The 72089-nt window shown below is 40.1% G+C and overlaps 1 protein-coding gene across 1 annotated transcript; it reads left to right on the top strand.

The window, feature by feature from the left end:
• The first annotated feature begins 28215 nt into the window (after positions 1-28215).
• CAND1 (cullin associated and neddylation dissociated 1) lies at positions 28216-55165 on the top strand. Its single transcript, XM_088522948.1, has 15 exons — positions 28216-28309; positions 31947-32090; positions 41936-42090; positions 43114-43237; positions 43640-43896; positions 43980-44085; positions 45776-45921; positions 47026-47318; positions 47833-47974; positions 48555-50048; positions 50845-50940; positions 52608-52777; positions 52871-53035; positions 53258-53365; positions 54613-55165. The coding sequence occupies exons 1-15, from the start codon at positions 28242-28244 to the stop codon at positions 54835-54837; spliced, it is 3693 nt and encodes a 1230-aa protein (XP_088379074.1). The 5' UTR covers positions 28216-28241; the 3' UTR covers positions 54838-55165.
• The last annotated feature ends 16924 nt before the right edge of the window (positions 55166-72089 follow it).

The following is a 72089-nucleotide window of genomic DNA, read 5'->3' as shown; positions in this document are numbered from 1 at the left end:
AGGAAAAACTAAGGAATTTGTTTACATCTGACACTGATACTGAGGAGGATTTGCTATCACTGGCCAGTGGAAAGTGAGAACATGTTGGAAGCATCAAGCGACTGGCAACAGTCTGCGTGGATTTAAAAGAGTAGGTCATAGCTAGCAAAAGGGGTTTCATAAGGAGGCACAGAAGAAAATTACATCTGCCTGCAGAGAGTGTGGCCTTACAAAATATATCAGTTCCTCCTGATCTCATATATATTTGCATATACTTGAAAATATTTAGTGACTTTTAGCCTAAGTAACTTTGCAGGTAAAGGTATTTTCTGAGAAAAGCTTAACATTTTCCTGTACAATCAGCAATAAGAACAGGACACACTCTGCATTTATGTGGCTGCAATCCCCTTCAAACAGGGAAACACTCAGTGGTAGGTGATCTAAAAATCGAAAGGTAGGTCTCATGTAATCAGAATGGCCATCTCTCCATTAACCTCTACCTTAAAAAAAAATTACACAAATTGAAATGTCTGAAGAGTTTCCATTAGGTACTCAGGTGTGAAGTGAGCTGATGGAGACTCCATGCCCTGGAGCTTCCCAGAGCTCCTGCCTCGGGAAATTCCAAGTAAGGATGGAGTTTTCTCTTGACATATAAAATCAGCAAATGTCTTCAGCAGAACTAAAATGACTCCATGGTCTATACACCCACCATGGCTGATAGCTGCCTCCTCTTGCCACTCAGCCTCAAGGCCTGTAGGATAAATGCAACTGGAAAAGAGGATTTGTTTTTCCCCAGGCAAAGCTGGACAAAGCCGTGGACTTCTCCACAACTTAGCTTCTGTAGAAAAGAGAATCACAGCTAATGGTTACAGATCCCTTCTCCCGCAGTCTGGGAACTCTTGGCACACCTGCATCACCAGGCTCTTCTCCCAAGGAAGTCCAAACCCTATGATGTGGATATTTCCAAATGCTATGATATTTCCATGCTATGTAACAGCGCAAGTGAAGAGAAGGTGATTGCTTTCAGTTTCTGGTATTTTTAATTTCTGGTATGACTTTACAAATGTGCCTCTGAAAATGAAGGAAATAAATAGTTTTGTGAGCAATTAATGTCAGTGTAAAGTTCAGTGCAGTCCTGCTGCATATATCAAGGGTCTTGACATATAATTTAGGCTTAATGTGCCTCACACAGCTAATGGCTTCCAATTTAGCATGTGTCTCCAAGGCCAGAATGCTGTTCTGACCTTTTCTCCCTTGAGTTTTTGTTAGCACAAAGGGAGGATCCAGAAAAAAAGACCCTCCCATTTTGGACAACGTCATTGGGGGAGAAAAAAAAAAAAAAAGAAGGAACCTAGAAGCAAAAGACAAAGCAAGTAATGTGTAGCAGATGGGAAGGCAGATGGAATAGATAGCTGGAATAGGTAGCTGTGAATGGCCCAGGCAAGAGCCCCAAACCCTTCCCAAACTGCCAGTGACTTCTGAAAAACGTGTATTGCTCTCCTAACTGAATAGGTGCAATAGTGCGATTAACATGAAATCTGTATACCTATTTATAAACAAACATACCCATGCTAAAAAAAAAAAAACTTCTCAGGCACCTTATCATCACCATCAAAACAAGAGCATATTAACCTAAGCGTAGCCATATGCTAACCAATATGTGCTAACTGCTGTTTTCTTCAAAAGGAGACATCTGACAGAATAAGAAAGAGGGGTGGTTTCAGGGCCTTTTGCTCAGTACTGGCTAGTTTTTGGATGGTTTTTTTTCCACTCAGAAACATAGGAAATGAATAGTCAGAAAGGGAACAGTAGAAAAGCAGCAGAATATTTAATATGAGGCAAAATAATTAAGTTGATAGCAGTTATGATGGAAGCCTCAAGCTGTGCTCTAATCAGATATCAGAACCTAAGCAGGATTGGGCTGCATCGGTAATTACAGAGGGAAGACCCATATGCTGTTGGAAACACAGCTGATGATTCAGGAGGTGCAAGACTCTCTGCTGACTCACTTAGAGCGTAAGTTTAGGAGAGACTTGGATATATTTACTAGAAGTATATTGGCCACAGATTAACATAATAAAGCCTTACTTGTAGACAGGATGCTCATGTTCTTGTCTGCTATACTGCTGCCATTTCACAGGAATACAGTATTTTTCATGCCTCATCTTAAACTTTCTGGAGTATTTTTGAGATGGTAAATAGCTCTCGTACTTCACGCCAGAAGTGATTCCTACTTTGGTGCTGGGCAAAGTGATGCTCACATAAATGCCAGGAGCTGCTCCGTTTACTCACTTAAATAGTACAAAACTGATGGGACTCCTGTGAGACAGCAACTAAGTTTCATACAGAGTTTATGCGATTGGCATGAAAAACTCCTGTAAAGATGCTGAATGACTGGGTTATAGGTAAATCTGGTAAATCTAGTTAATCAGTAGGTAAAATCTGTATTCCCCTGGACACCAAATAAGTTGCATGGGAGTGAGTTTCACCCTCAATCAGTAAAGGCCTTTGGGAACCAGCCCACTGAAATCTGTCACGTACATATGAAATTATCAATAGTAATAGAACAATATGACCAACGACCAATTAGTGTAGTAAGTATAATTAGGGACATACAGACATCATGGAAGAACATTTTGTGGAAAAGTGTCTTCTTGTGACTTCCGTTGAGCATAATGGATCGTTACACTGGAGCAGAGGTAATAACTCATTCTGCGTACTAGAGATAATGTGCTGGAGGGGGAATAAATGGACCACATCAGCTAAATCTGCCACACGAAGCAAGGAATTTTAAAAACCACATGCATACACTGAGAGATGGAGCCTTCTCAGAAATAGTGCTACATCAGTTAACATCAGAAGAGGAAACCTGGGTGTAGCAAAGATAGTAGAACAAAAAATGTTGAATAGTCAGGAGTGAATATGATTACATCAGTCTTCAGGACATCCAGAGATTAGAGGCAAACTTCCGTGTCTAAAAAGGACCTAACCAGGAAATATGTTAAAGTTTGTACAGTTGGGCAGTAGGGGAGTTAAGTCTATCCCGAATATATGCATTATTTCATGGAGTCTGACTCTAAAAGAGTCAGAGTAAAGAAAAAGAGAAGCTCATGTTTCAAATTCTCTGGCACAAGGGCAGTTTGCTGCCCTGTCCTGGCTCACCTGAGTTACAGCTTGCTGAGTTACAGAAGTCACGGAGCCTCAGCTGGGCGCTTGCAGACGGAGCAGCGCGAGTCTCCGGGTGCTGGGATGTGTTTGCAGAGCTTGGAAGCTCAGGGGCAGCCCCATGTCAGGGCAGCTACACATTTCCAGGTCTGAACTGGCCCTGGGTGTTCCCACACAACAGGCTCCTACAGTTCCTGGTCAGGTTAACTCCCACAAAGCCAGTCTGGATGTCTGAGGGTGAGGATGTAAATATGGCCAGAGACTTTAGTTTTGTCACAAGATGAATCTTGATGTTATTTCTCACCTTTTTTTTTTTTTTTTTTTTGACACTAAGTTTTATGCAAGTGAAATGCAACTATATTCTCAAAAATTATCCAAGGTATTCAATACATGCTTTTCAATCTAGGATACATAGTTTTAAATGTATCCAGTGATAGAGGCTGTGAAACTTTCAGATCCTTCAAACTACGCTTGGTGCAGGGCCTAAGGAGTGACATGGGGAAAAAAAAAGTTAAAAGTGGCTAATTAATCCCACCAAATGTTATATGTAGTTGCCTACATAAAAGTGTCCCCAGATGAGCTGTGTGTCCAAGCTCACATGACGCCCAGTGGAGTCAGAGGAGCTGTGAGAGGGAAATTCAGCTCATTTCAGAGCAGGCAGCTGCAGACAGAGGTGGCTAGGGATATTTGAGATGCACTAGCACTTCCCTGCTGGCCTTCCACTTACGCTTTGGGAGGACGCAGGTCGCCTGGAGATCCTGTGATGTATCCACCACCATGGTGCGGCCGTCTCGGGTAACTCAGCTACCTCAGATAGCTCTGGGTACCTACGCTTGGGCTGCTTATGCTGGCCAGGTGACACGCACCAGGTTCCACTGGTTGGCGCTCCACTGCTTGTAAGACGTGCTTCAGACACACGTGTAGACATGTGCATCTAGGTATCTTGATTCTGAAGTGAATTGGATCTTCAGTGTTTTTAGAACAAAAAGATTAAGTCCACAAATCCGCTATTGCAAATTATGAGATACTTAAAGTCCCAGTATAGGAAAGGTACTCATCAGTTCTGAACTAAATGGATGTGTCAAACATTTTCCCAGCAGATATCTGCTGAGTTTAGCTGCTAGGTTGTTTTGAATCCAGAAGACATTGGAGTAAACTCTTATTTCTGCTTCCCTCTCTTCACACAGAAAATGTGGTACAATGGTAGCCTTAAAATAAAGGAGGAGCTCTAAATGATTTGGGGTAGATGGAGAAGCTGTCTGTGATGTGATGGCTACACAGGAGAAGGCTTCAGAGCTGAAATTTGGATGATCTAAAGGCTACAATAACAAAAATCCATTCATATAAAGTACAACATGCCTTCTCTTTCCCATCCTTTCAAGCCAGCCAGTTTTGTGGACATCAGCCAGAGCAGAAATGGAAGTAGTCTGTATTTATAAGCCTAGCAAGCAGGCATAAGACTTTTGTACTAATTTAAGAGAGTGGTGGAAAAAAAAAAATGTGCCACGACCATTTCTCAACCACTTCACAGTATTTTTTTTTCTTTTTAGAAGTTGGAAGATTCATCTTTCTGTTTGGTGTGTAAATAAAGATATCAGCAAAATACAGAGCTTTACAGGCATATGGATATCATGGCCGCTATCATGCTTTTCTCACATTATTGGAAAGTAGGTATTTCATCCAGATAATATATCTACAGGCAATATTGCTTTTTCTCACATCAGTCTCCCAGGCTGATAAGGGAGTTCTTTTCCATTTAGTACAGAGACTTCCACAAAGGCCTAAAAATGATAACAGTGGATTTTTTTTTTCCTTTCCAGGATGAAAGTTCATAATAGAAACTATTAATCTTGTATAGAGTTGGGTGAGGCTTTCCTCAAGCATTATCACACCAGAATACTGGATATAAGAAACATATTTTTTCATTCTGGCTAAAGGCAGAATATCTTTTAAAATGAAGCTACAGTAAATCTCCTTTCACTAAGTCATAACACCTCGTGGTTTGCATTGAATTAATGGGAATTTATTAATAAAGATGCATACAGGAAAACTGGCCATCTAGGTAAGCAAAATCAAATATGCATGAGATTAGCAGGTGTATCCATTTTGGTAACTTTAAGATGTAATGTGGAAAAGTTACCGCCAACAACTTCAATACTGACAGATTTTATGTCTTGTAACAGTCACTCAGATTAAAAGTCACAGAGAATGATGAAGAAATTTCTAACAGAAGCAGCTCATTGCTTTGTTAGAAGAGACATTCAAGCACCTTTATTTCTAAACAGTTCAGCACCTTTATTATTCAGAAATTCAGACTGAATAAACACACCCTTGGTTAGTTGAAAGCAATTCCTGTCCAAACAGTGCACCATTTCTTTACAATGTCAGTCTGTTAGAAGGCAGAAGAAGTGGAAATGAAAGAATGTGATTACATCTAATTAAACCTTATTAAGAAGTAAATAGCTAGTGGATTGAATGTTGTAATAACTTAGTTTCTTTCATTTTCCATGAAAACATTTAAAATTAAGGTTTTTTACCATGAAACAAAAATAAGTAAAAAATCCCGCTCATTTTGCCATTGTTATGTTCAATTAAAATTTCTGGAATGTTGCATTTTTTTTTTCCTCAAAGAGTACTTAGATCCACAATGATACACATGATTATTGATCATGTGTAATAAAACAGGAAAAATTACTTGAAGAGTGGCTGTTGTCTGGATTTTTTAGGCTTTTGCAAACTTTTGATCAGGGAAAGGAATTATGCATAGACTAGGCAAAAGTAATAAAATTATGCTACAGAAGTCACACCATGTAGCATATTTAATGCACCGTTTTCAGCAAATGATTGAAACATCTGTATGAAGGAAGAATATCAAGATGGAATCCATGGTTTTAATTTGACTACCATTCAGTTTCAGTGAATTAAAGAGAATGTGAATATTGTATCATTTCCCCACTATAAAAAGATCAGCTGTAATCTTACCCAAGTACATATTTTATGTTTAACTCCATTTTTCTCCTTCACATTCCTTCAAGGATAATTTTCCTATTGTCTTCTTGCTAATGAGGAATGAATTAGTCCAGCATATGAAGTCAAATTATTTTTAAAAAGAAAAAGTCAAAGGTGATTCATAGGGTAGGGCAGTCCTACTACCGATTTCTATTATTAGAACAGAGTCTTTCATGTGCTGGTCATTTGTAGCCAGTCATCTCATGCAAAATCATTCATCAGTAAAACACACTTAGAGGGACACTGGGGTCAGTTCACAGCTCCCATGCACTTTGTATAGCTATTTACGCTAAGGCAGCTCTTTACACTAAAGCAGAGTGAGTACAAATGCTCCCAATTCTAGTACACAGTTCCTTTTCCTGGATATTAACAGATAATAAAGATCAAGGTGCAGAGTATCACTTGAGCTACCTACTGAAAGAGATGTTTAGTGATGTCCTTTCCATTGTTATCTTAAGGTGAGAAAATACAGTATTCAGCTTCCATCACTTCACTAATCCACCATGGAAAATCTGAGTGAGTCAAGATTTAGCTTATCAACTAAATGACCAGATAGCAAATTGAGCCAACAGCTTGATCAGTCATTCCACAAGCTTAATAGATTGCATTTGGGAGTAGGCAGTGTGTACCGCATCTGTAAGTAATGCAGCAACTGAGCTGATGGAGGAAAAAGGTGCTTCTAGACTTCTGGGAGAGTCACCTCTGGAGATAAATGCATTCATGTATCAGACGACTAAAGAAGGTAAAAAAAAGTGTGAAATTTGTTCAAGGTGAAACATCAAGATACAGGACAACTGTGATCACCATTTGACATGGAAGGTGATAGGAACCCTTTTTTTTTCTTGGTTTCTCTACGATTGCAATCTCAGAGATAAAAGAAACAGGGAACACGGCTAACAAAGAATGACATACGAGTTAAAAATACTATACTGTCAAAAGGAATTAACAAATTATCAATGTTGCTAATTTGAGGGTCTTCATTTTTCAGTACATTTGAGTTTTGGTGAAAGATGGATAGCCTAGAGTGCAGGTGGAATGGCTTGTGGAGATCCTTCACCTTGAACTCTCTCTGCTTCTGACACTAGCCACCAGCCACCAGTGGCCAAGCACTGGTAGTCTTTGAAGACCACTGGTGACCTACCTGTATGGGATCCATCCAGTCCAGTCTCCACACAAAAGATGCTAGCACCACATGATGCTACCTGCAAACCCCACCGGCATTTCTGGCAGTGAAGCTGAGAATTTGTCAAGCTACAACAAATTATTTTCTCCTTTTCTTGCAGGTTACTCTTGAGACACAGCAACAGATGGAAGCATAAAAGACTGCAGCAGCCCTTGCCTGCCAGCACCCTGGGACCGCATGTCTGTCACCAACTCTAAAATTCACCTAACACCAAGTGCATGTTGTGCATTTCGCTTGATCTGCAGCTGGAGCCTCTAACTTCCAGAAGAGCAGAGATCAGGCTCCCCTTTTAATTTATAGTAAAGAGATATTTTTTCCCCTTATATAGCCTTTAAATGCCATGACTGTATCTCGTGATTGCTTTTCATTTAGACATAGTCTTTGGTGCTTTACTAACGCACCAATTCAATCAAATACTCTGATTAAATGGCCTTGCATTATCTGGCTGGCACCCAGTGCAGTGCAGAAATAAGAACCAGGGGCGCTCGGGTTTCTCCATAGCGGCTCCTCCTGGTGATGGGAAGAACTAATAGCATGGTCTAGAATAGAGACTGTCCATTTGGTCTCAGTTATCGGCGTGCAACACCCTGAAGATATGGCTTAAGGCAAGGAGAAAGAATGGAGTGGTAAAATGATCACTCCTAGGGGAAAAAAAAGCATATTTCCCAATGGAATAGATGTGCATTACTTTTCCCTCCCTTTTCATTATTAATTTCTATGCAATATAGAACAAAAAATAAACATATTTTTGGTATTCCTGCACTATTCCTCATGTGTCGCCTTGTTACTGCAGGTAGGCACTTAGCTCTAACTCAGGCCATGCCTAGGCATGACAACTGCACAAAAAGTGCTAGCCTGGGAAAGGGCAGTTTCATTACGTGCAGAAAGGCTGGCGCAGACTGGGCTCTTGTGAGTTAACGGCCTGACTAGCAGAAGTGCTGAGCACGGGAACAGCACTTAAGGTCTGCTGTGGAGGTGAAAGATTTACAGAGCGCCCAGGCTGGCCAGACAGGGCACAAGCTGCAGAGGGACGAGCGTCCGCATAAGTGAAGGCTTGTCACCGCACGGGCATTTCCCTGGCTTTGGCGAGAGTGGAGGCTGGGTCATTAACGAGGAAAAAGGTAGCAAATATTCCCATACCTAATCAACCAATAGTGATGATTTGTTTTGACTGGCAAGGCCAGTTCTCAGCTGGTGCCACCGGCCCTGAGCAGCGTGGGGACCTGGCGGGAGCTGCTGGGGGTGCTGGGGCTGCAGTGCCGGGTAGCCCCCAGCACCGGCTGCTCCTCTCGTGCACCGTCCGCACTGGGAGCTGCCACCGTCCGCTCTGACAGAATAAACAACCACCCGTGACCGCACTCTCTGGACACGGCAGCAACATTCTGCATCGCTAAAACTGTGTGGGTATGAGGAAGATATTTTGTGTGAGATCTGAGCTTTAAAGCAGTTGGAAAATCTGTGCTAAATCTCAGCACAGGATTTTTTTTTCTTTTTGGCCAGCAGGCATTTCTAATAGTGGAACATTACTTTCCTGCCAAGACAAATTCTACTTCTTGCTTTTATTTTCCCATGCCACTTCCTGTGCCAATCAGCCTTTCAATTCTCCTTCAAATCCTGCCTTAAATGCACTTCTTCAGCTTTCCTTTTCAGCACTGATTTCTTCTTCTGCAATGTAGCCTACCATAAGTAGACTGCAACTTTCACCTTAAATTTTAATCTTGATCTCCTGTTGATAAAGACTGTACACACTTCTTGTGCTATTAAATAATCGTAGATACATATTTCCCCAAAGTGTTTCTGTTTCTGTGCAGGGATTAGGCACTCAGGATTTGGCAGATGAACTAACACGTTATTCCTTTACATGTTATATTATATTTTCCTTTTTCATGTAATCTTTAAAGAAATGAGTACAGAGGTGTTTTAATAGTAATAATTCACAGGAGAGAGGTATCTGTACCCGACAATGATTCCAAATTAAGGATCTGGATGTGGCCCCTTTAATTCTGTGGCCATAAATGTTGCTTGCCATCAGCTAAAAGGCTTCAGTGAAGAGCAGCACAAAGATATTTTCCACCAGAATTGAGTACATCACCAGTATCATGTTTCAATGGCACAGCTGGTGCTTAAAAGGCTGGTAATTACAATTTTATTCAAAAATCAGAGCTGGAGGAACTAAGATCATTGATTCAGATGAATGACCTTGAGAGGCAGAATGAAATGATCTTGTTAAACTTCTAAAAAAGTAATAAAATTAAATAAAAATAGATCTCTACAGCATTTCTGTTACTTGTTGGTAACAAATTACAAACTTCAGTTTTCCCCCAAATACTTATACTATGAAAACTGACTGAAAAATATTCTGAAAAAATGCATTATTTTTCTATTCTTTCCAAGAGTGTGATGACATTCTAAAAACTGCACTTCTCTGTAATTAGAGGCTATGCAAAATTTTAGGTTTGAAATGGTAGATTATGCTGATGGCATATTTCAAAGAAATACAAACATGAGAATTATCCTTAGAGATGGTTTGGTCCAACCACCCTATTCAAGCAGGGTAATATGGAGCACCTTGCCAATGACCTTGCCCAGATTGCTTTTGGATATCTCCAAGGAAGGAGACTCCATGACCTCTCTGGGCCTCCTGTTCCAGTGCTGAGTCACAGTAAAGATTTTCCTCAGGTTCAGACAAAGTTTGCTGTATTTCTCTTTGTGCCCATTGCTGCGGTCCTGTCACTGGGCAGCACTGAAAAGCATCTGACCCATCCTCTCTATACCCTACACTCCCATCAAATATTAATATGCACTGATTAGATCCTCCCTCAGTCGTTTATCCTCCAGGCTAAACAGTCCCAGATGCTTCCATCCCTTATCACCTGTGGGGTTCTTTGCTGGACCTTCTCCCGTAGCTGCGAAGAAGGAAGGATATCTTCCTCCACCTGCTGGCTATTGCATTGCTTCCTTGATGGAGCCCAGGATGACATTGGCCTTCTTGGCGATAAGGGCATGTTCCGGGCTCATGGTCAACTTGTTGCCCATTCTCTCCAGCATGTTGTCCCCAGCCTGTACTGGTGCATGGAGTTATTCCTCCTCAGATGCAGGACTCTGCTCTTCCCTTTACTGAACTTCCTGAGGCTCCTCTCTGCCCATCTCTCCTGCCTTTGAAGAACTACAATGGTTTGGGAGATGGACAGCCAGCCCATCTATCCAATAACCTGTTTCTGATTGTGGCCATAAACTGCTGTCCAAGGAGTGCTATGAGATTATGGCAGACCTAGAGTTTTCCTCTTAACATTTTGTGAGCCTCCAAGCACTTGTAGTTAATATGCTTCTGCATATTTAGTTAACATGAGTGTATTTCCTTTTGGTGAACCAGTCCAGCTTCTCCTTAAACCCACACTCCCTCGGCCTCTCCTCATGGGGCAAGTGCTCCAGCTCTGACATGGTGCAGCCATGTGCTGAACTCACTCTGGTTTATCAAAGTCTTTCTTGTATTGGGAGCCCAGAACCAGCTGTGGGCTAACAAGTGCTGCGTAAAGGGGTTTATCTCTTGATCCCTGTGCTTCGAGTGATACGGCCCAGAATGCTGTAAGCCTTCACCACCACACAGCCTGTTTTGGACTCATGTTTTACTTGTGTGCCAGGCAGGTGTCCCTCGTCCTTTCATGAAGAGCTGTCCCCAGCCAGTGAGTCCCTGCCTGTTCCCATGCGGCTGTTCTTCTAGGTGCAGTTTACCCAGCAGCACTGGGCCAGTCTCTCTTCTTCACATAGCTCCTAGGAACCTGATGGCTTGTTTTTGGCATCTAGCAAATAATTGCCTGAAACACTATAAGCTATAAACCTATAAGCTAAAACACTATTAACTATAACCATTGGGTCTAACTCCTGAGTAGTAATGGTCAGATCAGAGCCCATTACTTCACCTGTGAAGTCAAGACTGTTTTAGCCCTTGGAAATGAATATATATTTATCTACACTGAACTTCATCTGATATTTTAACGGACAGTAATTACTGTATTTTTTAACAAGTCACACGAGATATAAATCAGAAAGCATTTGCAAAACGTACTGACCATGCTTCTTTTAGAGATAGTTAAACCTCTTTGTAAAGCTTTTTAATATTTTGTAGTAACCATAACCTCTTGTTCAGAATGTATTTACAAATAAGACACATTGCTTTTTATACTGATCATCTTCATGATGATGCTGAATCCATCTCATGTTGGCTCTGTAGTGTGCCTGCTCACCTCTTGCTTTTTACTTGGGTTGTCACATTCATACACTGCTGACATAGATGGCCTAGTGCTTCTCCACATTATGGCATTTATGTATTTGTGGACTACCAAGATGCCACTTCTATGTCATGTATTTGCTTAACACGCAGCATCCTGAAGTGCTGCCAAAATATATACACACATTGCAAAGATGAATTCCATGAAAACATATTTCAATTAAGGCAATTTTTCATGCTCACGCTTCAAAGAATTAAAAAAAGAAAACTGAAAGTTTAAATTAAAAAAGAAGAGGAGATCAGTCATGCATCATTAAGTCTGACTGCTGTGAAAAAGGCAACGGACTCTGCAATTGCTCATCCCATCACATGATGTGGTTGTAAGTTCTTAAAACCATGACCCCTGTCAGGTAAATACAGGCCAGAAATACTCTTTTGTCTTACATTTATTTTTCAGAAGAAAGGAATGAATGTTATAAAGGAGAAAGAGGCACATTTTCAATAGGAACTTGTGCTTCTCTGTTGATTTTTACGGGACAGCACCTCTTTGCTGCAGCTAAAGACCTAGTCCAATGTCATCTGATTTGGAAGATGATTTTAGCAGTGTCCCAGCATAGCACTGTCAGACCTTGGTGTGCATACTGGCAATGTTACACTGGTTTCGAGACACCGTGTTTCCTCTAGTTCTCTTCCCGCACACCATTTCCAAAGGTACCATCACCAGAAACTTGACTAGTAGGAGATGATGCTCTTCAGGATTAGACTAATTACCGAGCTCTGCTACAATCCCACCTCCCCTCTCTCATTTAAATGCATATGCAGTACCCAGGCAAACTGTGGTAAATTGGCGCAATTACCCTGTGCATCAAGAAAGCACTTTTCCATGGGGAGTATCAACTGCCAGGTTTCCATGATACCTGAGATATCTGCATGTATTATATAAATGCAAACACATACACATACCTACCTACATGCATGCATTTTAACACATTGTGTAACTTTTCTTCTTAGCAATGGGTGTTGGACAGCTAATTATTGCATGCTGGCCATCAAGCGCCTACACGGCTATCATGCTAATCAAAGACTGCTTTGAAATGCTGTTTAGTTTCATTACCATCACAAAGGAGCAGCTAAAGGACATCTAAGGCAGGCTGGGGGGGCAGTGAATGCGCTGAGACACTATAATCTATTTGAACAGCCATGTTTGTTGGGAACAGGAAGGGACATTGTGTAGCCTGAGCTGGTATCAGTCTCCGAATAGATTCTGCTGCTGGTTATTAATGTGCAGGGAAGAACGAGCTCTGCCACAGGACATCTCCCCGCAGTGGGGAAAGACTTGCTAGCCCCACACATGCTAGATGCACTCTCGCAGTCCAACCAAGATGGATTTTTCCCAGTCCAGAACAATGTTTCAATGTCCAAATCATCTTTTGTTGTTTGGAGAACTTCTGTGCCTTTTTGAATACATGGATTGTAACTTCCTCGGGTTAGAGATCTCTGCCAGAGGGGACCCTCCATCCACTAGCTCAAGAGCTTCTATCATAAAATAAATAACTAATAGTGGCTGTCTAACTACACTTTACTAACCTCTGAGGAGATGTGAATGTTTTAAACAGTCTTATTGCATGGTGCTCTTATTTTTTATAAAAGAAACACACCCTTTCTCTTTAGAACAAACTTGTCTGAATAGCTTGTTGGTTTATTCTGTTTTGAGACAAGGCTAGAAAACTAAAACTGAACACACATTTTGAGGAATTAAACTAGGTGGCCAAAATTATAGTTGTGTGATAGATCATATGTGTGAAGGTTACAAACTCTTTCAAAGTTGTAAAACTACTGGCAAGGACAATGTAGGCAATGATCTATATGACTTTGATGCCACAAGCACAGCCACACACAAGATTCCCAGGCTCCTTTATTTTGACTTGAAAGCTCTTTGTGGAGCCGCAGTTGTGCATACTCATTAAAAGGCTGGAAGATGTTTTTCATTATACTTGTACTTGCACTGTTAAGCAGACAAGAGTTTCCTGTTATGTCAGTAGGATTGAAGAAGTACTTACACATGCAAATACAGCCTCAAAATAGATCATCTTCCTTGATTTCCTATTAAAAGCATCAGTGTGCTAGCTCATGATGAATCAAATGCATGCTTAAGGCTGGATGTTTAAAATAAAAGTGGGCATATTTTCTTCTGTGCAGTTCTGAACTATCACAAAGCATACCTGCTGGGCTGTGGTTAACATCAGATCTCATAAGATAAATGACTTTTGATTAGGTCAATACTGGTTGGAAAGATATAGCAAGTGCATCAGAAAGGGAATGGTTCAGCAGTAGATAGCAGACTCCCTTTCATAACAGCCCTAAACCCATATTTGAAAGGGCAGTATGCCACTGCAAGTCTTCACGTTGACATAGACAGCAAAAATCCATGTGGATTTTCACAAGAACGATGGTATGAAAGCTGTCATGGGTCTATTTTGTCATCCATCCATGTTAAAGAGATCGCTGAATGTTGTTCCTTATTTCAGTCTTTTCTTTCTGTAGTATTATACAAACAGCTACCAAAATTCTTTGAGGAGGTGATTAGATTTCACGAATGAGTCTAATGGCTTTTCTGTAGTTTTTAGCAGGTTGGCTGACCATAAAACCTCACAACTGAGAACAAAGTCTACATAGGAGAACTGATTTTGCATAACTGCAATGTAAACTAGGCAAAAGAGCAACGCCCTAAAGCATTCGAACACCGGGATGAAACCACATCTCTACCTCAAAGTTGGTATGGCTGTCCTCTTTTTTTTCCAGGAATGCTACTTCTTTTTGGTTATCCAGCACCAGTTTCAAATCTTTTCTCTGTTGAATACCAGAGCAGGCGAGGGAACCTGGTGATAATTCTTATAAAACAGGTAGCGCCTGTGCATCTTCTTGTCCATATGTAAATGGACTGGAACACTTCGAGTTGAAGTGGCAGTCAAAAAGTGAGAGATTCTGGTTCCTGGTGAGTCCATGACCAGACAGGTATGCAAATACATTGGATGAGCTTGTCATTCAGGATGTGCTCTGTAATACCCATCTATTCTTTTCTATTTTTCATGTATGAATTAATTGACTGGGGTTCCGCCTTGGCTAGTCCAGTGACTGTCCAGAGCTTAGTCTCCACTGAGTTTATGTGTCTGAGAAACTTAATCTATGCTAACTCAGGAAATTTGAACCATTTTGTAGTAAAAATAGGAGGCAGTATATGGACAGGTCATTCATGTAGAGTGATTAGCAGTGAACTTAAGTTTGGAATTTAGTAGAACATCTGACATACAGCATGCCATTTAGGTAACTATCTGCTGTACAGGTATGATTTAATGTTCAATATGAAGCTAGACTGGAGAAACAGAATTAAAAATGGCCACTGCAGCTGGAAGCTCCACAGTAACAATATCACTGAAATTACATTTCAGTTGGTGCAGTTTTGCATCTTTTTATAGAGTCCAATCACTCTTGCAACTGAGAAGTCCAATGGACTGGAAACAAGTTGTCATCACTTCCAGTCATCTTTGAATAATGGTAAACAGTTCAAACTATTAATTCTTTGCCATAAAATTGTCTGCTTCTAATTGCTCTTTTGCATGTAATTATCAGTGTGGATTTAATAAGTATGGAAATATCACCACATGCCAAAAAATAAAAATAAGACTAAAAAAAAAGCAGACTTAAAGAATGTCTGGCAGACAAACTCTTTAATTAATCCTGGAAGACCGTACTGGCTGACATCTCTCTCAGTGAACCTCTCTGGCAAAGAGATGGGTTTTTATAATGCTTCAAGTAAAATCAGTAATATATTTGCTTCTATAGCTAGAAAGACTTTGACCTTAGCCTCTAGGCTATGTATTTGAAAAAGAACATTGATATAGTTAAGAACAAGACTGAACATGTTGGAAAACACATAGAAGAACTTACTATATTTTAAGAGAAATAACTCCAGTGCAAATTACAAATAGGAAAAACTTAGGAGGAGTTTTGAGTTGTCATTAGGCTTTTAGCTGCAGCTCTAGTTTTTGCTTTCTTTGAACGATTTATCTCTTAAACGTGTCATGTTTTATGTTATAGCTAAAACACGGGAAAGACAGAGATGCAAAAACTGAGTTCTCCTCTCAAGGAGTTTTTCCTCTTGTTTCCAATTAGGTAAAAATACCAAGATGGACAAAAAAAATAGGAATGATATTTTCTGCCTAGTGTCAAAAGGCAATGAAAGTTGAAATACCATTTAAACTTCCTACCTATGGTCACAATCTTTAGATAACACTGATCAGAATATAATAAGACTCATCAGTTGAATCTATGCAGAAGCATAACCCCAAGTCTGGATCCCTTGTAGTTAATGGTTAAACTGCCATTAGCCACAGTGAGAGAAAAATCCTAGCCCACACATATTCTGAAATATGAGAGAAGATTTAGTGGAAGAAGAAAGAATTGGTATTTTCCCCTCTTCATTTTCACTGCATTTCTCTAAAGGAAAAACATCTAGATTTAGGGTTGTTAAGCAGGGTAATGACCTGTTGCACAAGATTAAAGAATAAATTATTACCAAGAGAGAATGAAGTAGAATGCAAAGCTGAAATGTATTTTCACTAGTGGAAAAACAGAGACTTCTTGCTTTAATTTCCTTATTTGCTGGTTCTAGCTGACATTTAACGATTCTGTGCAAGCCTGAAAATGCCTTTCTAATGTTCATGAAGAACACAAACAAAATTAACCAAGTCTGACTAAGCGAAAAGCTAGTAATAAAAGCTGTAGGTGGGAAGTAGCGTTACAAGCTTCCTTTTCCTATTTCTGGCCAAATTCCTCCATGCAAATCTGTTGCCCGAAGGGGAACAGCCTAAAGGATTAACGAGAGTTTTTGTTCCGCATGTCTGCTCCGGTCTATGCTATATCTTTTATTTTCTGGAGGTCGTAAGAGTTGGAATTATGGTGAGACACCTTGTAAAGCAGAGAGGGCAACAGAACTGAACCCCTGTATTCAGTGAACACACCTTCTTCTGGATTTGAATCCCTATGCTAGACATAAAAGAAGACATACCCAATCGTAAACACACTGAGCCTCCTACACCTTCATACTTGGTTGTATTACGAGAATCAGACAGCAAAAACACAATTCAGTACCTTTGCATTTGTCCAAACGAAGTCTGAAGGCATTCTGGTGCATTCTAGTTATGTCTGTGAGATTTTTTTTGACATAGTTCTTTAGGCAGAGGTTTGCCTAAAGAACTGGCTACTATTAGAGAGATGTCTCTGAGAGCTGCCTTTGAAGCTCATGTATGAAACTCAAGTGAGACTTTCGTATTACTATTTTTTGCTGCATCATTATTAATTCCTCTAAAACATCATTACAGCAGCTTGGAATGAAGATAATTGCACCAGGGTGGATTTGGTGCCTAATTTCTCTGGAAGATTTCTGCATTCCATCTGTGACTGATTTTACGTTAAGATAAAGCTCTGGAGGGCATAACTCTATTTTTCAGATGATTCTTTTTCTTTCTGAACTAGAACAGGAAAAGAATAAACCCTGGCTGATTGGATCGCCTTAACAGTGTATTTCTTCAGGACTTCTGCATCATAGCAAATTAGATCACTCTGCCCTGCTGTGATGTATAATTTCCATATCTCCTGTGCCATCAGTTCCTTGGGTTAAGTTTGAAGGGATAAGAAAAAAAGCTTCAGCACTTGACTGAAATTGTTTTTATTACTGGAATCACAAGATTTTTTTGTGGGCAAGAGAAAATTTACCACAACTGGCACATAGTGTGATTCAAGTTTACGTATTGGGAACTTTAACTCAGTCAGCCTCAATTGGACTTGAAATACATCTATTCCTATGGGGTTTTATTTTTATGCAGTCCTACTAGCAAAATGAAACTATTTTTTATTTGTAATTCGCTGGCACACTGGTTTTATTATTTCCTTTAACTCTTCATGTTTAAATCAGTGCTTATTAAAACTTCTTTCAGTATTTCCTTTTTAAACGTGTCCTGGTGCATCAGGTGAACACAGTCAAGCTAAAGACTCGATCTGCTGCTTGGCAATATTCATGATGGCAAGTAATAAAAGTGTAATGGCAGTTGAAACAATAACTGCCTATAACAATCTGATTTCAGCTATTGTGGAACTTGTTGATCATCGCTGAAAAAAAAAAGAAATGTGAATCGTAATGGAATATCACTCCCTTGCATCTCCCGTTGTTGTATTATAGGTTATGATTGCTGCATTTTTCTGCTTCTACTGTCAAAGACGACTCTTTGGAAGAAAGAGGGGATGATTGGCTCCATTAGTTCTTGCTGTCATTCAGTACTTAGGGCAATGTTCACTTCTTTTGCAGTTTGTTTGCATTTCTAATCACTAAAAATATTCTGAAAACTCTTACACAATTTGATGTCCTTTCTCCAGCCCACCAGAGAATATTTTTTTTTGCTGAACCCTTATTTTACTCCCACTTCTAGAATTGTAATCTTGTTATTCTTTAGGCATTTATATTAAACATAACTTGAGATGGCTCTTAAGATGACATGTGAATTGAGGTAATTCTAAAAATTCATTTTATAAGATTGTCTTGGGAACTACTCATAAACAAAACACACATTCATGAGATACCAAGTTGGGTGGATTTCAGGTAGGAATAATTGTGAATGCACATCAAGATTGAGGGGCCTAACAACACAGCAAACGGCACTTGTAGGTTCCATTCAGAATGTCACCTGATCATGTTTACATAGAACTTTTTCTTTTTGATGGAAAAAAAAGGATGAAAAGCTGAGGCTCATCTAACTCTAGACGCCACCAGTTGTAAATGCCAAAGAAGAGGTAGTAGCTTAAGTAGGTGGTCTTGGGAGGTCAAAACCAAAAGTATCACTATCGAAGCAACATTTAGGGATTGACCTATTCCTATTAGTTTGTTGAGAATGCTAACGTATATTCATCTGTTATTCCTTCCTCTTTTTGTCAATGGCTGTGATTAGTCAGTTTTTTGTTCCTATTTAAAAAACTCCAAACCATGCAGATATATTTCTAATGGCTAATCCTCTAAAGTAAAAACTGTGAATGTAGATAATTCCACAATTTATTACTGCTGAATGTCACTGAGCTTATCTACATGAATTATTTTGGAATATGACCTGCACAAAGTTAAAGAACTGCAGTCCTCATCAAGTATATCTCTATAGGAATATTATTCTACATTAAGAATATCCACATTAAAGCTTCTGCTAATATTCTAGAAAATTTATGCTGGGGAAAAAACCCCACGCATAAACCTTATTTTTCAAAAGTGGCCACTTCTTATTGCTCTTATGATACATTTTGTGATACTGAATTGGCACTTGACATAAAAAACAGGTATCAAGAAAATCATTAAAAGAGGGAAGGTAGTAAAGTAGTTAAAATAGGGGCCAATGAAAGAATGAAATATTCAGCCATGGTTCCTAAGTGCCTTTGGGATGAATTACTCATACATTTGTATTAATAATACTGTATTAAATAATATTAATAATAATATTATTGTGGAGAATCACAGAATCCCAGAATGGCTGAGGCTGGAAGGGACCTCTAGAGATCATCTAGTCCAACCCCTCTGTTCAATCAGGGTCACCTAGAGCATGTGGCACAGAGTGGCATCCTGGTGGGTTTGGAAGATCTCCAGAGAAGGAGACTCCATTGTGCTCTCTTGTTTTCCTTTTTTTTTTTTTTCTTTCCGTAAAGCTTAAGGCCTCAGAATTTTCACTGCATTTCAACTATTTTATGTTGAGGATCCACAGAAAAACTCAAAATGAAAAGAAAGATTTTTTCATTCTGTAGTCCTAGCTGCACAAATAAACAGAAAGTGTCATTTGATAACGAACGTGACCCCAAGAGTCGGTTTCCTTTCAACATAGTTTAAACTTCAAGCAGCAAGTGCAAAAAATATCTCAAGGCTGAAACTACAAGCAGAATGATTTTGCACAAGACTAGTGGGAAATGTAGGCACCTTGCAACAGAGAGCGCTCGTCTCTTCTGAACAGGGCCACCTATGACCCAATGCTTCATCTTGAAAGATAAATACTTGGAGTGTCATTTTCTATTCCCCCGCAAATTAGAACATGGTTCAGCATAATATTTGCTCCTTTGGTCAGTGATAGGAATTGATGTGAAAATGGATTTTCATTTCAGTTCAGTTTCTATTCTTTCAAAGGAGCAAATTTATTCTGAATTATCTACCTGGATATCCAGAAGGTTGCTAATAGAAGAGAATCAAATGATGGTAATGCTGCATTCAATCAGCCCTTGCAGCCCTGAAAACGTATTTCCCATCCTGGGCTCAAGTGGTTTTCAAATGTGTCAGGTAGAGCTATACCCTGCCTGATCCTATAGATGACTTCAAAATTGTTTAGTGAGAATCTGGACTCAGAACTTCGCAGAACTTCCCAAGAAAATGGGAAGAATGGGGAAAAAAATCCTTGAATTCTGCTGTGTGTAAAATGAACCCAGTAACTAAACAAAGATTACTGAGCCTCAGGTCTCATACAGTGAACATTGACACAAATTTTCTCTCTGCTAGATATACCTGCATTATACAACAATACCTTGCTCTTGCTCCAGCAAAGTACGTAAGCATATGCTTAACTTGAGGCCAGATGAATGATCCGATTGGTTTAAAATTAAGCAATGTGTTTAAGTGCTTTCCTGTATTTAAGCCAGCCTTGAATAAAAGAAGATGGCTCACAAATCCCAACCACATTACACAATTCGCCATCCTCCCACAGGGCCAAAATACCCTGGATCCCTGCCCGCGCCCTTGACTTGCCCTGCAGGTGCTGCACCACTGCACTGCTAGGTGAGTCACCCCAGAGAAATGGCATTCGGGAGCTGCGGCTGGCTTCCTGGAACAAGAACCCTTTGCTTCGCTTTGTGGACAAACAGTCCTGAACAGGAAAATAAAATAAAATAAAATACTCCCATAGGTATTCCTGCTCTTCTAGTAATGTCCTGATCTTGAACTTTTACTAAAATTGGATATTTCCATTGCAGTAAAGTAGATATATTTACAAGCTGACCTTGAACTATGCACGCGTTATTTCTCCAAGATGGTATCATAACTCCTCAGCTAGGCGCCCGACACTCTCCGCTAAGGGATAAGCAAAGCTCTCCCTCAGCCTCAGCTGCTGATGTTATGTAAAGTTAACATACTGCAGACCTCACGTTGCTTCTTGGCCCTTGCTGGATTCCCCAGATGACATTGTGAACACTGGGTAAAAAAGGCAGAGGGAAAGAGATAAGGAAAGGGGGCAACATGAGGACAGGCACTGAGAGCAGCGAGCACCTGTGGCCTATTCACAACAGCGAATGTGCAACCACAAGCAGCCAGTATCTCAGAAAGAACAGATTTTAACCCTGTGCAATGCAAGTGGGGACAGCAGCTTGCCGTAGGTGCTTCTGGATCCGCTGCTTTGCTTCTTAGCGGGCCAGGCGTAGATGGAGAGCGCAGGGGACACTGATTCTGTCTTTCCCAGGGGTTCTGCCTCTGCATCCCGTGTTCACAACCGAGCGAGGGAGCAGGGACTGCAAAGCCACAGCAGCCCTCGCTCCACGTCCGTCCTGGCTGCACACAGAGCCGTTACTCACATCAAACACATGCACATCACAAAAGCAAAGGGGCAGCAAAATGCCGCTCCAGGAGCCCTCTTGCACTGCGGATGCACTGCCAGAAATGACTATATCAGGTGCAAGGCAAGGAAGGAACGAGCTTATTTCCTTTCACCGCCAAAGCAAGCGCTGCCTCCAGAAACATTGTAAGAATAGAATTGGAGGACATTCTTACAAATCACTGCAAGACAAAATCATCTTTATCTTCTGATATGTGAGCAGACAATTGTCTCTCTGTATCTCATCCTTCCAAATGACATTGCTTTTACAATATATTAGTTTCAGATTCTCTGAAGAACTGGTTGGTAACATAAAAATCTTCCAGAAACATCTAATTTAGGCATTACTGCATGATAACAGAACAAAATCCTGATCTTGTATCATTCTTGCTGAATTCAGAGACAGAATTATGCCCTTAAACTGACACTACCACAGAAGTGATAAAAAATTAAATATCAAATAGGTCGCCTTGCCTGGGTGTGACAGGCAGGAAACGGTTCTTCTTACATAAATAAGAGCTCAACACTTCAATACATGAAAAGACTGAAATGTTTTGTGAGCTGATCTTCTCGTTTGTTTATTTTTTTAATGACATTCATCTGTATATCTGTATTCCTGTGTATGACATTCCTCTGTATAGTAGCATGGGTTGATTTTTTTGATAGAAATTATTAAAAAATGCATTCTCTCAATGAGAGATATTGGCATCATTAACTCCCAGAAAGATAATGAAACAACAGGAGACATTTCTAACACTGTTTTGAAATTTAAACATCTTCTTTTTGATATATGTCTTTCTAACTGGCACATAATTATTTCAGAAGTATTGTAGTTATTGCAGATGTTTTCTTTAAGAGCCTCTGCCAGCTTGAATAGCACATATGAGATATATAAGATTTTTGGCTAATATTCTTGCTTCCTTTGATAGCGCTTTGTGTTTGCCATTCATTAACATAAACTGACAAATGAGTCACTGATACTTGACAGTCCTGTTCAACTTTACACATACTCATTACGAATAGGACAGAAATTGTATATACCTAGAAGGTTTAAGAATTCTAACAGTGGCTCTGGCAAGTTCAAACAGACACAGGCCAGTATTAGCTACCCTTAGATTATATCCTGCCTAACCTTAGATTATGTCCTGCCATTATAATGTACGTCTGCTAACGCCAGAGTGATACAGAAGTCTTTTAAAATGCATTTAAAACACTTTCACATCTATGTCTTTGCGTTAACTAATTTTAACAATCAACCACATGGTTACTTAATTATATCAAAAAGCAAAATATTTTTGAAATAAGCTAGGCCCCAAGGTCAATAGGATGTAATCAGAATATTCACATTTTAAAGTAACTCTTATTTCTGTGCAAGTGGCAGCTGACCTCCACAGAGCCCTTGCGCATGCAGCTGAAGGGACCACTGTGTCTTGCACGGTGCCACAACCTATGCTCAGGCCAGGCAGAAAATTAAAGACTCTGGAGGCTTGATCCCTGCAGCAGCGTCGCCTCCAGAACAACAACAACAAAACAGAAACTTGTTCTCAGCTCAGAGGAGCTAGGCTGAGTTACCCAACCCTGAGTAAAACCCTAACAAGGACAAGGTATTAGGCAGCTTTCTCACAAGTTAGCAGATTAATATGCTCTGGGAGTTAGATTTGAACAGTCAGTCTTTAAGGGTTAAATTCAACGTGTCATATGATGAAAGATTTTGAAGGAAGAAGTGGCAGTTTAGTGGGTGGAAATGGCAAAAGGAGTCTGGCAGCAATTTTTCAGTCTGTTGCAGTGCGGTGCCATTGTTCTCTTTGCAAAAGTAAGTAACAGAAGGAAACAACAGAGATGACTTCTTACCAGTACTGAACTCAGTACTGCTCTGATGGGGTTGTGTGGATAGTAACCGTTTCTTATACATTACACATACTTCCCCAGTTAGGTAAGAAAACCAAAGAAACTTTGAGTTGATCAGAAGTAAGAGTTCACAGTCTCAGAAGGGCATCTAGTGAAGACTGGCAAGTGTGTATTTCTGGTCACTGGGACCCAAACAGTTAACATGTCAGGTCTAAAAATTGATGTCAACTGTTCATGGAAACTCTTGGAGAAGTTTTATACATAGAGCGCATATGGAAATCAGAGGATGTTTTTAGATATTTCTGGTATAAGAATTTGGATGAGAGTACGTTATGACTTATTGCTATTAATCAGAGTTCATTTCTCAAAGAGCAGATTTAAAAGAAAATAATATATGAGGCTTTCCAGCTCCAGCATGTGAATTGAAGACTAACAGAGAACTTTAGTGAAACATCCGGAAAGCATGAAAAAGCCCCAAATACGAGTCAGTTCATGGCAGCCAACAGAGCCGCATCCTGACAGGCAGTGGACAACATGCACTGTGCGAGTGATGCAGGCTGGCAACTGGCATCATCTGCTCCAAGAGCAGAGTGTCACTGAGTCACTTTACCTTAGACGATCCCCTGGATGAGTCAATTTTGCCCTGAGAAGCCAGGCTCTGCAAAGGTTACACTGTGTTCCGTGGATCTAAGCATTATGCTATTTAGCTTTAGCCCTCTGCATTCACCTTGATTCGTGACGGAATAATTAGTTTCTATGTTGTCATCTTCACTGACTGTTACTGATAGCTTCCTATATGAGGCACGTAGGGTGCTCTATCATCCTCAAATGAAGCAGTCTTAAGCAAACACCAACGCAATAACACCAATATGCTGCAATGCTATAAAATTAAAAAGATTAGTTCTTACACCAGCCTTGACAAACACTGGCTTATATTGTAATTAGCTAAGGTACGAACACAGCAATTTCTAAATTATCAGTCTGGTCAATGCTCTCCTGACTTGTAGGATCCAGAATGAAGAGCATCCCAAGCTATCTGTGGTTCTGAACAGCCCAAACACTTCAAAAGTTCGTGTTTGCACTGCTTCTGAAACACAGTCTTGCTCGGTACTTGAAGAACTGATTAAACAGACACCTGTAAGCTTACTTGAGGCAAGCACCTCTAGCACAAGAGGGGATGAGGCTCTTGTGTGAAGAAAGCTGATGTGGGCTCACCTAAAGGGAAACATCCTTTGCCCTGAAGGAATTGCAAATTTAGAGGTGCGATAAGGAAGGGAAGCGCAAATGGTCAAGTGAAAAGGAAAAACATGCTGGCCTGATTTTCAGAAGTAGTAGTAATGAAGGGAAAAAAAAAGATATTTTGTCTGTAAACTGAATTCATTTGACATGAAAATAATTTAAAAAAACCTTGGAAAATAGACTTTCGTCTCATATTTCAGACAGGATTTTATGTGAAGGATTCATTTTGATTTTGAGCGGGATGTCATATGTTTGAAAAAAAAAAAAAAGACCATGAATGCTGCAAGAGTAGCTATGCAGCATTTAGCAACCAGAACATAGATTTCTTGTAAGCATTTTTGTATTTGGTGGGTTTTTTGCTTATAATCAGAAGACTATTTATTTTTTTTCTTCAAGATATTTTGTTTCCTGAAACTTAACCTGATGTCGAGGATGCTGCCGGAGCTCTGTTCTTTTAGTGACACCATTTCAGCCTATTTGACAGCTGCTTCAGTCCGTTATTGAACCAGATGGATTTATTATTTTGAGTAGTTTTCCCAATCCTTCTCTCTCTAAAGCCCATGGAATGATCACACACAGAACCCTTTGCTTTACAAATGATTTATCTGGGTTAAGAAAGACGAGCCACTTTTACCTAATTTATAGCTGTATGTATTACTTCTGTGCAAATTTTTAGAAATTACTCATAAATGAGATAGGTGGTATGTTCTCTTGCCCTGAAATGAAGGAGTCTTAAGCAATAAGAAACACAGTAACACCCATGTTTTAAAGTGCATTTGGAAAGACGTTTTAGGATTCTCACTCAACTTTCACATGATTTTTTTTTTCGATTTCAGTAAAAAGAAAAGTCAAGCATTTGGGCTTATACAGTCAAATATATTTGAGGATTTATGTTATTCCAAATAAATGGCCTAGTATGGAGATTTTTATTACTCGCTATGGAATGCTATCTAACTTTAAAAATAAAGAAAATGTCAAACACGGAAATAAAAATGTCTAAACAAATCAGTGTTGTGGTTCAAAATTTGAGGTTCAAGAGCTATTTTTCTATAGCTAACCCAACACCATTTTGGGGTAATAACATTTTATTTAATGTAATATGGTATAAAGCTTAGTTCTTTAAAACACACTCATAAAACAGTTCTTCTGCAGGTTATTTTGCTCTTTGACTTTATTTGCATTAATTTAAAGATGCCACACTATTTCTTTTTATGTTTCTTTCATATTTAAATCTAGATCACTTCTTTGACACCATCAGTGCTTTGTTGCTATAATTAGCCAAGAACTTTTCAAGACTTGCGTTCTGATCATCTTTTTCAAGATTCAAATTCAGAGCTACAAAGTCAGTCACCTACCTAGGCGATAAACCAAGGATCTCTGGCTCAAAATATCTGCTTACAGCAGTGAGCTGCATTTGAACAGCAGTTTTCCTTTTATTTCCCACAAAGCAGGTGTAAAAACTGATAACCAGCTTTAAATGTGCCATGCAGAAGGATTCCCTTTAAGCCTGGTAGAATTGTGCAGTAGGGCTCCTCTGTGAACACGCAGCACATTTCTGGCCTGGTCTCCTCGTCGCTGGGCTCAGAAGTCCCGTGTGAAGTGAAACACAAACTGATGAGGGTTCAAACACTGCGGCTGTGAATGCAGCCTTTAACTCTGTTATTCTCTCCAGCATTCGGGGAATGTATTTGCAAGTGTAAAGTCAAATGAATCCTTTCAGGTTCCAGCATTTAATTAAGCTTTCAGCTATCTTTGTGAATGAACGAAGAGCCTCTAACATGTGTGTCTGCAGGGAACAGATGAGGAGTACCACTTCACCTGCACAGCTTGCTATTAGTCGGAAAAAATCTCCTCTCAATTAGCCTAACTTCCCAGGGAACACTGCATCTCCTGGAGCCGATTCCCAACTGTAACACATGTACCTGAACAAAAAATACTTTGGCTGCCTCCATGACAGCCTGTGTTTCTGCTAGTAACATGAAACCAGGTTTAAAGCGTGGCAGGCTAAGCTGGCAGTTGCTGAGTTATAAAAAACAGCATGAGAAAGGTGTTAAAGGATGCTAAAATCGCTTGAAAAGTCCTCAAGATTGTACAGCATCCTGCATGTGCTGCAGACTATTGGTTAAGTTTACATCTGGCATGCAAAAGACAAAGCTCCTGCTTTTGATATGATCTTTGTATACATACGCGTATGTGTATATTCCAGTCTAAGACTTCCTACGAGCAGATATGACCACTACACTCTGCATTGATTTCTATCTTCCTCCTGTCCTGGAAAAACTTTTAAGAGAGATGGGTATGACAACCTGAACAGCCAGGAAAAGGTGATAAAGAGGAAAAAGCAGGTCAGCATGTGCGGCTTCCAAAACAGTTGCTTGTACGTTCTGTGTGAGTGGCAGATGTGCAGGAGACCTACATGATTTCTAGTCATGCTCTGAGTAAACAGCACAGGCTTTCCTCAGGCTGCTGCAAAAGGCTGTGTACAAGCTGCATATAATACAGGCTTGCTCCATGCTTTTTAGCTCAAAAGTTTTTTTAGAATTAAAAAAGGGCTCAAAAGGCATTTCTTTAAATGTTTTTCCATATATGCATGAGAGGATTTATGTATATGAGGGGATTACGACTATCTCATATATTCATTTTCTTTTTGTGTGTACTTAAGTTGGTTGTAGCCTGGTAGGCTGTTTTGACATGGCAATATTTACTGCAGTTCTTCACATCCAGGCATACGCAGATGGAAGGTTAGGCCCTGAAAAGTAGTGAGATTGACGTGGGCCATGATAAGACAGACAAAAACAACAAACAAAGAACATTTATTTGCCATGGCTACTGGCATGGCAACTTCAGCTTCCTGCCACACACAAGGCGCTCGTTGCAAACAACCCCCTGACACACACCGTGCCCAGGCGCCCTGAGCTCCCAGCCTGAGCCAAAGCAGCAGGCGAGAGCAAGGGGCACCCACTTCTGCACAGACATCCTCTGCCTGCCTAACTGTGAGCTGGATGCTGCTGCTGCTGCTGCCAGGGTCTCCTCATTTATAAGCTGGGCTTTAAAACCATGCAAACGGGAAAACAAACAAACAAACAAACAAAAAACCCCACTAAAATCCAAGAGTTCTCCAAACTAGTCTGTTGGCTTCCAAGATCCCTGCCAGCACTTGGATAATCTTTGGTGCTGCTTTCTGGAACTGTAACAGAGGGAAACATGTATTTATCTGCATTAAGAAAATCACTCCTTTGAGCAGCTGGCACCTCCGCTGCGGCGGGGGGCACCGCGCAGTCAGGAGGGCGCGAAGGGGAAGCGGTTTCACCTCCACAACCTCGGCGCAGCTCCGTAACGGCCGCGGAGCCAACGCAGACGCCCACGGATGAGGCCGTTCGCAAACGCCCAACGCGCCGCGAGGGCGACACCCGCTCCCGTCTTCCCCCGAGCCGCCCGCCCGCCAACGAGGCTCCGCATCCCGGCGTGCAGCGCGGCGCGCGGGGCCGCGCCCGCGCCGACTACATGTCCCGGCATGCCCCGCCGGCAGCCCGGGCGGCGGCGCGGGCGCGGGGCACGCCGGGAGCCGTAGTCCCCAGCGGCGCCCCGGCCGTTCCGCGCACGCTCCGGCGCCACGTACGCCGTGGCGTCACGCGGCGGCGGCCCCGCGGAGCCAATCAGGAGGGGCGGAGGCGGCGCGGCGGGCGGTGGGTCCCCCCCACACCTCGACCTTTGACCCGGCGGCGCGCGCGAGCCGCCGGTGCCGCCCCGCCCCCGCGCCGTGTCAGCAGCAGCCGCAGCAGCAGCGGCCGCGGCGGCGGAGGCCGCTCCCCCCTCCCCCCGCCGGGCCCGCGCCCCCTCCCCCCGCCGCCCCCGCGCGCCGTCCCCAGGCAGCGGGCGAGGCCGGGAAGGCGCCGCCCCCGCCTCCCGCGCCGCCCTGCCCGCCGCCAACATGGCGAGCGCCTCGTACCACATCTCCAACCTGCTCGAGAAAATGACGTCCAGCGACAAGGACTTCAGGTACCGCCGCCCTCGGCGTCCGCGGAGCCGTCGCGGGGCCTCGGCCCCCGCCGCGGCGCGAGGGCGCCAGCCCTGCGGGGCCGGGGGGTGGGCCCGGGCGCCGTGACCTCCAGGGGCCTCTTGGAGCCGCGGGACGCGGCGGTCCCGGAGCGGGGAGGCCGGAGCCGCGCGGCCGCGTCCGGTGGGAGGGGGCCCGTGCGCCGGGGCAGCCCGGGCTGGCGCGGGGGCTGCGCTCCGTGGGGCTCCTCTTTATCCCCTCCGTCCTCCTTCAGTTCCGGGCCTGGCCCCAGGGCACTGCTCTTCCTTGGAACGCTTGCTTATTTTTCAATAAACGAGTAGCAGGTAAAGTGCAAGCGCTGAATGCGAGAAAATGGGAACGGTCTAGCGATCTGCTAATAAACAGCCACCATCGTGAGCTTGCACGGGAGTTCTGGGGGGAAGAGAAAAAAAAAAAGCTTCTTAATGCATTAAGTTAAAAATAATTAAGTTACATTGTGCATTCCTAGTGTGTGCATCTGGGTATTCTCATTTGTAGGCCCTGTTTGTCCAAGTAGGGGCATCATCACTAACCACTAACAGGGGAAGAGGCATAAAACGCTCCTGGGTTTTGTTGTGTTGCTGCAGCACTATAGACCTTATACTGTAGATAAAGACCATATTTACTTCTGAAAAACTCTTTTAAAAATATGTTAGAATCTAAAAAGTGGTTTTCAAATCGGTCAACAAATATCTAAATATCTTGTTTGCTTTCGAGAAATCTGTGGTAGCACTGAACACAGATGTAATACTTTTTTCTTTTTTTAATATTATGTCTCTTTCAGAGAGTAGTAGCTTGATTTTACGTGGCAAATTTAGACTAGGAACTTTAGAAATAAAAATGATTGATTTAAAAACAAAAAAAACACACAGTGCAGTATTACCTGAGCCTTTCAGACTGTGTTACAAATGACTGCAATTTTTTTTTTTAAATTAGAAAAGTCATTGAAAGTTTTTGTTTGTTTTGTTATTGTTGTATTTTTTGTTTTAACAGTTTGTGCGATTAGGCAAGTTTTGCATTTTGTGTTTATGGGGAGGATGACTTACAAAAGGCTTTCATCAAGTCAAAATACTAATCTTAACGAACTTAAAACTTTGCCTAAGAGTGGTAGGTCACACCTGCCAAGTGAAGTTGATGTAGCAAGCACTTTTTCGCAGCTATACATAGTTAAAACTTGTTTTGTAATTGCATTAGGAGAACACACTTTACAAATTACCAGTTTTAGGAGTTTTGAAAAGCTTTGGAATTCAAATATTTAAAACTTTTTTTTAGGTGTAGTTTAAAAACTGAATGTAAAAACCATAAACATGTGAGTGATGATAGACCTTTATAAAAAAATTTTATGAGAGCTTTACGTGAATCGTATATCAGCATAATAAAATAGTTCTTCTCGGCAGTGGTAATTATAAGTGCTTTTATTCATAGACTACATGTATCTGAGGAGGGATAGTGTAGTGAACTTCCTGATGTCAGGGAGCTGACTACAAGGTACAGTTCAAGTAAGTATTTTTCTGTAAAACTCGGTCTTCCATTTTTTTGGATGAGCTAAATTATCTGATGTTTGTGGTGCTTGCTGCCCGGAAGCTCAGCCTACGGCTCTAAAATGGGCAGCAATGTGAGATGGCAATTTATGCTGTGGCTATGAGGGAAGTAGGGTTTTTTTTTGGTGTGTGTGGGTGTTTGGGGTTGTTTTGTTTTGTTTTTTGTTGTTCTTTTTTTCTTTGTGTCATGTGGCTTCAGTGCCAGGTTGCAGCCTATCCTCAGTCTATGCTCTTTGAAGGGGGAGGGCAATTTCTGCTTTAAGTGTAGGGATTCAGAGCTCCTGACGTGCACCAGCAATATGCTGGTGCTTTATAACACGTAAGGATGAGTATGTTTGAGGAGGAAGCAGCTATGATGACAGACCACATCCAGACTTGTCAAAACCGTGGTTCTGAGTTCCAGCTCTTCTCTGTTTTCCTATTTCTTGGAGTAATCTGCCAGGAGGAGGCAGCCACAGTTGAATGCGGGAGCTGCTGAAGGGTGAGGATGCGCCAGCCCTGCTTAGTTTAGGGGATTGCCACAACCGGGTGATCCGTGGACTGAAATGCTTGGAAATGGGAGCTGTTGACTGAGAAAGTAAGGAGAGGATATTAAGCAGGTTTAGTAAGAGGAGGTAAAGAAAGCTGTAACATGGGACAATTTTTAGATGTCCTAATAGCGCCTTTGTGCGTGTCTTCATGCCCATCTGTGCGTTTACCTTTACTTATTAAGTAGCTTTTCTCCTTGCTGTGCTTAAAGCTGATGCCATTTGCATTCATCATCTGTTTATGCACACATCTGGTTGCTGTCAGATTACAGACTTGCTTCAGTGGGGCTGTTGGAGTGAATAGAAATGAGGGAGGCCTTAACTTATCTTGGTTGGAAACACCTCAAGACTGTTAGGCTGGAATTAGAGCATTAAAAGACAGCACAAGTTGGGGCCTATTACGTGAGGGAAGGTGCCTGCCGTTTGCAGCGATGCTCAGGTTGTGCAGAGCCTTGGCTTTCCTTTTCAGTAAGGACTATCTAGCGTGTCAGCCTGTAGAGATAACCTTCCTGGAATGACCTGAGCTTAAGTGGTCTGCTTGAGGCCAAGGTGTCTGAAGTCCTAGTGTCAACCACAACTTTAATTACAGAGCATTTTTGTGGCTGAATGGGAGTAGGACCGATAGTGGAGCCCATGGGATCTGTAATTGAGTAATACATCCGTATTACTTTTCCTGAGAAGAAAGGACATTTAGGAGAGAGAGAACAACAGAATGGCAACAGATTGGGAAGAAGAAGAAATAAAAGGCATAAAAATAAGTTTTTTGGAAAGCTGTTTCTCTCTGGTTTTGGATTTTGAATTTGGCTTGGTGAATGTGGCAGTGACATTAAATATTAAATTAATTGATAGGAAAGCTGATTTTATTCTCTTAACCTCTCAAGAATTAATTATGGTCTTTAGTGTGGCACTCCTGGACTGAGAGCTGGATAAGTATGTTTAACTGTTGTCTGAACTATAAGCAAACTAGCATGCACAAAGGAAGAAAATGTGAAAAACAGAAATATAGCTTCACTTTTGTTTCCCCTCTATTAATATTTGCCTTACAGGTTTGTGAGAGAAAATTTGAAAAAGAAAATTTCTTGGGTAAAAGTTGCTTTTAAATAAACTCAAGGAAGACTTCTGCTGGTTTTACATTTGTTTTCCCTGTCTCCCCTCACCTTCACAAAAACCTGCCTGCAAATCTGTTTCCTAAAAAGTATTGTAGCTAATGAAAGGACTCCTTCAAATCTTTAAAGGGATCACTTTTTCTTTGAGTAAATAATTTGAAACCTAGCTCTAACACAATGAAGCAGTGGTAGCAAAATATGTAGTATTTATCCTCAAGGAATGACAATAGCCTAGCTAAAATTGTTAAATGCTTTTCTTCTCCCTGTTTATTGTAAAATTAAAATCAGTGGCAGTTGCTTCACAAAGCAGGTAACAAAATATTATTTACTTGATCAGAAATAATGAAAATGAGCAATCTTGAATTGTAGAGCGCAATGAATAACCCACATACTTTTAGTAATAATTATCTGACTATCTTTTGTCAGGTTCATGGCTACTAATGATTTGATGACAGAACTACAGAAAGATTCTATCAAGTTGGATGATGACAGCGAAAGAAAGGTGGTGAAGATGATTCTGAAATTGCTAGAAGATAAAAATGGCGAAGTACAAAACTTAGCCGTCAAGTGGTATGTGTTCTTTTTCCATGCTACAAGCACTTCTCTAACGATGGAGAAACATAAAGGTGTTTTGAAAACTGTGAAGGAACATGGTTATGCAAAATACATACGGCACTGATGTCCACAAAAGGTGCTTAATATCAGTTACTTGTGTTTGTTCTAGTCTCTTATGGAACTTTTATTTACATTGTGGATGAACATTTGGGGCTTTCAGATGATGAACAGTATATACAAAACTTCCTGAAGATGTATGAACAACATGCTTGTTCCCTGGTGATAATTCTCAAATACTAAGTAGATTTTTTATAAGATTATAGTTTAATGGTAGTTGCCATTTTGTGCCTGATCACAAGAAGGTAGATAAAATGTAGGTGAGGAATTGTAGTATGAATAGTCTTCAATCAGAGTTAATAACTTGAAAATATGCATTCTTCTTATGAAATTTGGAACTTACCTCTTCATCAAAGTAGTATTTGAGATTTTTTTACATCCTTTACATGAACTGTAAATGTTTCACGTGCTCAGGATGCAGTTACTTGACTTTCAGAAGCTTCTGTTTCAATCCCCTCTCTCTAATAAAGTTTATGAATCCTATGGCCTTTTTGGCTGTTTTCTATCATTTTGGAGAGGAGTTACATTTATTTTGACATACCTTTTAAAATATAACTTTTTAACTTGGCTTCTGAGAATGTTTCTTGTTCCTTAGCTCAGCTTTTTTAACACTCTCTGTGACACTTATCTTGTGTCTCCTGGGGCATGGATTGAAGTAAATTTGCCACAGAACAGCTTGGGACAGCTTTAAAGAGGGGTTTTATATTGACTTAGTGATTTTGTTTGTTTGTTTCAGCTTGGTATTCTTTAAGATTTGCTGTTTCAGACTGAAAAAGCACAACACTGAAGCCTCTGAGTACTATATACAGCTTCTGAACTATTTTAAGTGAGGGTAGTGAAAACCAGGTACAGAGAAACTGTACTGGGTTTGGAAACTGCTACTGATGTGGAAATAGGACATTTGCAACTAAAGCTGGATGCTCAGTAGTAGTCTAGCAATATATTTATCAGTACTTCATCACTACTCTCACCAGATTTGTAACAGTGCTATTTTATTTATTTTTTAATGGACCTTTCAAAGTGCTATCTTTCTTTTGCATTCAAAGTTTAGAAATTTCGATATTCCTTGTGGTACACATCAAGTTATACACTCTTGAAATAAATAATTTTGCCAAATTAGATGAGGCACATGCATAAAAGATATTATGTTGATACTTGGGTCAGGCCTAGATTGTCTTTTGGTAAAGTAAAATTTTGTGGAGAAGTTATGTTGCAACATATGCACAGTACTCATCTTTAATATAACCTGAAGATCAGATGAAGGAGTATCCTGAAATGCATATGGGCACAGTGTATATAAAAAAAAAAATCTTTAACATCCAGGTAGGAAATGCAACCTTACTGTTTTAATAAATGGCACTTCAAACAGACTGCAGAGGAAGAGATGAGTTTTAATTAGAATGACAGTGTCAATCTTAAGTTTGTGGAATACCTTCAGAAAAATTCAGATAATGTTAATGGAAAACCATTAAACACCATAAGGGGACAAGAAACACACTGGCAAAGTTTTCAAGTAAATCTTGAACATTCATCTAGAATGCACATGTTCTTGGATATATCAAATTGATTGGAATCCTAGTCACTTGCAGATACACCATGGCAGCCAAAAATGCCCTGTGATGATCTTCTTTTCTTGAGGCTTTTGTTCAGGATACTGTTCCATGGCAGTTTTAAGCTAGGCAAGCTGCAGTCCTGCATTTTCGCCATTTTGCCCTTTTTTTCTGCATTTTGACTATCTGATTCTTGAAATGAACTGGTTTAGGGACTGTTTTCTGGTTTAGCTCTCAGAATGTATTCCTGCAAATATAAAATAGCTCAGACCGGCCTAAAGACAATGTTGACTCTTAGGTGTAACAAGTAAGTGCTGTCCCTAGTTTTGTCCTACCCTCTGCTTAGTTTCACGTTTTGGGTAGGAAGTGATCTGCTTGCTAGAATGCTGAGGAATGTGTTTTTTTGCTGGTGCATCTCTTGGAAGAGAGTGGTGTTTTTTTTTTTTTTTTTTTTTCTTGAGCCCCTTGGTTGTGTTATACAGCTTTGGGATAGGATGTAACGTGTTCTTTCTTGGTTAACAGAAGTCACGTTGGTAGTTGGTGGATATTCTGACATCTCACTGCAAGATGGTTATGCTATTCTGTTCAGAAATAAAAGTGAAAAATAAAAATTATATTATTTTTTATTGGAGTTGGAGAACATGCCTGGCCCAAGCTTTGAACCTGCAAAAGAGAAATGATCGTATTCATTCCGCTTTTTTTTTTTGCCAGTAGTTGATACAAAAAAAAGCTCAGTAACTTCAGTTCACCTTGTCTGTCTTGAAGATCATGTGAAATTTTAAATGTGTTCTTGTTGTTTACACTTCATCTGTAGAAGTTGGGTGTTTTTGTTTGCTCTGCCTGGCAATCGTAGGCTGTTTTACAGTCAAATTTGGAAAATGCTGTCAGTTGTTCTTTCAGCATCTGTAGTTTAAACCTCCTCCAGCCTGGTGTGATACCCTGTGTGCCTTGCGATGCTCGTAGTCGCTCTGCTGCAGGTCTGCCTAGGAGGACAGACAAGCAGTATGTTTGTCACAACGTGCCTATTGAATGGATGGTGCCTCACTGGTGATCATGTTTTGTGGAGGATGTACTCTGTTGGCCAAAATTGCTCGTTAATGTTTTCATATGTTCAGCACTGCAGCTTGTGTGAACTGCCTGTCAGTCTGAACAGTTACCTGTGGTGTGATACTCTGCCCTCCAGATCTGTATCTAGGAATCTGTATTATTTTGCGCTGTGAAACGCTTACATGAACCCGTCAGAAAAACAACTCTAATGTGGAATTGAATTACCTGTTTTCGGTGATTCCTCCCTTGCAATTCTGTAGTTTTGTCTGCGTTTGCCAGTGTGACTTTGCTGGGCAGTAGTTCAGTTCAGAGAAACTGCTCGTCGCTGTGATGAGTCATTAATGTGAACAGGATGATGTGCATAGTGGTAGGGAACGTGGCTGAGCCGGTTCAGCAGCTTTCAGCAGTGTTTTGGGTGCTCTGGTAACACACTGATGCACACCACTCTGTGTTGGAGTTCTGAGTCAACTATGTGTTTTTTCCATTTATACGTTTTAACTTTTCCCTTGAAGTAAATGTGCTTGTCTGATAGCCTGAAACGAGCATATTTAATTAGTATATTTAGTTGAAAGGTGAATTACCCTCCTTGCCAGGAAGGAGGTGATCATATGCATGCCTTTATTTTCAAATCTGTGTAACTTAAATTTAACAGTGTGCTCTTTACTTTCACAGAAAGTTGACTGTGCTTTTGATTTTGATTTAAGAGAAACTTAAGAGAAACACAAATTATTAATAAAGATAATTAAGGTAAAGATCAAAGAGCAGTTGAAACAGTATCTAAAACTGACTTCAACTATAATCAATAAATACTTAAATTTCTTTATTTTGATATGCCCTGATCACAATCTGAGAATAATAATGAGGCCTGTAAGAGGGATATTTACTGGCTGTAAAATTCAGTAGGCCAAAAAAGCTTGAGACAATTTTTTCCTTTCCCACAATTGATTTATCAACTTGAACTACTAAGTTTAATGAGGAGGATAGCAATCTGGTTTAAGACTTTCTAGAAAGTATTTTTGGATATCTGCATGATTTTTGTAATTTCAGCAAAATTTTGTCTTTAAAAATCTCAGCAAAATCCAGAATTTCTGCATTTGAGATGAGCTTAATTGACCAGACTTTGCTGTAATTATTTCAATTATTTGTAGGTTTCATTTGAAAAATAAACACATGTTTTAATCAAAATAATTTATTACTTGTTCAATACCTCAGTTTTAGAACAAAGAAATTCATATTTGCGTTTCAGATGCTTTTAATTATGGAACTTCATTTATTTTTTAGTGGAGGTCTAGCCTGTCAAAGTTGTTGTTGTAGGATGAGATGGCTGTCAGCTGCAGATCTTCTGAGTGTGGAGCATTCATTTTCCTAGAGCTGCACAAGCCTTTCCAGACTGCACAAGTTCAGGACTCAGTCTCTGTAGCAGTGAAAAGAGTGATGACACTGCAAGCTGGCAGCTCACCAAACCAGATTGCTTCTGATTCACAGCAAGTGAGTTTGCTAACTTTCAGGACTGCTACACTGAAGGCTTGTCCTACTTCTAAAGAGATATTTTTACTCGGTTTCGTATGAATGCCCTTCTTTAACTGCACACGGACTTGTTTCAGTTCCCTGACACTTGTACCGGTGTGTGCAGCGTTATGAGCATGCGGTGGCTTCTGTAGAGTCTGCCCTCCTACTTCCCTAGACCTCAGTCTGTTAGCTGGAACATGCCCAGGATTTCTTCTCCAGCCTGCTATGGACTATTGTACCCTTGGATTGTGGATGTTTCTGTTCCCAGTGACTTGTTTGTGCTTCTGTCACTTGTGAAACAAGTTTACTGTGCACTGAAAGCAGAAGGCACAACAGGGCTGTGAATGGCCACTGAGTAACAGTGGGATGTATTTGAAGAGAAGCTACTGATGCAGCAAGAAAACACAGAAAGAGAAATGTTTGGGTTCAACCAGGTTGTGGGGAAGCTTGGGAACTTTTTGAGTAGCTGATGCATTGAGTAATGAGAGGTGGCTTGAGGTATTTGAAATATCATCTCGTCGTTTGAAATATCACTAGGCGATAATTGTGGGTAATAATCTTTATCTTGGGAAATGGTTTTGTACAAACTCATTAGGAGTTTAGCTGTGTGGGTAAATATTCCTTGCTGATGTAAATGCCCGTTCCCCTAATTTTTAAATAAGTTGCAGTATTAACTCAACGTGATTGCAACAGGCTAAGATTGTTGCTGTGGGGTTCTGAGCTGAAGGCTCCAACTTTTCCTTCACATCCTTCCCTTTAGGAGGATGAGTAGCTGTGCAAGATGGCTTGTTTTAGATTCTGATACAGTGGCCCTTTCCTAAATTAAAAGGCAGTGCCAGTTTAGGACCTGATGTTTGGCAGCCTTCAGTAAGGGGAGCTTCATTACAGCTGTTCATTTCTATCATTCATATGTGTGTATATTCCTGCTGAACAAGCATGAAACCTTCCATCACATCTTTGCTTCTGTCTACTTGAAGGACTTTTTCTCTGCCTGTCTTCAGAGACTGGTCAGTATGTCACTTAGCAGTTCTCTTTGGATTATCTCTATCTTCTAGAAATACTGTACCAAAGTTTGTTCTTACATAATTATGTTTAAGAGATTGCAAAGTAAGGAGTAAATTGCAACCACCAATTCAAGGAGTTTGGATGATTATAATACTGCAATGTCAGCATTATTTCAAATTAGTGTGAGCTTAAAACTAATTTGAAGTTTTGTTCATTAAAAAAAATGAATTGGTTGTTTAGATATTGCAAAACTTGATAAATATGGTTTGCTTTCACTGCTTTTTTCTATAGAGTTCCCAAAGTGCCTTTATTTTGAGAAGGGTTTAGGGTGCTTTGGTGGGTAAGGAGAGGCGGAAACAAAGCAGGTCATGGTTTATGAAGAAAGGTGTGGAAAATGGTAGATGTGGTTGTCTTGGGCCTTTCATATTCCCGCATATTCATCTAATTACTGTGCCTCAAGCATAAAAACTGTTTAGAGTTCTAGGGGTAACGCATTCCAAGCTTGGAAACTTAAAAAGAAGTTCACAACTTTGCCTGCTGACAGGCAGTTGGTACCAAAAACCTGGATCTCACTCTGGCTAATACTATGTTGTAAGCTAAGCTTTGTTGTGGCTGAATGCAAAGGCTTTTTTCTTTTCTTTTTTCTTTTTTTTAGGTGGTAGATAAATCTCCTTTGCCAGTGTCCTTCTCCTGTTTGTGCTCTGACTTGTTGTCTTTTGCTTCTCCTAAACTTTTCCAGAGGATAATCATCTCTAACTGCTGTCCACTGTTGGACTTGGAAGAAAAATAGCAGCATTGAGATGCGTTATAGCAGGTTTGGGGGAAAGCTGCGGACCACATGGTTTTGGATTTACCCTGTAGATAACTTCTAAATTCTCCTGGATTGTTCCCATTTTTTTCCGTGTACACCTGGAAGAGCATTATCGCTGTTTGGAAGCGGGAATCACAACTTCTAAATGAATGAAGTCGTTGTGGCGTTGACCGCAGTCCTCATTCAGAAATGAGTTTAATAAAGATGACTTAGCATCTTGGACCTTAAAAAAGGAGATAATGCGAGGCATGTGTGGCAAGGAATAAACTTAATACAAAGTAACCTTTCTTTGTTGAGAGCACTTGACAATTAAGCTGCACATCCTCAGATCTCTACTGATAAAACTGCAGCAGAGAGGGTTATTTTCGTTCTGCAGGAGACCAGCAAGGCACCTAAAACCAGGGAGTTTCTTGTGCTGCTGCTCTCAGTGAGCACAGTACTGAGCTGCTGCACCAGCGTTGGGGCCTGTGTGCTGAATGCCATGGCATCCAGCCTTTTCTGCTCAGTGGGAACCCAGGTGTCCCTTGCAGTTTTATTAGCCAGCAGCCAGCCCAGGAGCCAGCTCTGTTCTTGGGGGGTTAGATATAAACTGCAGAGCGTTTCCAGTGAAACAAGCAACACCACTTTGCATGTCCTTTGTATGCTTCTCTCTCGATGCACACTGTAAACACGGTCCAGAAAGTCACTTTCTTCTTTAAACTCCAAGGACTCTGGAGTGATGGTTTTGTCTTGTTGGTTTTTCTAACACAGTAAGAACTGCATAGTAATGAATAAGTAAATAAAAAGCATTAAGTTTAAACTAAGTTTTCACCTGAGTAGCATAACTTGACTTGGATTTTGGTCTGTCTACTTTCAGAATAATAGTCTGTGTGGGCAGCTTAGTGTCTTGCTAGCTCAGTCAGAATTTCTGCTTGCCTGTAGAGTTTTCTTGTTTGGACAGTGGACTTAATCCCAGTGCTTTTTTTATCTGAGGTTCACCCTTAATAGAGAATCACCATGAGAATCTTATGGAATAAAATAAAAACAAATACATTTTTTCCTAGTATAATCACTAAGTCTGGAGACAAAGTATTTCCTTTCCAGTAGTCTGATACAGTTAGGATATGATACGTTTAATTTCTTTGGTTTACTAGAACCACATACTGATATTTGTTAATCGGGGTCGAGCTGTGTATTGTGAACTAACAGCCCCATTATTATATTGTACAGCAAAATTGGGGATTGACCCACCTTTTTTCTAGTCTCCTTTTGATCTTGGTTATTTCTCGTGGAATGCTTTGAAAACGTAATGTGGAAAAAATGTTCTGCCTTTGCTAACAAAATAACTTGTGGCTCAACTGTTTTAAAAGCCTCATAATTGGTGTTTGCTTCCAAATCAGTGAGAACTGAAGTGCAAACTAATATATTCCAAATTTTTATGTATTTTTTCTGAACACAGGAAGATAGTCCATTGTTGGATAGGCTCCTCATTTGCACTTGGCAGAGACAAATGCTTCTAGTTTGAAGGTTGTTTTATTGTTAATTATGCTAATTTGTTTTTAAAATAATATCACAATCTGCTTGTTAAGGCAGATTGGTTTTGTATGAAGATCTCGCTTGAAGTCCTCACACTTCACTGCTCCTCAAACCTTGCACTGAGAGCACTCGTGCAGAACCTTTCTTACTCTAGTCCAAGTTGAGTTTGTGGTGAAATGTATGGCTTGATGCGTGTGTTGTGAGAGGAGAGGTGCTGAGATGCTGCTGGGAATGCGACCATCCAGTTTCCTCGGAGGGGATCCCAGGAGCGGCTGCAGAACATCCCTGGGGGAAGGCGCCTGCTCAGGACCAAGTCAGAATGGGATCCACAGTGTCTGTAACTCAGATGGAAATCTGAATCAAAAGCAAATGGTAGCTTGCTGGGGATGCCTGTGTGTTTCTGTTAACTGTGGTGGTGGGCTCTACACTGAGTTCATGATTCCTGTCTTTTTCTGCAGATGATCCTCACTATGGCCATCTCCTTTCTTGCCTTTGGCCACTGCTGTTTCTCCTGTTTGGCTGCTCTTAGCTCCTTGTCCTTCTGCTTTTGATCAGTGCAGAACTGAAGCCTGGTAGAGCTTATTAACTTAGCCTCATGCCCCATCTCACCTGTAATGTTGATAAGTCTCGTTAGTAAGCACGCTTCACCCATGGGTAATGATATTATGGATGGCACCGCAGAGATTTAAAGAGAGAGCACAGCTGGCGTTATTAAAATACAGAGAGCAAAGGTTTGAAAGGAGGGATCTGTGTCTTTCAGAGAATTCAGTGTATGTGTAGGTGGAGTGTACTGTTTGTTTCTAGGATAGGTGTGTGGCTCACAATACCCATTCTCTGGAATTTGATGCGTTTGTGCTTAATGTAGTACGCTTGGAGGATCTGAATTAGGTTAAAAAAAACCCAAGATAATCAAAATTAATGTCCCATCTGAGATGCTTTAAAAAGTACAGAGAGAAAGTAAGTAATTAATATGGTGCAAAAAGTTCCTGATAAAGCTTTGATGATTGTGACCAACTGTTGACAGTACTAGTCTTACACTGTGTGGAAAAATTGCTTTTTTGTTTTAGTTTTGATTATTTTTATTGAAAAAATCTCCTCTTTTTTTTACTGAAATACTGAGCTTTTTTTCTAGCTACCTAGCTAACAGACTTAGTGCATTGTTTAGTAATTAAATGCCATAGGATATGACACAGCAAAAACTTGGCTGATGCTTGAACATTCAATACTAATATAAAGTATAAAATATTCAACGTTTCAATACTACTATAAAGAGCAACTGATGGATGTAGGCCTCAGAGGCTGGTGAGATGTATGTTGGTCATGGCTGGTGGTTTCAGCACCACCACCTACGTGTGGGATGTGCAAGTCAAGCTGAAATTTTTGTCTCATGTATTATTACATATAATTCGCAAGATCCTCTAGATCCCCTTATCGGTAATGGGATGGAATTTGGTTTGGAGCTGGAATATGATGCATGTGCTCTGCTCCGGAGGTCAGTAAAATCAAGGCCGATGTCTTGTGAATTTTCCTGGTGTGTGAAGAATGAAGTGGAAGACTAACCTGTGCTGAAAGGGAGGGAACGGGGACAAAATAAGGGGCTGCTCTTTTTGCAAACCTTCCTTCTGGGAACAGAGCATTAACAAAAGAGAGTTGCTGGGCATTAGTGAGAGGGCTAGGAGGATGCTGGAGGATGTTTTGCCAATGAACTGGAAAATGCTAGGATGTTCTGCAGCTTTGATACTTTGAACAAATAGGAGTGGATGATAGAGGAATAAAAGTTTGCCATAATCCTCAGAACGGCCAGAGAAACTAAAAACCCACCATTCTGAGGAAAAGAAGAAACATTTGGTCTGTGCATATAGCAGCACTTGCAGTCAGAGGGCAAGCCCTTCTTCCATATTTTACCATTTTGTGTTCTTTTAATGCACTCTTAAGATTTGCTAGTAAAGACGGTTGTCTGCTTGTTTGTGAGCTAAGTAGGCACTGATGGTTAAAGATGGAAATGGGATTTTGTGTCCAGGTAGCTGTGTTACAAATCTTGGCATTAAGTGAGAAGAAAGAGGCACTTGAGCTTTGAGACAGAGCAGTCATGCAAAAACAGTTTCTATTATGAGATGAAAACCAGTTATAGTTTGTCACTAGCCTTACTGAGAGCGGATATCTGTTGTAATTTTTCAGATTAAGTTCCAATTTATAATGCTACCAAAAGGTATCTTAAATTAATGAATTCAAAGCCAATATTTAAATAAAATGAGGAATTTTATATAAAACTGCAGACTTAATACCTTTGTGTTCTGTTTATACAGTCTTGGCCCTTTGGTGAGTAAAGTGAAGGAGTATCAAGTGGAGACCATTGTAGATACCCTCTGTACAAACATGCTTTCAGATAAGGAACAGCTGCGTGACATTTCAAGCATTGGCCTTAAAACTGTGATTGGAGAACTCCCGCCAGCGTCCAGTGGTAAGGCATTTTGTAGTTGAAGTACCAAGTGTTAATTTTAGCTCTTTTCATTGCTAATTTTTAAAATGCAAAAAGCAGGGTTAACTGAGTGGACCCTGTTTATTTACCATTAGAATGATTTCTGTCAGAGGAAAAATGTGTGATAAAAATAGCATTTTGGTGACTTGTGACTACTTCCAGATTTACTAATTTAACTGTTTTGTTATTATTAATATAACATCATTCATGTGAAAAAGAAAAATTGCAATATACGAATGTTGTTGTAAAGCTCTATTTTTAATAATTATCTAGTAATTTTAGGCTGTAGTAATAGCTAAATAGTTAATTTGCTTTTTGATAATATGCTTTTCAGTTCGTTATAACTCTGGTGTTATTCGTAATGTCTGATTTCTTGTCTTGGTTTCTGGTAAGTGTTTTGGAATATATCTTGATTTTCTAACAGTTGCCTATTGAGTTACTGGAATATTTACATACTTTTTTTAAATGAAGACGTTACCTCTGAGAGAGGCAATAGTGATGAAAAGCTAGTCAGTTAATAATACTACTTTTTTACTAAAGTGTTGTTCAGGTATTGTACTGCAAGGTATGAATGAGAGTGGAAAAGTGTTTAAAAAAGCTTTGGGAATGCGGAATTTTTAAGAGACTCTGAAGTTTAAGTTACTTGACTAAACTAACTAACTATATTGAAAGTCCGTAAGTTGGTCATGTTTATATCAAGCAGTAATGGAATGCATAAATGATTTTTTTTTCCAAGCAGTGTCTTTTGTGTTAACTGCGCCTTTTGAGGCCATTGCAAACAAAAGGAGCCCTCCTTGATGTGTTTCCACATGGCCTGTGTGTCAGCTCCGATGCAGAGCATGCTTTATATTAGCAAAAGGAACTGGTGGTTAATGCTTATTTTGGTGGGCAGAAAATTTCTTTAAGTCTGAGTAGTTTCCCAAAGCTGCAAGCATGATTCCTGGCTTTAACACTGTGCTTCCTCCTTCTCCTTATGGCAGTGCTGTCGTTTTGTTGTCCTTCCAGGTTCTGCACTAGCGGCCAATGTTTGCAAGAAGATCACAGGGCGTCTCACTAGTGCCATTGCCAAGCAGGAAGACGTGTCTGTTCAGCTAGAGGCACTAGATATCATGGCTGATATGCTGAGCAGGTAACAGGCTCTCTTGCAAAATGCTGGTGAAGCAGAAAATGCTCCATAAACATTGAACTCTAACTCCACTTTACTGTTTGGAAAATTACTTTCTTTATGTGAAGTGATATGATAAAAATTTAAGTATAGATGAAACTTTAAAGCAGAAGAAAGTGAATGTCTTGAAGATGAGTTGCTTGGTATTATTACTGATACCTTTTGAACTGTAGTTTTAAGCTTATTTTAATGTTTATTGCTTTGAAGATGTATTGTAAACTCATTTCTTGTTTTTAAAAGTTCTAAAACTGTAGATATTTTGTATCTGTACAATGCTTTGGGAATATTTAAATTATCTCTGATAGAGTATATGAGCAAAGTTATCTAGATTCAATTGGTTTGAGTTTGTGTTTTGTCTGTTTTAAGGCAAGGAGGACTGCTTGTTAACTTCCATCCTTCAATTCTGACCTGTCTGCTCCCCCAGCTGACTAGCCCCAGACTTGCCGTGAGGAAAAGAACCATCATTGCTCTTGGTCACCTGGTTATGAGTTGTGGCAATATAGTTTTTGTTGACCTCATTGAACATCTGTTGACAGAGCTGTCTAAAAATGATTCCATGTCAACAACTAGGACCTATATACAATGTATTGCTGCTATCAGTAGGCAAGCAGGTCATAGAATAGGTAAGAAAATATTTTACATAATTATCTGCAACTCTAAAAGGTTTTAGATGAGAGTAATTACTTTGCTAATTTTCTTTTATCAGGTGAATATCTAGAGAAAATAATTCCTTTGGTTGTAAAGTTTTGTAATGTAGATGATGACGAACTAAGGGAGTATTGCATCCAAGCCTTTGAATCCTTTGTTAGGAGGTGAGTTATTCTCAGTTACCTGTTTGGGGCTTTCTTGTGGTCTGATGTGGTGCCATCTGGGTGTAAATGGCCATTGTGGTTTTTGAGTAATTGAAGGGGGATTAAAGCAACTTCTTTGTACACAGGTGGTCTCTGTACCAAGTATTTTTGCCGACTTTGAACTGGAGCTCTTCCCTTGACTGTCTTGTGATCTGGCTTTAAGCTTTGTTTCCTCTGTGCTTTGGAAACATTGTCCTGTGCCAGTGCTGCTTGTGCACGTTGGTGGGAGGGCAGAAATGTTTTAATAAATACAATAGTTGTTATCCAGCAATGGTGACAAAAACTTGTTATCAGAAAGCATATCTTGAGCTTCTGCAGCCTGTTTCTGTAGCAGATCAGGCTACATGGTGGTGTTGTACTTGCTGCCTTTCTGACCCCACTTTCTGAACTTCCGTGCAGCACAGGGTGCACTTCATTCTGCTGTTGCATTGGATTTTTTTTTGTTTGTTTTATTTTTAGTTTTTAGGACTTTATTTCATCTGACCTTTGCTGCTAGCAAGAATTATGATAGTAGTTTGGAAATTGATAAGAGGAGAAAGGGATTGTCAAGTAGTGAATAAACTGCTTGTATTTATGAGGATTTGTCTATCAAAGTTATGTTTTTTTTTTTTTTTTTTCCCAGTCCTCATTTCTAACATTTATTTGTATTTGTTGTGACCTGAGAAATAGCATGAAATTCAACAGGGCCAAGTGCACTTAGGGAGGAATAACCCCAGACACCAGTACAGGCTGGGGACTGACCTTCTGGAGAGCAGCTCTGCAGAGAGGGACCTGGGCATCATGGTGGAGAAGTTGACCATGAGGCAGCAGTGTGCCCTCGTGGCCAAGAAGGCCAATGGGATCCTGGGGTGCATTAAGAGGAGCACCTCCAGCAGGTTGAGGGAGGTGATCCTGCCCCTCTACTCAGCCCTGGTGAGGCCACATCTGGAGTATTGTGTCCAGCTCTGGGCTCCACAGTACAAGAGGGATGTGGAGCTGCTGGAGAGAGTCCAGCGCAGGGCCACAAGGATGATCAGGGGCCTGGAACATCTGCCCTATGAGGAGAGGCTGAGGGAGCTGGGCCTGTTCAGCCTGGAGAAGAGAAGGCTGAGAGGGGACTGATCAGTGAATATAAGTGCCTCAAGTCAAGGGAGGCAGTGTGGAGGATGGTGCTGGCCTCTTTTCAGTGGTGGCCACCGACAGAACTAGAGGAAACAGCCAGAAACTGAAGCATCGAAAGGAACTTAAGGAAAAATTTCTTAACAGTGAGGGTGACAGAGCACTGGAACAGGCTGCGCAGAGAGGCTGTGGAGTCTCCCTCTCTGGAGATCTTCCAAACCCGCTTGGATGCAGTCCTGTGCCACGTGCTCTGGGTGACCCTGCATGTGCAGGGGGGGTTGGACTAGATGATCTCTAGAGGTCCCTTCCAACCTTAAGCATTCTATGATTCTATGATATTCTAAGTTTGAGAGTGAACTGAATTTCTGATGAAGCTGAATTCTAAAAGAAACTAAATAAACAAAACTCCCCCAACTTCATAGTTATGGATGCATTGATAGTGCTTCATTTGGCTAAGTCCCTGTGGCATATTAAGTGGCTTGAAGTCTTCTTGGCAGAAATATTTTAATTTGGTAAGGTAATTTGAAATTACTTACATTTTTCTACACTGCAGGTGTCCTAAAGAAGTTTATCCTCATGTATCTACTATTATAAACATTTGTCTAAAATATCTTACCTATGATCCCAATTACAATTATGATGATGAAGATGAAGATGAAAATGCTATGGATGCTGATGGTGGTGATGATGATGATCAAGGTATATTCTTTTTTAGTTTTGTGGAGAGGAAGAGCTTGTAAGCTTAACCTGCACTGGTTTGAGGAAATTGAAATAGCTGGTATCACTGCCAAGGGCCAGCATTTGAGAGGCTTGTATACCTGTGTGTTCAGTTCTTGCAATACTTGCAAACATAACTTCAGCACTTTGCTCAGAATGGAAGTACAGGATGGTAATCTAACTTTCAGCTTGTACCTGTAGTGCACCTGCTGGATATGAGCAGTTCTGAAGATGAATATGAAGACAAGCTAAATATTTAACACTGAAAGAAGGAAACAGATAGATGTTATATGAAAGAAGCATGGAGAATGGTCTAACTAGAGTGAAAAAAATCTGTTAATGATTTGAAAATATGTATTCAGCATGCAAAATACCAATTTACTACTTTTCACTAGAAAATATCATTGTCTAATGCATGAAATTGGTCATAGTTTAGAATTGCAAAATATTTTTCTTTAGGATAAAAATGTTTTAGGCTGAAAAGAATAATTATTTATTGTGACTAAGTACATTTTATATGTAAGCTCTCTGAAAACATGGACATGCAAGCAATCTGGACCCAGAACACAATGTTCTTTTTACTTTGAGAGTTAATGAGCCCTATACTGTTACTCTAGCTCATGTTAAAAGTAAATGCTTGCAGTGCTTACTCTGTACTTGCTGCTGTTATTTGGTGGGTGTAATGGAACGATTTGATTGCTTCCTAGAAAGAAAGAGGATATTCTGAATCTTGATCAATTAGTCATTTTTACTGCCTTTTTGCTTATATGGTAAATTAAAGAAGAATATGCTTTAAATCAGTAGTTGGGCTGTAAATATGACAAGAAGGCACTCTCTTACTTTTGCAGTTTAAAATAATAATGTGTAGAGTTAATTTGAGAAAATTAGCAGAAAAAGTCATTAGAAATCATTAGCCTTAAGATTTAGGATGCTTATAAGGCTTTTTAGGTACATGTTTTTTAGCATACTCAACCTTTTGATTTGTGTTACACGAAGAACCTAACTGTATTATTATTATTATTTTAATTAAACTTGGCGTTTTGATTGTCTAGACTTGAACATGTGCCTAATTGATCTTTTTTCAAGGGAGTGATGATGAATATAGCGATGATGATGACATGAGCTGGAAAGTGAGGCGTGCGGCTGCGAAATGCCTGGATGCTGTGGTTAGCACGCGCCACGAAATGCTGCCAGAGTTCTACAAAACTGTGTCCCCTGCTTTGATAGCCAGGTTCAAAGAGCGTGAAGAGAATGTAAAAGCAGATGTTTTTCATGCATATCTTTCTCTTCTAAAACAAACCCGACCTGTGCAGAGTTGGCTTTGTGATCCTGATGCCATGGAGCAAGGAGAGACGCCTTTGACGATGCTTCAGAGTCAGGTTGTCTGTCAGGATTTCGTATGTTTGGAAGATGTGCTCTGATTTTAGTTGCTTACTCTTACCTCTAAAACTTGCATGTCATAGTTTAGTCAAGTTAACAGAGCAAGATCATTTATTTTTTATTTTCAGTAGCATAGAAATAAGATCTAATGATCAAGGTAAAATTTGATTTTCTGTGAGGTGTTTTATTTAAAGGCAAAAAGGATGGCTAGTGATGAAAAACAGCATTTTCCTTTCCTAAATGAATTATTAGGATGACTTTTCAAATATTGCTCTGTACAGTTGGTGTTATTTATGCAAATCTAATTTTGCTTTTTTCATCTCACCTAAAATTAAATTGCTTTAATGCTTTTTGGGACAGTATTTGTATAAATACTCTCAAATGAAGCTTAAAATCAAAGTTCCCTAGTTCTGCAGGGAAAGAGAGTAATATATTGTCCCCTGCTCCCACAGTGATATATGATGAAAGAAATGTCAGGTATTTAACCCATTAACTTAAGTTTGATGATTACAGGTTCCCAACATAGTTAAAGCCTTGCACAAACAGATGAAGGAGAAAAGTGTAAAGACTCGCCAGTGTTGCTTTAACATGCTGACTGAACTCGTAAATGTGTTACCTGGAGCCCTAACACAGCATGTTCCTGTGCTGGTACCAGGTAGGAGAAACGTCCTATTAACTTAAAAAGATCTACTAGTAACTTGGATGTGAATTTTCTCGATCTTTAAATCTTGACTCAGATTTTATAAATGTTTGAAGTATAGCTTCTGTTTAAAGAATTTGACAGATAATTTCTATGTGAACAGATATAAATATTTAGACAATGTATTTCCATTGATCTTGAAATAAGATTGCTCTGAGATAAACTTTTCTTCTGAATTTAGAAAAAAAAGATGATTTGCCTCTTAATTTCTTGATCAAATTCTTTCTTCATTTTCCTTTTACCAAAATACTGAATTTTGAATTAACAAGGAGCAGTAAACTCTTGACAAGATCAAAATTCCTTTATAGTTAGGAAAAAGGATCATAAGCCATCAACTGGTCCACTTTCTGACCTTTCTTTGTAGAGGAAGCTTGCAGAATAGTTGTTTGAATAAAACAGTGGAAGGGGCTGGGAAGCATACAGGAAAGACTGGGAGTAAAAAACATCAGCACCCTATTGCTGCCATCCTTCATGAATTTTAAAATGCTCTAAGTGAATAAATACACAACCTAAAAATATTTTTTTTCTTTTACAGGAATAATTTTTTCACTGAATGACAAATCAAGTTCTTCTAATCTGAAGATAGATGCTTTGTCCTGTTTGTATGTGATCCTCTGTAATCATTCTCCCCAAGTCTTTCATCCTCATGTTCAAGCATTGGTACCTCCAGTTGTTGCTTGTGTTGGAGACCCATTTTACAAGATAACATCAGAGGCTCTTTTGGTTACACAACAACTTGTGAAGGTTATTCGTCCTTTAGACCAGCCTTCTTCCTTTGATGCTACTCCTTACATCAAAGATTTATTTACTTGTACAATCAAGAGATTAAAGGCTGCTGACATTGATCAGGAGGTAAAAGAGAGGGCAATATCTTGCATGGGTCAAATCATTTGTAGCCTTGGTGACAGCCTTGGCACAGACTTGCCCAGTACACTTCAGATCTTCCTAGAGAGACTGAAGAATGAGATCACTCGGCTAACTACAGTGAAGGCCATGACACTGATTGCGGGTTCTCCTTTGAAGATAGATTTGAGGCCAATCCTTGGGGAAGGAGTTCCTATTCTTGCCTCTTTTTTAAGAAAAAACCAGCGAGCTTTGAAACTGGGCACTCTTTCTGCTCTAGATATTTTAATTAAAAATTACAGTGACAGTCTGACAGCTGCTATGATTGATGCTGTCTTGGATGAGCTTCCACCTCTCATCAGTGAAAGTGATATGCACGTATCACAGATGGCCATCAGTTTTCTCACAACGCTGGCTAAAGTATATCCCTCTTCCCTGTCCAAGATCAGTGGGTCCATTCTCAACGAACTTATTGGGCTGGTGAGATCACCTCTACTCCAGGGTGGAGCCCTTAGTGCCATGCTAGAATTTTTCCAAGCTTTGGTGGTGACTGGGACGAATAATTTAGGCTACATGGATCTGCTCCGCATGCTAACGGGTCCCGTGTACTCGCAGAGCACAGCACTTACTCACAAGCAGTCTTACTATTCTATTGCCAAATGTGTAGCTGCCCTGACCCGAGCTTGCCCTAAGGAAGGACCAGCTGTCGTAGGTCAGTTCATTCAAGATGTCAAGAACTCCAGGTCCACAGATTCCATTCGTCTTTTGGCTTTGCTTTCTCTTGGGGAAGTTGGTCATCACATTGACCTAAGTGGACAAATTGAGCTGAAATCTGTGATTTTAGAAGCATTCTCCTCTCCTAGTGAAGAAGTCAAGTCGGCAGCGTCTTACGCACTAGGCAGTATTAGTGTTGGCAATCTTCCTGAGTACCTGCCGTTTGTCTTGCAAGAAATAACCAGCCAACCTAAGAGGCAATACCTTCTTCTTCATTCCTTAAAAGAAATAATTAGCTCTGCATCAGTGATTGGTCTCAAACCATATGTTGAGAACATCTGGGCCTTACTCCTGAAACACTGTGAATGTGCAGAAGAGGGTACAAGGAACGTTGTTGCTGAGTGCTTGGGCAAGCTTACGCTGATAGACCCAGAGACTCTGCTCCCACGACTAAAGGGTTACTTGGCATCAGGTGAGTGGCAATATTGTAAATAATGACCTCGTGTTCCCTCTTAGTAAATGAAATGCGTCTGCTTTTATAAATTCTGTGCTTAAATTTTGTGATATTTCAGAAACTATTTTTTTCTCTCAAACAATGTGAAGTTTAAGTATAAAAAAATGGAGTTTTTCCACGAGGTATTTTACTGGACATGCTTTCTAGCATGTCCAGTGGCACTTCCCTTTTTCCTTGATATCACATGAATTGCCCTTATGTTTTGCTTCGAGATAATGGTATTTCAACTAGTAATGCTTAATTTATCAAGGACCTATAAAATTAAAGAGAACAACATGGGGGAAAAGGGGACAGGATTACATGACAGATCAGTTGCAATATATTACCATGCTGGAATAAATTGCACTGTTTCCAATCTTTAGATTAAAATTCTGAAATGTGTAAGAATTAGGGAGGTGGAGGATCATTGTACATAATTTGTGAATGAGTTTCACATTGTGAACTGTATTGGCATAAATATTTTCTTCGTATGCTTTTGCTTTAATGAGTAGAATTTGGAAACCTGTTTTTGAATTAAAAAAAATCTGTCCTAGCAGATGCCTTACTTCAATGTTACCTTCTACAGAAAGTTCAATAATTGCTTTTTCTGTTTCAGCATCACTGCATATGTGGAAGAAATGTGGCAATGCTAGTAATAATTAGCAGTCTTAAAGAATATTTTTTAAAAAAATCTGTTATTCTTTAGATTATTCAAAATCTGTAGCTGTGCTGCTTTAATACTATGTGTAGTATTCACAATAATATTTCATATTAGGGTCATCATATGCTCGAAGTTCAGTGGTTACTGCCGTTAAGTTCACTATTTCTGACCATCCACAACCCATAGACCCACTCTTGAAGAACTGCATAGGTAAGTTCTTTATTTTTAGAAACGACTTCTAAGTTTTCAAGCAATAGAATTACATTTAAAATCTGTTCATTGCTCTTTCAGAAAAGTACTTTGCAGGTATCTGAATTGGTAGCTTTTGGTAGAAATGATTACAGAATGATTCCTCAATAGCCACTTATTTCTATTGAATTTTGAGCTTCTTTGAATTCTGGGTAGTAAAAAGGTGTGATAAAAGTATTGAAGTGATGATGATGGAGGGTCCCTCAGAGCTGTTTTTCATTTGCCTGTGTGCGCTCGCTCCAAGCTCTATCAGTTGGTGCAAGGAGGTGTCTTCACCCACAACAGTGGTTAAGATGATTTGTGGCATTCTTTCACTCAAAATACATAAGTGTGTGTGTGAATTTTGTATAGCTTCTTGTAAGTTTAGATGTTGGTATTTCTGTAATGCTTTGTGGTTTGAAAGTTATTGGAAGCCTGTGTATTTTTATACAGGGATAAGGTAATCAGAGCTTTATAGTGTGACAGAATTGCAGTGCTGTGGCTTTTGATCAGTTTATCCGTTCTCATTTGTATGACAACAGTGCTGTGGGTTTGTCTGATCAGCTATGGTGGATGTTCAGAATGATCAATTACAGGTTTTAATATCTATAATAGCATGTATACTGCTCAGTCTAATGGAGGGGAAAAGATTAATCTTTTAAAACATAGTTTTGTAGAGAGCAAAGTTTTTATTTATAGGGCAATGGCATCAGTTGATATACATTATTGTTCATCACTCAACTGAAATATAACAATATTAAAGAATTGACTATGTCTATGAGCTTTTGACCTGGACATCCTCTCCTCCGACACTTGTTTCTAAAGAAACTTTTTGGCTTTCCAATCAAAAAAACTATTAGCATTTAGTAATTCAAAAATCTTTGTTGTCTTTAGTTTTATGCCCCATACCTTAGTGTATATAGTAGTCATTTTTATGTTTAAACACTGTTGTTTTACCTGTCATTTAAAAAAAATTCATTAATTGTACAAGTTGTTAATAAAACATCACAGTCATGGGGAAGAATACAGTATGTTTCTGCAGATATTTATTCTACTAAAGCAATGTTGCTAAACTCCAGAGAATATGAAAATGGGCTGCAAGTAGAATGATAGGGGTGTTCTTATATTGATATATCTTGAGTAGAATTATCTCCTGGCAACATAGGAAGTCTTAGTATAGGGCAATTGAAGAGCTAAAAATACAGTATTGATAGATTCCTTGAGAGAGGTTCTTTAATTCTTAAAGTGCAGTATTGGCATCAGTTTTCTAAAGCATGTTCTGAGAGACTTTAATGGAGAAAAGATAAGATAGTGTTTCATAGCTGATTTTCACTACTTTACTGGTTGTACCTTAAAAACCCTGTTGAAATATTATTAAATGATAGCGATTTATTTTGAAATTTTCTTTTTTTCTATTTCTCTTTCATTATGTGAACTATTACATTACTCAAATATATTAATATTTTTAAGAATATAATTAAATACATATATTTGCATAGTACTTCTAAAATAGCAGGTACTGGTCTCTGTTGCATCAAAATAACTCTTACATTAAGAACACCTCGCTGAAAGGTTAACACTAAGGAATAATAATTTTAAAGTAGGAAGCAAAATCCTCATTGGTGATTTATTTCTGTATATGGTTGCAGGTGATTTTCTGAAAACTCTGGAAGACCCAGATCTCAATGTCAGGAGAGTAGCCCTAGTGACATTTAACTCTGCCGCCCACAATAAACCGTCCCTCATAAGGGACCTGTTAGATACGGTGCTTCCTCACCTCTACAACGAAACAAAAGTCCGGAAGGAACTAATCAGAGAGGTATGCAATCCGAGAAAAACAGGGCTAAACTGATGCAAATAGACTCGTAATTTTTCTAACTATATTGCTTTTAAAATTTCCTTGCTGATACAGGTGGAAATGGGACCATTTAAGCATACAGTTGATGACGGATTGGACATACGAAAAGCAGCCTTTGAGTGCATGTATACCCTTTTGGATAGCTGTTTGGATAGACTAGATATTTTTGAATTCTTAAACCATGTTGAAGATGGCTTGAAGGATCACTATGACATTAAGGTTAGGTGTCATTTTTCTCTCTCTCTAAGCAATAAATTAGTCAAAATATTTTAAATATTGAATAGGCTGAAATGGTAAGAGTATTTCATATGCTTAAATATTTCACTATATTTGCCACTTTCCTTAAAATGTTGCTGCTAAAAAGGTTGCATAGCATTCTAGGAAATACCTTTCAAAGTGCTCAGACTAACTGATCATTGAACTGGTTTTCTCTCAAAATAGATGCTAACCTTCCTAATGTTGGTGAGACTGTCTACGCTGTGTCCAAGTGCAGTGCTGCAGAGGCTGGATAGGCTTGTTGAACCTTTGCGTGCTACGTGTACAACCAAGGTATTGTTGTAAATTTAAACTACTATTCATGAATTGTTTGGTGGTGGTGTTTTGTACACGTATACATGAATTTGTATACGAAGGATACTGATGAGAATCTAGTTCTCTTGCTGCAAACTTACTTGGGCAATCTTTTACAAGTGGCAATAGGTAGGCAAAATAATGTAATTATTTGGAGCCCTATACGTGTATTAAATGTTTCTTTTAAGTTTCTCGTAAAGAAAAGAGTATAAGTTCTTTTTTTTTTTTTTTATAATTCTCTGGTATTTTTGGTTGGTAGTTCTTTAGTTCCTTGTAAAAGTAGATGCCACTTGGGCAGCTTGTAAGTCTCGGGTTTTGTTATGAACCCTAAAGATGTAATGCTGTCTGTCTCTCTCTGACTGTTGGTGGTGAAGTTGCTTCAGACAAGCATTTGGTTGCTAAAGGTTGGGGACAATGTAAACTGGTGCATTTTTCTTTGGTCCCCTTTCATTTAAATGATTACAGGATTATTGAGACACGGTTGCCTCCCCCATTGCTCTTCATATCTGCGTACACCTAATTTCTCTGGGAGTAGTTTAATGGCTGATTTCCCTTTCTTTTTCCATTAATGTAATTTCAAGTACATTAAAATTGAGAGGTGGGACTGCTTTTAATGCTAAATTATATTTGTATCGTTGAAACATACGTGAGACTTGGAACAAAGGGCTAACCTGTTATTCTAGTAAAGGTCAATGTTTTTGTTGAAATCTTATATTGCAGGGTCCTAATATTGTGATAATGTTATTTACTGACCTTGCTAACTGATAGTTGGCTACTCTAATTGTTTAAATTTGGTAATTGGTTTGATAACTCAGCTCTTCTGCTTAACCTGCCATATTCATGTTTCAGTCGGTTGTATATTGCTGGTAGAGAGAGGAAAAAAAATTGGTATCTGATAGTCTAACAGTAAATGGATTGTTTTTATCCTTATTTTCCTTCTATGAAGAACTACTAAAATTTAGCACTTAGGCCATTTTGAAAGCTTTCTAGAATGGTAGTATGGAATGGTAATATGGATCTTAAGATATCTATCTATCTATCTATCTTATAAGATATATATATATATATATATTTATATATATATCTTAGATAATAATAAGATCATCTATATCTTATATATCTATCTTTTAAGATAGATATCTTATATATATAGATATATATCTTAAGATGGGTGTAGAGAAAGGATCAGGTAAAAATATGTGTATGTTATTTTTTTTCTCCCCTAGGTGAAGGCAAACTCAGTGAAGCAGGAGTTTGAAAAGCAAGATGAACTGAAACGGTCTGCTATGAGGGCAGTAGCAGCGCTCCTGACCATTCCAGAAGCAGAGAAGAGTCCCTTAATGAGTGAATTTCAGTCCCAGATAAGCTCTAACCCTGAGCTGGCAGCCATCTTTGAAAGTATCCAAAAAGATTCATCATCCACTAACTTGGAATCAATGGACACTAGTTAAATGTTTGTCCAAAACAGGGACCATTATGTTGAACCAGATGATGCACTGAATTGACAGGTTATGAGTAAGAAACAGAAAAGTATCTAATCTACACGTTGTTCCACTTTATTTACCTTTACGGAGACAGTTGGCTTTTCCCATTGTTGCTTTTCTAGCATTTATTCCAGAAATGTATTTCCATAATCCAGAGTTTGTTAACCACTCTTGTTTTAGTGGATTTGGCCACATTTGGGAATAAAAAGTTGACGCATGGTGTATGGAAATAGGTTCCAACATCCATTTGCCCTGTAATGTTTAGGATTAAAATGTTAAAATTTTGTGACCACGATTATTTTTTCTTTTATTCACTCTTTCTACTTGTAAAGGAAAAAAAGGAAGGCGGGTGGGAAACCCTCCAGGTGCACCATGTTTTTGTATAACTTTTATTCTTTTTTTTTTCTTTCTTTTTCAGCTTCGTAAATTGATATGGCTGGCAGACAAAAATCTGTGCAAGATTTCTTATATTAAAGAGGAAAGTTTGGGCACAGTTGAAAAAGCAGACGTAAACGTCATTTTTAAATGTGGGGATTAGAAATCAAACTTCCCTGTTGTGCACACTAACTTTGCATGACCAAGTTTACAATTATATATTGTCTGTAAAACAGCATGTGCAGTTTATTTGTAATGCAAGTTAAAATCAGTGCTGCTGTGTCAGTGCAGTCTTCAGGTATTTTGACATATAAAACCTTCACCTGGGAAGGGATGAATGGAGATTGGCTGTCGTAAATTGGCTTTTTTAAATACCACTGGTATGGCCTGAAGATGTTTTTGTAGCAAATACAACAACCACTGCAGTATCAGGTATTTCAGACCTGTAGGCTGGATCCCCTGAAATTGAGGTGGACAAAGCAGGATATCGGAGGAAAATGGGATGAGATGGAAGTAAAATGAGCAGAGAAGAACAATAGCTGCTGAATGGCCACTGAACTCTGAATTCCACTCTGCTTTTATTAAAGGTGTGCAAGGAGGTTTCAAGTAGCTTCACCTCCTCTTCCTCATGGCTACAGCTTTCATGCACACCCCACACAGTGTCACCTAGACAAATATTCCCAAACCATCTTTCTGTGCCTAGGAAAATGTTTTCTGGCATAGGAAACCACCAGTAACTGCTGTGCTGCAAGTGTCTTATGGCCTCCTGGTGAGATAGGAGGCTTGGGATGGTCCTAAGGCTGCTGAGAAAGAGCAGTGTTAGAGAGCAAACAGGTCCTGCGAGACAGGCTCTGCTGTGGGTGCGCAGAGCTCGTGTGGGGCAGAGGGGGACAGGCGGCAGGGCCCTCCCTCTCCCTTCATAGCAGAATCACCAGTGGGCACCACTGCCTCAAATTAAGACTTGCCATTGCTTGTTTAACGCAGCTGCATAGTTGTCTTTTTTTAATTGGCTCTGAGTTGGTGGGTTTTTTTCTCTTTTTTTTTTTCGTCAACTGTTTTTTTTATTAGCTATCTGATGTTTTGGAACCCTGTTGCACAAATGTGACGTATGCTAGAGAATTAAACAAAAACACGCGTTTTTATGACCTCTGAGACAGTTTTCCGTAAGAATTGGGGTTTTTAGGATCACATTTCTTTTCTTACACGCTTGCAGGTTGGGGAAAGCAGAGAAGCATTGATGCATTTTACTTTAATAAAAGGACCTGAACTAAGATGTTTTTGAACTCATTCCATAGTACAATTTTAATGCTGTAGAAATTTTTGAAACTGTAGCTTTGTCTGTCTCCAAAGTCTTCAAACTAATGTAACAGTTGTCTTCTAGTAGTAGAAATAAATGAGATTAACTGTACCAATATATTTAAATGTCATGGAAAAATATGGATGACTAGCAAGAAACCATATGGTTAGAAAAGCACTGTGAATTAGGTGCATTTTCCCCTGCTATACAACTCATCTACTTCAATTACAGCAATATACAAAACTCCTAATTAAGAATCTGCTGTGCTAATTAGTTGTCAAACTTATCTTGGTACTTCTGTGTAAAGTTCTCAGAGTGCATTAAAATGTCTTATAGACCTCAAGCTAGGTGTGAAAATGGTATGATAAACACAAACCGCGTGGTAAACAGGATACGTATTAATTTTGTTGGTTTTGTTCCATAATTCCTTGCAATGGAGCAAGCTTGAGGACAAAAGAGAAGGTTGAGATATCTTAATATATTATTAGTGCATGTGTTCTTGCAGGACACAGTACTTCTTGCTTTGACCACTGGTGAAGCAGGTGGCAATGTTAAGAATTGAGTCTTCCACGTAAACTGCAGATGCTGTGGAAGTAGAGTTTTCTCCAGGTAGTTGAGGGATATTTCCACAGTCTTAACGCGGGAAGACAGGCTCACAAAGGACGTAACTGCACCATAATTTCTGAATGTGTTTATTAGGATTTGCAACATCTGATTAGGTTAGGAGTTCAAATTCCACTGTGTTCACTGGACTACCTGATTTGCGGTGGTTTGTGTTCATTGCTGTATATCCAACTATTTTGATAAATCTGATGTAGTCTTGTTTCTAGTGTAATAAGGTTCAAATAATTATTTTAAGGATGATGCCAGAAATCCTACTAGCTTTTTTTGCTCTTTCTTTCTACCACAAAATATCTGCAACTAAAATATGAAATCAACTTCTTTAAGCAAGACACAAGTTCTGTAAGGCTCTCTTAAAAGATTCCTTGTGTGATTAGATTTTATTCTTTGATTTTTAGCACAGAGGCAATAGAAAGAAGTTAATGAACTTGCACATAACATATAAAAAAATGTCTGGCCATTCCTTACCATGTAGATTCTCACCTTTAACTATTTTTTGTGTCTCAAAAATATTGTCTTCAGTAGGAAAAGTTGTCCAGCGTACTCTGATTTTGCATGAAAAACCTTGTCGTCTTTGCAAGGGAGATATCTTCAAAAAAAAACCATTTAAAACTACAGGTACCTTAAGAATGTTGCACTTTAATCATGTAAATTGACTCTCCCTCCCCCCCCACCCACAATATTACACCTAGCATAGCAGTTGACATAAAAAAGAGCTTAGCTACTTTCAGACAGAGCTTGTACAAACTAAAGAGTTCTGATACGACTCTCATTGGTGAAAAGTTGATTTGGGTCATCTATAGACAACGTCGCTTCTCGTGCATGAAAGGATTATTTTGACATCATGTCAAATCAGAATTGTGAAAGAAAAGTTCGTGTATGTGAGTAGTGCATATGACTACAACTTGGTCATAATGTCAGGAATAAGTTAACCCTTCTCTAGTGGGCTGGTTGGTAGTAGTGACTTGGTAGGCCTCGTTTTTATATTTAGTGATACTTCCCTCCTTCCCTTTACGTTGGAAATTTTTTAAAAACAAAGTAACATGTGGCCTTAGAATTTTAAAAAGAATAAAAATAAAAATCCTGATTATTCTGACTGAAAGCTTACTCTTCACCTGTTTCACACGAATACCAAACCATCAAGCTGGAAACCTGGGTTTTGTTATTCCCTTGTGGCCTACTTTAAGCTTCAGATCAAAAGTACTTTGTGAGTGTGTGCGTGTGTGGGTGGGTTTTTTTTTTGTTTGTTTTGTTACTGGTTTTACAATTAATTTTGGAGCAGTGATGCATCCTTCTCTCTTCGTTACTTTTTGTCCCCGCTTCCTCCTTGACGTGACATGCAAGCGTTGCTTCTCGTGCCGCTGAACAGGAGCGGGGAGGGTTTGTGACTGGGAGCCTGGCCCCAGTGCTCTAGAAGAGCTCCTCAGTAACGGGCTTACAGCCCAAGTTGACCTGTGCGCTTAAACAGAACTGTTTAGCAGCAGCAATTTTATATTTTTTATATATATATATATATATATTTGTACCCAAGCCTGGAGGGAGGAGAAGCCAGAATTTTCACCTCCAATGAAGGTGAGTTGGTTTGCCAGGAGCAGCACTGGTGAAGTGAGGAGGTGCTTAGAGCAGATCAGGCGTTTCGTCTTGGTAGGGAGTTAGGCTTTCCTAGGGTCTTTCCAGCCGTGAAGCTTTAATGCTTCCACGCAGCCTGTGGGGAGGAGAAGACAGCATTCCAGAAAAACCATCTGTGCCCCAAAAGAAACAAAAGGGTTTCTGTTATTTTAGGCCATGTACTGCATTTTAGAACATACCTCTGAGCCAGGAAAGAAATAAGAGTGTTCCTGAGAACCACCCAATGGGTGGATGTACAGATGTTAGATGAAAGACAAGGAAGGTGGAATCTGAAAGTGCAAATATTTTCATCAAATCAAGCCAAAAGAGAATTCTCCTTTCTCTTGTGTTCTGCTTTTGATCATGTTTTTGAAGAGTGGAATTACAGAATAAAGGGAAAAGTAATTAGGAAGCTGTGAACCTAGAACCTGCCCATTTAACTATTGTCCTTGCCTACTGCTTAAAAATATACCAAAAAAAAATAGTAGTAGTATTGCAGAGTTATTTTGGCAGAGAGATGTGATAATCCTGAAGAGGCTTTTGTTCTGAAAACTTAAAAAAAAATAGTTTTAACGTTTTTCTTAACATATTTTATTTTGAAGAAGCAATCCCTTCATAGGTGGATGTCTCTCATGAGAACTCAGATGAAGTTCCACGCTATTGCTGAAGGTTTTAAGAACTGAATTGTGTCACTCAGTTCTTACAGTAAAGATATTCCTGGAGTTAGAGGTTTGCAATTCATTCCTTCACAATGTTTTTTATTTTAATGATTAAAAAAAAAAAGTTGTCTTCTGTATGGCTGATTTCCTTTCAGCTTCCAGCTTTGTTTTTGTTCAGCTGAAGAATTAATGGGCACTTATTTGTGGGCGCTTTGGTGCCATCCTTCCTGGGGGCTGCTGATGTCTCTTAAAAGGAGGGGAGTTACCACCTCCCCCCTGCAGAAGTGAACCACGTACCTTGCTGTGGTTTCAGGCAGTACTGTCAGTATAACTTACCTGGGAGGTATTTCCAATGTTTTACACTGTCCTGTCAACTGTTGAGCTACTCACCGCTGTGCTTTCCTTTCAAAAGGCGGTTTGGGAGGTTTTGGGGCTCTGCCGCGTTTCCGCGAGGCGCTCGGTTCCTGCTCTGCGAGGGTCTGAGCTGGGGTGTTGGGCAGATGTTGGGAAGCTCCAGTTCCCGCTCCAGCCATGGGCTCTCCCACCGCCTGCTCCGGAGCAAACCTGGCACCGCGCTGGCCAGGCTCGCAGAATCGGCATCGCTTCCCCGCAACCTGCACCTTTTTGTAGAGCAGTGTCACTGCATTGCCTTCTAAGCAAATACTTAAAACTTGGAGTTTCTGCCTCCTATGAAGGAAATATTTCTGGTTTTACTTCTTCAGTTTTAAAAACTTTTTTTTTAACATTTCAGTGCATTACTGCTTCTAATTTTCTACTTATGAAAAAGGAGGAGAGATGTGTCTGTGCGGCAAAATGAAAGATTTGTGCATGGTAACTCCCTTCCTGCTGGCAGATTTTTCCTGATTTGGTATGCTCGTGTGGTCTGTGACTGGGATGTAAAAGGGGAAAACAAAGGCAAACTGAAAATTATAATTGTGCACAGCAATGACCTGTGCACAGCAAAACCTGATGCTTGCTCTTGAATACATTGATTCAACAGGTAAGGCATCTCATCTGCCCTGGAGCCACCTGTGGTTTCTAATGTTGCTAGAAAATCAGTATAAGCCACCAAAGATCTTAATTGTGATCCAAATTCATCCTTCTTTTAGTCTTGGAGAGGTTCAGATTCATGGTACAAATGAAATACTGTAGCCATGAGCCTGATTGTGCCAGTAGTTCATTTTGGGTGTATTATTTCTCTCTCTCTCTCTCTCTCTCTCTCTCTCTTTTTTTTTTTTTTTTTTTTTTTTTTTTTTAACATGAGATTCAAAGACAGAGAGTTATTGGCAGTCCGTTACTTCATTAATAAGTGTGCTAATCAAATTATACCTTAACATAACTTGCTTAATGTAACCATGAAATGTCTTATGCCTAACCATGCAAATGGAAAAGAACCGATGCCTATGATGGAGTTTCCCCTTATGGATTTGTATTGACCTTCCCATGATAAAAACAATGTTTATATCTTTGTTCTAGTTCTGTAATCAGGAAATATTATTCATACATTATAGATGACAGATAGAAAAGTGACCTGTGATTTCCACTCGATTCTCTAGACAATCTTGCTATAATGAAGAAATGAATGTTTCCTTTGAGTTTTAATTTTGAAAGTCTTCCAGAAGACATTCTCCTTTCCCTGAGCCTTACTAAGATTGTTTGCTAGGTTGCTTGGGAAGACTTTTTATATCTTTATTTATTTTTATAAATTGCATATGTTATGTTTTACGTGGGGGCCTCTGAGAGATGCTATGCTTAAATGCAACCAAAAGCAATTTTTGAGGAAGTTCACAGTTCAGCTCCAGCCTTGCAGTGAACATCCCACATATTTAAAGTTTATTGCGATTTTAAATACCATTTAAAAACAGTGTAGGTTTTTAACTTACCATAATAAAAACTTACACAAGGAGAAAACAAAACAATATGTTCCATGAGCAGCGTGATTCATGGCTTGTAGATTTGTCCCTCGTCCCCTGAATCCCTGAACACTTGTGCTATGCAAAGAATCAGGTGGGCTGCAGCTCTAGACCAGGTTGCTGTTGAGAGACTTCTGCTTTGTTATTTGGTGCCTGCAAAGCAGTTTATTTGCAAAGTTCTGCCTCTGGTTGAGCAAGTTCATGGATGGTACTGGCTGCTTTGAGACTTGTCCTTGTCCTGCTGCTGCCACTTTCGACAACAGGGTAGAAAACAACAGCAACAAAAGATGTGGGTGGGTAAGAAGATGAAAAACTCCTGTATTTCCCATAACCCTGATTCTTTTAGGAAGTCAAACTAAGTAGTCTATCAATTTAGCATAATTTTTGCCAACTAAAATGCAAAAGTGGTGTTTTTTTTTTCCTATTCATGGTTTAGATGCTGGTACATTTTCATTTCTGATTTATTATCAGAACTTTAGGGAACTGTAGAAGTGAGGTTGCAGGTGGGCAAGATGCTTGAGTTTGGTACCTGTGGCAGGGGAAAAAAGCAAAACAAAATATTCTAAGCTACTGCTTTCTCCCTTGCTTCCAGTTTGGCGCCTTAAGTGGATCAAATGATAGAAGAGCATTTGTACCTTTAAGTGGCTACTGCAAAAGTCACTGACTTGCTTAGAAGATTAAAGCCTTGAATGCTCGCTTGGAAAAATGCACTGTTCATGTTTAGTGATTATGTAGATAGGCACAGGGGCCTAAGTTGCAGGTCATTTTCTAAAAACTAGACTCTCTCTCTCTCTCTCTATATATATATATTTAAAGTTCTGCTCCTCTCTTTCACTACCAGCTTCGTAAAATAAGAGGAAAAATAGAATTCTGTAATCTGTACTGGTACAGGTATTTGATTTCCCTAAAACTCAGATGTTACAACACTATTTGAGCTGCATGGCTGGCTTGCTAGAGCAGTGTTTCCATATGCAGACGTCGGGATTGTGAACTTTTACTGGGAAGGTTGTTTGCTTTACGCCTCTGCAGAAACCAGTCTTGCAGGCCTTGATGAAATCTTGCCTGCTTCTCTGTAGTTTTTTCTGGAGCTCAGCCTATAGCAATGGCAACAGAATTCATTCCTGACAAAGCCAATGTTACTTACAGAAATAGGAGCCCTAGGAAATGTCCGAGGGCTGCATATGGAATAATATGTTTGACTATAAAGATGTCACAGTTAATGCACTCCATTTTGAAGACAGGTTATTTCTTTGACAAAGCAGTGGAAACAGCTTTATTAAAAATAGAGCTTCTGAGAAGAGCATCAGGAGCCTCTGATAAATCTTTGGTCACAGCTGGTTGATGAGGTGGCCGGAGAGCTGCTGGTTCCCAGTGGGGTCTGGCTTTTTGTTAAAGGAAAATGCGAATGTTTCTGCCTGGCTGTGCTGGTAAACACAGCACAGGGTTAAAGGTTGGTTTTGTGTTCAAAAGGAAGATGCTGCATTGTGTAAAAGTTGTTGTTATAGCTTCCTCTTACCCACTTGGCAGTGGTTTCCAAATAATTTTTTTTTAATGGTTGCAGGCACTGCTCAGCTCAGACATGTGATGCTCCAAGAGATGCCACTGATTATACTGACTGGATCTTTAAAATACCTATAATTTTGATTTCATTAAAAAAAAAAAAGAGGGACAATCTTAAATTAACCATTAAAACCTCTTAATGCTGAGAAAGCATTTTGTAAGTGAAGTATTTTAATCTGGTAACTATGTTTATTTTTTTTCTCTGACTCCTGAAGAGTTGAATGTGGTTACAAAGACACTGGGTGCAAAATTCCAGTGAATGGAATAATATACAAATCATGCTAATATGCTTAGAAAAACTCTTGTTTCTTTATGATAACCAATGTAATTTCAAATAATAAAAGTATTATGCCACATAACCTAGTATTTAGAGTGCACCATGAATAAAGCAAAGTACCTAAGAGTATTTTAATGTGATAATATAGCTGCGGGATTTAAATACCTGCTTGCTGCTGTTCCTTTAGGGTAATCATTTTATATAAATATAAATATATTTTAACTAGCTCTTTAATTTAATACATTAATATCTCCACTAGATGTATGTGTAGATGTATGTGTACAGTCAAGACCGGATAAACACATAGTAAGATTTTTATATAACAGTGATTTCTGATAACGGCATTTTGTATGTGAAAATGTTTTTGTTGCTCTCCATTTCTCAATCATCTTTAAAGAGCTCAGCAGCAAATCTAAACCATAATGTAATTATGATAAATGGCATTTTGATTTCATAATAAGGACAATCTTTGAGTGCTTGCGGTTGTTTATATACTCTGGCTTCAATCAGAAACCCTTCCATTTCCATATGGATAAACGGCAGACAAAATAATTTCCGTTGGATCAGCTCTCCCAATGCCCAGTCTGTATGTGTTGAATCTCACGTTGTCCCTTGAAAGCAGAAGGGGATTTGAAGTGAAACGGCCAGATTTGGGGAGCGATTCCAGCAGCTCGCTGGCTTCCAGGAGATGGCACTGCACTCCCGCTGACAGCGGCCGCGGCGCCACAGGCCGCTCCGCTCCTGCTCACCGGACGCTCCTCTGCCAGCTGAGCAGGGGTTGCCACCATTTCCAGGCCAGCCTTCCAAGAGATTTCCCTGGCGCCTGGGAAGTGGGGTGTTTCTTTAAAACCCTCTTGGTCCAGTAGGTTTCTCACCTGTCTGCGTCCTTGTCTCTTGCTGCGGTGATCCTCTGCTGTGTGTTTTTCAGTTAAGTACCTGGAGAGACCCTCGAGTTCAGTTTTGAGGAAAACTGTCCCGCAGTATGGACAGTGACTCACTGAAATGGCAGGTTTTTGTAGCGTACGTCCATATTTTTTATGTTTTGTTAATTGTTTCCCTCTTCCATGCTTTTAGTAGGCAATTGGAAAGAGAGGGGTGGCCCTCAGCACAGGAGGCCCAACAAGCTTCAGAGCTTGGAAATAAGACTCTGTTCAGGCAGGTGCATTTACACCAGGTGCAGTTAGAAAAAAATGTATTCGTTTCTTACCTGAAAGTGCCAAAATTGAGTTGTTTTGGTAACAAAGCAACTGGCTTCCTTTTCATGTCCAGTGTTTTATATTAAAAAAAAAAAAAGACTTACCTTATCAAATTATTTCTCCTCTTAATTATCATACCTTCTGAGAGCTCTTCTAATAAGCTAGACTACCCCTAGAATTTGTCTATATTTTTGAAAAGTCTGTCCAGTCGCCCTCCAGCAGCTGTGAACTGGGGAGGCTGGAGAGGAGGCCCAAGGCCCCAAGCCCACTGTGGGCTTGAGCAGTGCCTGAAGCCCGTCGTTGGTGCCAGCTCTCCTTTTCAACCCCTGCTCTGTAACACAGCATCACTGGGGATCCAGCTCCTTTCTCTCCTTTTTAGCTAGTGCTGCATTTCCAGTCTCATCAGAGCAAGAAGGCTTTAAATAGACTGCCCATGCCTTTTGCCTTGCTGAGGAGCACGTTCTTTCCCAGAATGTAGATCGTGTTGTGTGGGCTTGTGAAGAAAGCAGAGCAGCACATATCTAACCTGAGCTTCAGGGAAATCAAAGACAAGGCCCAGCTGTGAATAAACTGATACCAACCTGATGACTTCCTGCCTTGGTCCTGGAGCAGGCTGGGATGCTTCCTCATGGGAAGCTTCACCATTAGCTTCCCAAACACTTGAAGGGGTTTGTTACTTTGCTTGGAATAGAAAGACACATCCCTGAAGGACAGGTTTGATGAGCTGAAGTAGAGTCTCATTTTGTTGCTCATCCAGCTCCAGCTTCAAACAAATGTGCAAGTAGGTGTAGCCCTTCCAAATAGATGGTTCATGAGTTGTTGCAACATTTTCAGCCAGAATTTGGCCTGTGTTGTCAGCTCCACATAGGCAATCTCCTCCAAATTAAATCATCTAAATTCAGAGGATTAGGCAACAGGCTCAGCATGAGAATTGGGCAGATTGCTCCTACTACACTGCTGGAGATCTACTCAGAGTTCAAAGAGAGGTTCAGCAAAGTGTGCACCTATGGCTCAATTCAAGTGCTTAAGTACTGTCTATGTAACCATCTACTGTAACTTGACATGGTTGTAGACCTTCACGTGGAGCTTGCCAAGGCGGTATTATGAACTGTTTGCACCCAGCTGGTCTAGTAGCTGGAAATCAGGCAGGCAGGACATCTCTGAATGCACTTGATGCATAGGTTTAAGCCACCAAATTGTTCTCTAGACTGCACTGACCAAACCTCTGCTGAGCACAATGACAGCAAAGGCAACTAAGTTAGGTGCATGAGTTCTGGGTGGTGTCCCAACTTGCCCTGAGCTGTGCAATTTGAAGATCTCTTCAGATCTTCACTGGGAATTGTGCCCATCTCTCTAGGACAATCATCAGTTACCAGTTTCAGTTCTGAATGCTTATTTCCTTATGGGAATATAAATGCTGCTGTTTGAGCAAAGAGCGCTGACATTACCAGCTAACAGACACTGCCCGGTGACCCTCTGCTCTGGATATTGTCATCCAAAAGAAAACATGTTGCTTGCAGTTCTTGGGTACGTGTGGTCTACCCACATGTGTGGTTGACTCACTACCTACATGACGTAGGTCATTTCCTACGCCTCCTTCTTCTCTCTCTCTTGTTTTTGTTGTCTGTACTATTCTTACGGATTTAAGGTAGAGGAAACTTGTTCTTGAAGTGTGCCATTATGCATGAAATCATGGTATGTGCAAATACTACATATGAAATATTTATATTGTTATAATGAAATCAACATTCAGAACTGAAGTTGATGACTTGATAAGGAAATTCAAGGAGAAAACTACTTCAGAATGCAACCAAAATGTAGAATTTATTTGCTGGAAAAGCTTTTGAAGATGATGCTGCCTGCGATTGAATTATGTGTTCTGTATGCAGAGCCCAGTCTCTATGAAATGTTTGCTTGGGATCTAAATGTAGCAAAGCTCAGTCAGTGTTCACCTGCCCAAACACCAAGGCAGAAGAACTGCTGAAGAAAACTGCAGTCTTGGCAGTAATTTATAAACTTAAGGAGTATGTGACAAAAAAGAAAAGGAAAAATAGTACTTGTACACATTTAAAAACTAAAATTACAAAATGCAATATCAGGCTGTCCTACCAGCTGCACGTGACAATTGATTTAAGTGGCTGTTAACACAGTATTTTTGCCAGTATGTAGTTTCAACTACAAGTTTTAAATTCAACCTGGTTTTGAAAGGTAAGGCATCCAGCTGTAATGAAGTTAAGATTCTTGATGTGATTTTTGATGTGTCAAGGCTGACTTTTACAGCACTGAGTAAAATGCCAAGTAAACCATTGCTGGAACTGTACTGGTTCTAAGATAACAATGACAACAAAATGCTTCAAAACACATCTTTTCTTCTCATGCATGTCATGTCTCTAAATATCACCTTCTTATCAGAAACATCTAAAATTTTACTGAACTAAACACAGATGAAAATGAACGGTCTGGGCACCAGGCTCTATTAATTGCTGCCATCCTAGCTCTGCTTCCCAGCCTGGTCACCCTCACTGCCCCGCTTCACATGTGAACTACATGGGATTGACTGGAACATCTTCGGACTTCAGATAATTCAAAAGCAAAATATATATATATTTTTAAATATTCACACAGTCACAGAATCCGAGAATGGTTGAAGCTGGAAAGGACCTCTAGAGACCATATAATCCAACCGCCTGTTCAATCAGGGACACCCAGAACATGTGGCACAGAGTCACATCCAGGCAGGTTTTGAAGATCTCCATATTCATTAGTTATCTGGTCCCTACTTATTGTGGAGCAAATCTTGATTTATTAGCAGATGTGTAATGCATCTATGATAAAAAAGCTTATAAATCTACAGGGATGCCATAAAAATGTTGTGCTTGAATGCTCTCACATAGCAAGGACCGAACAGGCTGTTTGAGCACTGAACAGGCATTTCAAATGAGCACTGAAAGAACATTTTCAGGCTTCAAATGCATCCTTTCATTGCAACCAGTATGACAGGGCTAACATATGCAGAATATGCATAATAGGTTTATTTTAAAAACTTGTGCCTAATGGCAATGCAAAAACTAAAACAACCCAAAACTCTCACCAAGTTTGTGTGCTGCTAAAGGTAAACGGGAAGAAAATCTACTTGAGGTTTTTATTCTTTTCTAATAACTAAAATCAACTTTAAAACAGTTTGGGCTGATAACCTGTGGCAACAGTTGAATGCAGTTCAACTGCAAGAACAGAAGGGAACAAGAATAAAGGCTGTTTTGACTGCATGTTTACAGGTTCCCTGCTCCTTTCATCCAGGAGCACCGGCTTGCTATAATGGATCAAACAAGAGGGTTATTTTATGGTTATGCTCTCTAACAGCACCAGCATTACAGGTGCTAGAGAAAATCTTGGCCACTATAGTGGCCAGGAGGTTACATTGCATCATTACAGCCAAGATGGGCCTCATTTTGCAGCCTGAACTGCAGTTTCCTAGATGTAAGCGAGCGCTCAGCTCGCACTCTCGCGGGCTCTTCGTTGCCGATGCGCACTCTAGGGAAGAGCCGAGCACAAAAGCCTGCTTACCCTGTGCATGATCCTATGCATTTCTCCAGGTAGCAAAAAAATCTAACTTAAAAAGTATAAAAAAGTCAATTATTAATGACAGGTATTATCAGATTTTGCTTTTACTGTAGTGTGCCTCAGCGTGGCCGCAGAGGTTTATGCAAGATATATATTAATGGACAACAAAAGAGCTTAACACCTTGTGAAACACTGTGGTGTCAGTTATTTCTCAGCATCATCATTTTCCACATTGCCTTGCACTTTGTAAATCAATTGTTTGCTTTGCCCTCAGAGCAGTTACAGGAACCGTGCAAGCTGGAAACAAAAATGTTGTTCCCCATCTCTGTCCGGTAGAGGTTATCGTGAGCCGTTACTGCAAATCCGAGTGACTTCATCAGCTGCACAGCAGTGACTCAATACCAGAGGTTATCTTTTAAAGGGAAGGAAGTTTCTCCTGAATTAGGGAGTAAGTAACTGTCAGAAGAGAGGCAGCTGTAGAAAAACAGACAAGGAAGCTGCGTGGAGCTGCTATGGAGACATAGAAAAGTGGTTTGAGGGCTTTAATAAATTCACGGATTTGGCTGTGGGGAACTGAAATAGGATGCTTTCTGATGCAAAGCCAGGTTTGTGGAAAGAGGCAGTATTTTACTAGACCCACCAAGACAACATGGGACAAAGAGAAGTTTTTGAGTGCATAGACCCTCCTTTTTTTCAGAAACGGCCTTAAAGCTAAGCAGCATTTGAGGAGAGTTACTCTGAGTGCCATTACACCAGTTGGGCACGTAAACTGAGAAAAAAATATGCCGTTCATGCCTGTAGAGCAGAGTAGGGGAGGAGCAAAAGAAGAGGTCAAAGCTGTCTGTGAGGAACAGAGAAAGACCCACAGGTTTCCTGAGGATTTAGTTGTGCACCTGGGAGACTGAGAGGTTGAGATGTGCCCTGAGATCCCTGCCTGTGGAGGTGGCGGTTTTGGCTACCCCACTGGAGGCACTGGCAGGATAAGTCTTAAATCTCCAAAGGCTGCAGAAATACCAAGTCGCAGGGACATCACCGCTCATGAGACTTTGTGTTATGGAATTAGAACTTTTGGCAGAAGATGCAGACTACAAAGCTCCTTGTGTGCTTAGGTCTGCAAGAGGTACGTCCCCATAGAGCGGGTATTCAGCCCTGATTTATAGCCACATTTCCACAGAATCACCAAATGACTGAGTCTGGGAGAGACCTCTGGAGATCATCTAGTCCAATCCTGCTGCTTAAGCAGAGTCAGATACAGCAGGTTGTTCAGAGCTGTGTCCAGGCAGGTTTTGAGTATCTCCAAAGATGGAGACTCTACAACCTTTCTGGGCAACTACTTCAGCGTTCAGGCACCAGCGATAAACAAACAAAGCACAAAAAGAAGCACTGAAGCAGTTTGACTTTTTTTTTTTTTTTTTTTACATCGAGTACTTGTGCACATTGCTGAGATAACCCCTGAGCTTTCTCTTCTGCAGTCTGAACAGGTCACCTCTCTCAGCGTCTCCTCACCTGTCAGATGCTCCAAGCCCTTAGTCACCTTCGACAGGGCCCTTCACTGGACCTGCTCCAGTAGGTCCATGCCTCTCTCATACTGGGTAGCCACACTGGACCCAGTGCTCCAGGTGTGTCCCCCCCGGGTGAGCAGAGGGGAAGGATCCCCTCCCTTGGCCTGCTGCTGGCCAGCCTCGTCCTGTTACCCATAGTTTTTTTCTGCCCAGCTCTCCTTTTGTGTGGCTGTAAGTGGAAATTGACTGTCCCATCCAGAATGATGTTCGTCTGCAGGTAATGGCATTGGCAATACTAAAGAATCCCTTTCCACAGAAAAAGCAAACAAGGTTATTTTTCCCTTAGTGTAATGGAAATATCGATCAGTAGGGCAACTACTGCAATTTCCTTGCTGTTTCTCTCTGCGATACTACAAAACTACTTCAGAGAACTATTGTTTTAAACTCCAGAGAGCTGATTGATAAGACTTTATCAAATGGCACTTCTAAAGAGAACCATGCATGCTGGCCCCAGCCTTTCACTCAGATGTCACCATAAGAGATATTGTGGCATCCGTCAAGTCAGGATCCCACTGCTGATTTAATGTCAACCCTAGAAGAAAAAAGTGCTGGTTTTTAGTGCTTTGTAGGGGAAAAAACATTGGGAGTTAAAATATTTAAGTGTTTCACCAAAATGCTGAAGGCCATAGGGGAAAACTTAGAAATGAAATGTAGCCCTTCCCTATCCATACGCAGCTGAAGAAGGACAATGGCTGCTGGTCACGTGCAGGTGCTAGTGAAGGAAAGGGCAGTTATTTTGCGACACTGCTGATGGGTGATGCACCACTGTCATGGAGTCTTCTATCACATTTAATTACATGGTTTTGTTTTTCTTCAAGTTGTGGCTTATTTTCTGTTTCCCCTCACATGACAAATAACTAAATGATGTGAAAATAGATGAAAATATACTCCACATTTTATTGCACGGTTCAAAACAGGCAAACCAAATGCAGAAGCTGCAGGTTAGAGGCTCCCCTATGGGATGGCTCTATCAGCTGACTTTCCCATGAGGAACTGTGGCCAATGCTGTGATCACCCAGCTTGCTCAAAGCCAAGTGTTACAAAAGAGGCAGGATGTAAAAGGCACAGTGGGTATTTGTGTTTTGCTAGGCAGTCGCAGAGGCGACACTGGCATTGCACATTGTTGCTTGTACCTGGTGCTGTGCACTAAAGAAGAGCAGAGTCTGATCCAAATCCCTAACACATGGCTCCTTTTTAGATTGACCAAAGTGTCTCATTTGTAATGACTTCATGGCTTGCAATTTCCACCATAGATTAAGAGATATTTTTACAAAGGTATTTTTCTAAATCCACATAAATACCTCGCCTCTAAATTTCCAGATGTACAGAGGTTAGGCACATTTCTCTAGCTGAATTTAAGCCTTTTACAATTTCTCTTTGCAATGGGAACAATGAAAACGATTTATTACTGTGCATTACTCCTCAAATCCTTCATAATGGAACACAATTTTTAGATGTGCATTTTGCAGAAAGAATGAAGCAGTGATAACATAAAAATGCACTAGAGAACATGGCTTTTATCTTTGCTGAAGAATGGTGACAAACATACTTTCAGGGTGACCAAAATCAAACCATGGCTTCTGTAGAGATGCCGAACAGGGCCAATAACTAACAACTTTCTGAGTTGTTGCATCAAGTCAGCAGCCATTGGGTAACATTTATTCAAGTATGGATGAAGCCATAAGGATTCTGCACTGCAGCAGACACAAAAGGACAGCTGAATACAACCAAATTTTTCTATTGTAGGCAAAACACTAATAATACAGAAGCAGTAGTTGGTACTGGAGTCCAGATCCTCAGAGCAGCTAAATCAAAATTCCTCATGGATGTTTTATTTTGAGATTTTGCTCAAAACCTTTGGTGATACCTCAGCAGGGTAAAGTGGCTACTGAGCGGTACATGGGTGTAAGCTGTGACCATTATGGTGCTTGTTGATTTTTAAACTCATCAAAGTGGACGTGTTCCTCTTGTTCAGCATACTGGTCAATGAAAGGCAGTGCTGCACACGAGTTGAGGGAAAACAAGAACAAACCTGGCTGTGCATACTTGTTCCTAGGAAGAAAAGTATTTTTGGAGAGCAGTTCAGACTCAGTGGCTCTTGGGCAACAGCAATGTGTTTAACAGTGAAGCTGAAATTTCAGGTCTGTCTATTTACAAATGTGAAGGTATATATGAACATGTAGTGTTTTGCTTAGTATCTAATGAAAATCATGGTGAACTGGTCTGAGTCCTCTTTTTTTTTTCCTTCCCCTGGTTCTTTGAGTAGGTGAATGTTTCACACGTGCTCATGAGGCCCATCAGAAAGCAGTAGTAGTGCACACTGGCACAAGTGGTGGCAGGCAGCAAATCATGGGAAAACTCTCCTGTTATGTGTTTTACTGGGCACTATGAGGTATGAAAGGAGGAGCAAATGTTTGTTCTCTCTTTATGCAGGGGAGCTTGAAATGAGTCTCAGCCAGCTTCCTTGATCCACTTTCCTTTCTGCCCCACTGCTGGCTGTTTTCTGTGCTGGGAGCTCATGCACAGACTGCCTGTGATCCATCTACGGAGAAGTTCTGCTCTGTTGTTCTTCTGGGTTACCAGGAGGCTA

The sequence above is a fragment of the Tinamus guttatus genome, unplaced genomic scaffold (assembly GCF_059628265.1).
Source record: "Tinamus guttatus ecotype Peru unplaced genomic scaffold, ASM5962826v1 Tinamus_guttatus_pri_ptg000171l, whole genome shotgun sequence".
Lineage (NCBI taxonomy): Eukaryota > Metazoa > Chordata > Aves > Tinamiformes > Tinamidae > Tinamus > Tinamus guttatus.
The sequence above is the reverse complement of the archived record's forward strand: the minus strand, read 5'-3'. Positions and strand labels throughout refer to the sequence as shown.

Coding starts and splice junctions, on each gene's coding strand:
- CAND1 (XM_088522948.1), top strand. CDS start 28,242: ATGGCGAGCGCCTCGTACCACATCTCCAACCTGCTCGAGAAAATGACG. Junction 44,086..45,775: donor TTTGAATCCTTTGTTAGGAG/GTGAGTTATTCT, acceptor TCTACACTGCAG/GTGTCCTAAAGAAGTTTATC. Junction 50,049..50,844: donor AAAGGGTTACTTGGCATCAG/GTGAGTGGCAAT, acceptor ATTTCATATTAG/GGTCATCATATGCTCGAAGT.